This window comes from Nyctibius grandis, chromosome 7 (assembly GCF_013368605.1).
Source record: "Nyctibius grandis isolate bNycGra1 chromosome 7, bNycGra1.pri, whole genome shotgun sequence".
Lineage (NCBI taxonomy): Eukaryota > Metazoa > Chordata > Aves > Nyctibiiformes > Nyctibiidae > Nyctibius > Nyctibius grandis.
Window position 1 is genome coordinate 19,144,427 of NC_090664.1, and position 58,828 is coordinate 19,203,254.

A 58,828-nucleotide genomic window follows, 5' to 3' on the forward strand; every position below is an offset into this window, starting at 1 on the left:
CTGTCTGAAACCACAGCGTGACCACGTACACATCGCCTTCACTCTGGTTTCCACACTGGAAGGTCTTTTCATTTTCATCCCCTTGTCCACCTGACCATCACAATTCAATTATCAGTTATACCCTGTCCTCTCTCCCCCTCTCTCCCGCTCCCTGTTTCTGCCACCGTGTCTGGGCTACCCCCCAGTGTAAGTTCTCACTTTTGTATCGCTGTAAATCAGATGTTGGAGTAGGGTGTTTATGGATGCTCATTCATGCTGTGTAATGTACATGTATTTTTGTTTTTCAGAAAGTTTGTTCAACTATATTAGCTCTGATAGGAGTCAGGGTAATTATTTACTTCTTTATTAGCAGGCATTAAAGAGCATATTTCACATGGGAAACACATTAAATGTTATGTGAAAAAGAGTCTATAACAGAAGAAAATGAAACAAAGGACGTGCAGAATTCAGGACTAAGAGCCACAAATCGAGGTGTTAATTTCCTACAAGCCACTCTTTTCTGCTCACAATAAATGCTATACACGACTGTTTGAAATGCCTGAGTTACCTGTACCAGTGACAGCACTGCAACAGCCGCACTTACACTGGTGCTTCAGTAAGGGTTAAATAAAGGTGGCTGTTGCATTATAATGATAATGCATTAAAGTAATCAAGAAAGAGATACAACTTTGACCACCTGTATAGAAGACTTCAACTCTGCATGTCCAAAGTGATACTGGAAACCACCAATTAAAAAAAAAATAAAAACATCAGTGTACTCTTTGTGGCTATCACTTACCACGGCTCTTTATGTTGCTATGAAGCCAAGCCACCAGCATTTGTAACCCAGTTCAATTGTTCAAAATTTTTCATCTTGTTGCTTTTTTTTTTTTTTTTAAACAGAGGTCTTAACAAAAGGTTGAGGAACCACTGGGCCAAGGAACTTGCCATAAGCTCTGGAAATCTGGGTACTAGCACAGCTGCCTTTTGATTTCCTGCACTTGCGCAAGCAGTGGGTTCCAGCAGTGTCACACCGAGGGGCAGCACGTACCCTGGCGGGAGGCTCCCGAGGACAGCCACGCTCCCAGCAGCACGTCCTGCTGCCCAACCCTCCGGCTGAACCTCTGGCAGCATCTGCCAGGTGTTACCATCCAGGGCTTGGAGAGGATTCATCTGAACTCCTCACCTTCTTCAAGGAGTTCATGTCTACTCTCCAAAAAGCTGGAGTCTTTGAGAAATTTGGTAAACCCAGTGGCCTTTCACCTTCGGTTTTAAGTCGCATCATTTCTAGAAGCTCCTGCCTCCAAAGGACGTTGAAGTGGCAAAGCCAAGTGCACAGAGGGTAGGAAATGTAAACAGGAGATGTGATCGCATAGGTACAATCATACTGTGCTGCGCATGTTCAGGAAGGGGCATATCAGTCTGGTCAGAAAACACTTGCAAAGCATGGATTTTAAACGGACTTTATTAATACAGCCCAAACAACTCAGCATCTTAACAGAATGAAATTCAGCATCTTAACAGAATGAAAGCAATGTAAGATATAAGGGGGGAAAAAAAACCCATGAAACAAGTTTCTTTCTACTGTTACTGTCATGTTCCCCTCAGATGATAAAGCATGAGAAAGACATCTGGGAAGGTGTTAAGTATATAAGATTTAAAAGGCCGCAAAAGAAATTGTTCCTTCTTATTTCTGACATACCTGTTTTATCATTAACTCGGGATTCCTCAGCTGGATGGTGCCTGGTCTTCTGTGAATTGCCTTCCCTTCTTCTCTGAGTTTCTTAACACATTGTGCCAAGACTGGTTCAAAAGTTAATTGGGGTATTTCAGTTCCTTGGCCTTTTGTAGCAGGAAATGCTTGTGGGAGAGTTTTCTAATGATTAGTACACAACTCTAGAGAAACGCAAAACCAGTATGAGGTTATGCCATGCACTGTATTAAATGTACACTAAAAATCCAGCTTGCACTTAATATGTAATTAAATATATGTAGTTACCTACTGCGTGTATTAGCAGCTCATGTCAATAAATCATTCTACCTTAGTTCTGGTATGTCCTTACTTTCACTTATTTCACTTTGCGTTTAACAATGCAGTTTTTAAATATAATTACCTAGTTTAAGATGACAGGGAGGGAAAAAAAACAGCACCTCCTCTCCCACGCTTGCCACCTCTCCCCACCTGCCTCTGGACCTGGCTCTGTGCAGGCACACGAGCACGCACAGCCCGGGAGGGCACCTGTGCATCCCCGCACCCGGTCCCAGGCACCTGTGCATCCCCGTACCTAGTCCTGCCACTGCCTCAGCCCCAAATGGACATGTGCACCACACCATGTGCAGAACCGCTTCACTTTCATTGATTTCTATCTGTAATTGGTGTTCACGTGGACTACTTTTAATAAGGCTTTGGGCTGCAGTTTGGGGAATTATCTCCTTCTGCTACCTCATAATGTACTGGCTGGTTTGTGACTCCTGACAGAGGCTGAGCTGATGGCTGCAAACCAGAAAGCAATGATGTTGGGTGCTGATAGATGATGGGAAGAGTGATGTTGGCACCTAGGGTTCGGTCACTCCCAGGAGCCAGTGCCCAGGCTTTGGGAAGAGGCTCCTGCATTGCAGGGGCATCTGGCGAGTCTGTCCTCCCAAGGCTTCTGCGTACAATGGGGCATCCCAGAAAAGGGCAGTGCTGGCTGCCCCCAGGAAAATAGAAGTGTACTGACAGCCAGAGAATGAATCTTTTGGGCAGTATATTTTCTGCCTGTCCTTTCTAAAAGTTCAGCTTCTGTGACACTCACCTCTCTGGCTTCACAAATACTTACGTCATGTCTCTCTTCAAATCATTCAAACTTGCAGCTGCAGCCCCAGCCCCATCCTTGCCCATAAATCTGGCCATGCAGTTCATCTCTTTTCTTCATTCTTATGGTTTCCTTTAACGGCATTGAAGTTCATATCCTTTGTAGCCCCTTCAAAACCCTGCAATGCCCTCGCTGCTCTGCAGGCACTGGGTTTCATCAGCTTCTTTTTCAGCCTCTCACGTGACCCCTTTTCTAACATCTTCTGCATGTTGCAGCCCTGCGAACCTCATAGCAAAGCCCCTTGGCCATGGTTTTTACCTTGTCAAAGGATGGCTTCTTACAGAAGCCAACCTCAATGTCTAAAAATCACGTGGTGTAATTCCCATTTTAGTCCCACTGATTTGGGCAAGCAGACAGGGGATCAGTGGTTATCCTTTTACTGGGAGTCCCCCAGAACAGGCACTGTGCTTGAGCACCAGCTGTTTATGAGTAATAACAGTAATAAGTCCCTGGTCAGCTGCTTTTGGGGTCAATTCAATAGCTCTGGCACTCCACTGCCACATACAATCAGGGCATGTATTAAAAAAAGAAGACCAAAATAAACCCAAGAGAAGTAAACCAGTACTGGGCTGCAATTCTTTGATGATACTCAAATGTATCATGCAGGCAAGGCAATGCCACAAGAAGATCTTTAAAGAGTTGTTGTGAAAATAACGTTTTAGTTGACAGAACAGAGAGGTGAGGAAACAGAGAGCACTTTGTGATAGACTTTCAAGTTCTTCCTCTGATAGCTTTTGCCTAAGGAGATGGATACAGCAAAGCAAGTGTCCCTTCCCTGGAATCCATTCTCTTGCGTGGAAAGCACCTAGTGAGCTATTGAACTCTGCTACAGGCAATGTAAGACACTGGCAGAAAGACAAACTAAAGCAGGCAACTAGTAAATGTAAAATTGGGATCAGGAATTCGGTTCAGAGTAACCGATGCTTATTGATCTGGTAAGGGACTGTGCAACTTGCAGACTGTCTGAGCACTGCGAAGCCTCAGTCAAAGGGAAAAAAGGAACAAAGACAAAGCAAATGAGCCAATTTGTGTCTTTATCGAACATGGTCAGTGAAAAAACCCCACTATAGTAAAGCATTCAGTTACGTGCCAGGCAATGTGCTCTTTGCTGCAAACTGGGGTCCTCTGTCCTGAAGGCTGGTGTCACTCCAGGTCTGAAGAGGCCAGAGTGAAGCCTGGGCACGTGCTTTCATTGCATCTGTAATTACTGTGGCATGTAGGAGGATGGCGCTGAACCAGCCCAGCAAGGAAAGGCTGCATTTGAAAGGGTAGCCTGGCCAAATTATATTAGAGGAATGTACTCCTGCTGGAAATCACATTAGTGGCTACTTCCCTCCACCCCCAACAAAACCTTGGAGTTAAAAAGCACTGAGTTATAGCCCCAGCTTTTCAGGGCTTTTAATTTGCTCTGACAGTTCCCTGTGCACATGATAGAGGGTCCGGTTTGGGTGCACAGTGTTCTCGAGTGAGAGAGACCAGGGTTTAAACAGCCATGTTTTGCTGCAGCCTTCTCACCCTCTACTGAACAAGTAGCTCCCCCTTCACAGAGTTCTGCTCATCATTTTATCTGGGAAAGGAGGAGGAAGGAGAACAGAATTGAACCCATCAAAGCCTCCCATAGCAAGCCAAGATGCGCTGCAGGGCACTGTGGGGAGCCGGAGCCTCTCTGACCATCGTGCTAAGGGTGGGAAGGGGCCTTGTGCCACATGTGCATTGAAGCATCTCACACTCTTCAGGAAAAGCCATCTGCCAGGCTGTCCCCAGGGCCAACGCTACTGGTGGCATCTCCTGCAGGACCCAGGGAAGGATAAAGCACTCCTGGAGCTGTTTTGCAGGCGTGGACGGGAGCTGGCGCGGATGGGAGCCTGTGCGGCTGGTGTGCGACAACTCAAACACAGAGCCTCGACACAGCAGGAATTTGAGGTAACAGCACGATAAATCAGCCAGGAAGAAGGGGACGTAACACTAACCTCCTCACACAGCAACACGTTTAGTAAATTTAGAAACTCGGCAACTGATGACCCTCTCAGCCAGTCTAAAATGTCACCACTTAATAAGTGAATGAACTGACATCAACGTTAAATTCAAGTCCGTGGCAAGATGTATGCGTCCGCCCCTTGTTCCAGGAGTGAGAGGAAGTTTTCAGGATTCATCCTGAACAGGAGACAGACACCTGTCCGGGTCCTCAGCATCCCCTGCACAGGGGGAGCACTGGGGGGAGAGTTATTCACCATCACCCTCCCAGGAGGAAGAGGCACCCGACGGCATTTCTCAATCAACTGCTACTGGGTGCTGACTTAAGACATGGAAATGCAGGCGTGTAAAAGACTTATTTTCCTTTGCCCTCTCAACCAGAGTGTCTCAAATTTGGTGGAGCAAGGAGGGAATAGCTTGGGGACCCCATACTGTTGCCCAGCCCCATCGCAGGGGCCCAGAAACTTTTTAGCAATTAATGTTGTTTGGCAGAGAAGAGCCCCCTTCTCATTTCCATTGGCCATGTTCCCCCATGAAACTCACCACACAGGAGCTGGGGGAGGCTGTGCTGAGCCAGTCAGACATTTGGAGCAGGTCATGTTTGGTGCTTCTCATGCCTTCCTCTCAGAGGTTATTTGATGTGCAAACATATAGGGGAACCTGGCAACACTGACACTTCATAGCAATGCAATTTCTTTTACACATTTCCATTGAGTTTGTCCTCTTACCTACCTGGCACTACTGCTCTGAGGACAGGATATGTCAAGCAAGATAATACTGAGGACTGCTTAGATCTATCTTGAGTTGTTACCAGATGTAAAGGGGAGGATGACTGATTAGAGGTAAGAAACAGAGAATAGTTCAGGGAACAGAACTGTCCCAAAGTGTCCTGTGGAAATGTGCATACTATGGGCCAAAAACCACAAGGTGGCTGGTCGTGAAGCACAATAAAAAGCCATATTTAAGCTGTGATGCTCCAGTGCATTCAGGTAAACCATCATAAACCATCTGGTGGCTGTAGTGGCGAGTTACTGTTTTGCTGTCATTTGACCAGAGATTAGTTGTCAAACCCAGCAGTAACCCCAAAGCAGCAGCGTGGGACTAGCAGGGCAAAGCTAGTAATCTCACCGGTCTTGGTGTGCAGGGAAGGGCAGAGAGGTTTGCTCTGTGCCAGGACTTATTGAGCAAGATAACATCTGGTGTGAAATGCTGCAGGATTACAGCTTCTAAATAAAGCCAGAGAGCTGTACCTGTTGCTGCCGGGGGTCAGCAGGCTCTGCTTTAAGCTGTCTGAGACCGAGCTGCTATGCTAATCTAAAGATGTTAAATATTTGTTCTCCGCTCCATGCTACTCCATTATTTGATGATCAATAATGTCCTGTAGGTTTGCCAGGGAGTAACCACAAGGCAGGGAGGATTGAACTGCTGTGACTGGCCCTTAGGACAAATAGGTTGACGTAAGAGAGTTTGTACCGGGTATGGGCAAGGAAGAACCAAGCCCTAAGGACATACGAATAACAGGATTATTCCGCCTGCATTCAGCAGTCAAGTATCTGTTAGGCCATTTGTAAGGGGAAACCCATGCTCTCTTTACCCCACTGCCCCTGTATTTTGCAGCCCTGAGGATGGCGGGACTCTAGCTGCAGGGTAAAGAGAGGCAAAGCTTACCTCGAAATGCAAAACCACCCAAAGGGCCCTTAACCATGTCTCAGCAGTGGGGTTTCCACAACGCCACGCAGCACTGCACAGGCTACGTCGGGGTCGGGTGGCCTGGATTGCTCTCTTTGCCTGCAACACCCATGCCCAGGTTTCACGTCAGGGTCGTCTGTTTGGTGAGCACATCTGTATGTGAAGATCGAAGGCTTCTTAATTTCCTCTGTATCAATGGCAGATGCATTGCAGGGGAGTGGAAGGAGTTGCCCTCCTCACCCTCACCACCTATGGCTCAGCTGGAGATTGTTGCTGAGGCTGAGGGACACACGCTTGACAGCTCTGCTTTATGGAGATGGTCAGATCTGTCTGATGTTTATTATAAACCAAGGCAGTTTTCCAGACCTTCTCTTGGTTTCACCAGACTTTGAAACCTACAAGAAAAGTCCTTTAAGGCTGGGCTGATTATTTATTTGCTTCTTTCTGTTTTAATAAAAATGGTAATAACAAATAGTTGTTTTTGAAAAGTTACATTTGTGCAGGAATATCCTGCTTTTATATGTTTTTTAAGTGTCTGTATCAATAGCTGAAAGCAGAGCTCCATTTGAGATGGTCTGTGGACAAAAAAAGTATGAATGTGGACAGATGAATCCTCTCCCTGTACTGATAACAGCTACATACTCACAGTCTGTTCACATTGCCTGATGATACAGGCTTAAGAAAATGTAAATTACTATTTAATTACTTCATCCAAAGCAGAAGAGCTTCAACAGATGAGAGCGCTATTTCAGAAGGAGCACAGCCTGGGTGTACGAACTCTCCACACAAGTAAAGGACCGGTATAAGAAAACAAAGTGCCACATGAAGAAACTTTTGGGCTGGCTGACGAGAAGCACATCCAAGTTCTTTGAAATAGTTCGGGGTTTTCCCCAGCTTCTACCCAGGGGCTGGTTTGAGACCCCGGGGAGAGCAGCCCGCTCAAGGTGACTGATGAAGTGTGAGGCGGGTAAAAGTAGCTGTGACTATACACCAACAGTGTGCTGTAAATTAAAGGCAAGAGAATACAAATCCTTAAAAGACTCGGGGGGGAAGGGGAATTTAATAATCCGGGTTGAAGAAAATAAATTGTGAAATGTCCCGTCAGGATCCAATGCACGACTGGGACATTCAGCATGTCACCAACAAGGGGATGACTCCTTAAAGACAGGAGCCTGCAAGAAGGTCCCTGTGCCTGGCTGGTCCCTCTGCTGAGGCAGGACAGCAGTGCCTTAACACAAGTGCCAGGGGTAGCTGAACGAAGCTCTGCGTGGGAGAGCGTGCCTCTTGCTCTTGACGAGGGTCTCCCACCGTGTTTTTGGCAAGAAAGCTCTCCCAGCTGCTTGGAGGGGCACAGGTTTCACAGAAATATCCGCAGCACCCCACTGCACACACAGGTGTGTCCTGCCCATGGGGCAAAGCTTCTTGTTCTGTCAGTTTTGGAAAAGCTGGCTGCTGCTCGACGCGAGGGACATGGAGTGTTGGGCTCAGCGAGTGTCGAATACCTGAGACCACGGCTCAAATGTCACGTAAGAGAGAAAGCGGGGTGGGTGAGCGGTGGCAACACAGCAGAGGCTGCGCAGGCTGCACGGAACACAGTTTCCTCTCGCTTGCAGGAAGGAGGTTGGGTACCAGCTGCTAAGCAAGAAAGCCAGTGGAAAACTATGACCTATAGGAAACTATGTGAGACACGTCTGGTCTCTGAAGACTACCGATGAGCTGGTGATACCAACACTGGAAACAGATGCTAAACTGATTGGAAATTATCTTGGCGGAAAGCCATAGCTGGAGCAGGAACCCTGGTATGAAGACAAATTGGTGTAAAATGCATTTTGAATCTCAGATCTGTTTGATTTTGAGAAAGCACTAACCTGTTCTCTCTTTGGCATCGCTGCAGGACTTTGCACAGCCACACACCAGTGCATCTTGCTGACAGCAGTGAGGTACGCACTCAGAAAATGGCCAAATGCTGCTGGTTGGCACGAGAACCCCTTGGGGGCCCTGACAGGGAAGCAGCATCTCAGTGACTCCTTGATTGACAGCTCTGGCAGGACACCAGTATCACCAATTTCAGCTCCTCCTGCTGCAGGCAAAACTCCTGCACTAATGGTGACACCTTGTTAAAGCGGTGGGTAAACACAGAAAGATTCTGGAGAAATGTTACCAGACCTTGCAAGCCAGAACACCAGCAAAGTAATACGGGCTGGTAAAAGGTGAAGGTGAGAGGAATGGAAGAACACAACAAAACTTGGAAAAGCCTTCTTCCCTAATCCCCAAAGTCGGGGATTGAGCCTGCACTGCCATCACTGCAGCTCCTCTGGGAACCATCCCCTCACGGGGCAGGGAAGGGAAGCTGGAAGCTTTCTAAGGCTGATGTGTTTTTTTAACAATAACACACATGAAACAAATCTAAAATCTGTGTTAGACACAGAAGGAGAGGAATAAATATCTGTTAATTAAGAAATATATTTGGGTCAATGTATTGAAATATTAGGAAAAAATACATGGTAACATCTTGGATGAAATCTTCCACATGGACAGACAGACACTTAGCTTGGTTGCACCAGTGTCTGGAAGTGTCTGACTTAACTGCAACATCTTCTGCACTTCCTTTTCTCAGTCCTAGTACTTCTGCTTGACACTTACTCTACCAGTCCCCAAATGATAACGAAAACTTTCCTCCTCGTGGCTTCGATTCAGGGCACAGCTTTGCATAAACACGTTAAACTGGTGTTCAAAAACCTGTGCTCCGTCCAGGCCGTGGCACTGAATTACGGCCCCATGTTCTGCATTTCAATAGTTTTATATTGCCCATAGGGCAGCAAAACTTCACACCAGCCCCATGCTGCCCCCAGCATTGCAGGGTTTCCAGCTGGGCTAAAAAGAAACCAACCCAGTAAAGGTTTCACTCTGCCTGGTTGCAATGGTCAAAGCTTTGGGGCTGTGAGCTTGCACTGCCTTTCCCCCTTAAATTCAGAAAACAGAGTCTTTTTCCATATAGGAGAACCTTAAGGAAAAAATATTTATGGATATTTTGCTCATTGCTGAATCTTTATTGTGTCCTCTTTGAGCTTCCCACAGCAGCACCTGTGTGTTCCTCTGAACCCTACACGTTCAGCACACCATTTTTTATTTTGAATCACGGATCTAGATTCCTGTGGGGACAGGAATTTAGCAGCCACTATCACAGCCCGTGACCTTTACTAACAAACAATACAAACTCTGTCAAAGCTTTAGCTGGGGCTCTTTCTGCAGTTCATCTGGGATCCTGTAATGGCAACAGATTTGCTTTTTTCAACCAGTGGAAGTTGTAGTGAGGAGACACTTGCCTGGGAGGTATCTTTTTGTGCATGGGATTTCTATTAGAACATCTCTGTGCAGTGCTGCTGGTCTGTGTTTGGCTATTTAGGAGAGCAGAGCATTTTACAGAGGCGACTAACTACTCACGCTAGCAGACAGTGCCTCTGCACAGCCGCAGACCTCCTTGCACAGCCACCACATTCTGCTCTCCTTTGCTCATGGACACGTTTCAGCTGTAGAATAGGACACTGCAGTGCTGGTTGGCAAATCAATATCGCAGCTCATGGTTAAAAGCTGGGCTTCGAGGCATTAGCGTGTGGGTTTTGCCAAAGCACTGACAGTTATGGGGCAGGTCTGTGGGTACTGCGATGCATGATGGACCCCATCACATCCTTCCTCCTCTTCCTCCAGTCCAAAAATGCTGATGGAAAGAAGTTGTCTCATGGCTGCAGCAAGTTGCAAGTCACTACTTCTCTGGTGAAAATGGACATTTGTTCAATTTGTTTATCGCATGCCTGGATGGAAAGCCGAAACCTCATCTTTCTGCTAGAACAGCACCTTGTGATTTCAAATGAGAAAAGGAAACAGTTCATGAGAACGCTGCATGTGAGTAAAGTTTGATAGACTCTGTACCGCTTTCAATGTCTGTCTTTGTGCACATCCTCTTTGCTTTGGTGTGAAGAGCTACAGTTGCCTAGTACATCATAACACAGTCTAGATACCAACACCAGAAGTGCCAACTCTGCATGGGACAGAGCTCTGCCCCAGCAGCAGCCCCATCTAACCGCGACACGTAACAGCGCGGCTTCGGAGGAGCTGCCAGCCAGTACACTGAACTGGGCTCGGTGTTCTGTTGTGGCACAGCTGACACTTCAGGAGAGCCACCAAAGGAGTGCACGCCATGGCTGCAATGACAGCTTGTGCCAGTGGCACCCAGGCTCACCCATGTGCCAACTTATTTCCACATGCCCACAGAACAGGGCCAAGACAGTGTCTTAAGGGGACTTTTAAAAGCACTAGTGAAACAACTGTTGTTATTTAGCTGGAACTGCCAGGGTCTCATGACTAACCCGCTCATTTCCCGAGGAAGGAGCGAAGATGAACTAAACCCTGGAGCAGTGAAAGAGGCATGTGATCTCTGCCCTGGAACGCCTTCTAAACTATTTGTCCCTCACTGAGGTGCCAGCTATCCACCAGCTCAGCCCCAGCAAGTGAGACAGAGGGATGCTGAGCTGGGGCTCCTGCCAGAGCTCAGCCCTTGCTGAAACAAATGTAGCTCTCAGCCTTTGCAGAGCTTATGCTCTGGGGTTTACTGCAATTAGAAGGGTTCAGAGTCTCCTGTACCCCACAGGAAACAGGCAGCTCTAGCTGAGCAGTGCTGCTATTGCTGCAACAGGATACATCCATCCTCCCCCCTGCCACAGGGCTGGTTAGGCACAGGCAGGGGCTCACTTTCATCTGCTCTTCTCCAGCTGAAAAAATGCCTCCACCACTTCACAGATCTCCCCCTGGATGTTGCCATTTAACAGAGAGAGACAATCGAGTATCACAGATCTGCTCTCAGGCCCATGCTGTGCTTATACGGAGAAAGAGAGTGAAAGAAAAGGGGGAGGAAAGGGAGACGTTAAACCCACATTAATTAAGGAGCACTAGTCTTCATCTGCATCTCAAGATGACCCCACAGAGTTTCTGAAGTCTTTGAAATCTCTACAGAAGAGATTCAAGTCCAGGCAAAAGAAGGACAAATAATACATGCAATTTTAAAATACAAATCCCTCTCACACTGCCAGGCTGGCTTTTGTAACTACAGCCTTCACATATTTACACTGGGCAATGACCCACAACGATATGCCAGACACAGCTTTTATTCTCATAATCAAAACAGGCTCCATGTGTGTTAACATTCCTCTTACAAAGATACATACAGGTAGTTTCTGTGAACCAGAAACATAACTGTTTTCGACTGTTCACACAGTACCTAGAACAGATGCAGTCCTGAAGAGCCCTTTAGACCCTCTATTGTAATAAAAGAAACAAAAACCATGCAAGGAGAAAGCAAGATTTTAAAACATGCTTATTTAAAATAAGTTTATTATAATGAAGTAATATAAAAGTCTGACAAAGGTCTTAACAACGCTCCAAAAGAAGAGACAGACACTGTATGACTTGAGAGATGATGCAGACTGGAAACTACAAAGTATTTCGGACAGAACTGCTTATGACAACACAATGTGTGCAATGCTTACACTGGAAGAGGGGATTTTGGGGGCATGAACAAGCCCTTAGAATTAAGTAAATGTAAAGTGTGAGGCAATATACCTTCTCTTAATCTTTAAATGTATTTCAGTATGTATGTAATGTATTTTAGTATGTATAAGTAAGGCTTGCAGTAAGCTCAGCTTGACATTGATAAAATGTATGCCCAAAATTGGCTTGAAAAAAGAAAATAGGAAAGAAAACCACAAAAGCAAGCTGCTTTGGTTTTCAGTTTAGTCACTGTATTCTGGAATGCAATTTACTTGTTTAGTTTCAAGTAGACATAAATCTCAAACTTTCAAGATGGCTTTAAATACAGGAATTAGTAAGTTTTGGGCCACCTGAATGCTGCAATGCAAAATAAAGTTAACAAAGTTAGTCTTAAGCAGAAATCAGGATATGAAAACAAGGAAGTTTCATATATTAAAAAAAAAAAAAATCCACCTCTGGCACATCTGAAGTATCTGGGTGGAGAAATCCTATACCAAGAAAGGGACATTAAAAATGATAGTCAAAGACCACATTTTGAAGAACTGAATGCCAGTGGGAGGGTGCACATATGTTTGAGTGAAGCATATGCCTATGTTCTAACTTCAAAGCACTTGCTTTAAGCACTTGCTAGTGCTTAAATCCTTGTGTGAACTGTGAGCAGCATCAACTACCTCCTGGGCTTGCTCAGAGCCAGTAAGTGCGCTATGATTCCCCATCTGCATGAGGGTGATTTTACATTGCTTGGAGCGTGCGGTAGTTTGCAAGGTTTGTTCACCGAGGGGCTACAGAAGGTAGGAAAGAGGCATGAATTCAGTTATTCCCACCCCTTTTCTCTTTTTGTTTTGTTATCTGTATTATGCAGGCAAGAGAAGAGAAATAAGTCAATTAAAAAAAAATAATCCCTGTGCTTACACTCGTAAGAGGTAGAATTGCCAAGTCTGAAGTGTCCCAACTTAAATTTCATCAGTGAAATTAGAAGTTCAAAGTGGTGTGGTTTTCCTAGCAAAATATGTCAAACTAGGGAGAAACTTCAGAGAAAAGCAGCACATCCTCCATCTGACTGTATGTTTGGTTGCTTGCCAAAGAATTCAGGTCTGATTTTGCAAGTTTACATTGGTATCACTTACAAAACTTCCTGCTTTGCGCTCTTATGGAAAGATGCTTTGACTTGACAGCAACAGCTTTGTTAGCAAAGCAGATGACAATGGAAGGAAAGGAAGGGGTGGGGAGCAGGTGGGGGAAGACAGAAAGATAGCCAGGTAGGAACATGTTAATGATCTTTTCTGGTGTCTGAAAGGCAGTTTAAGGTTCCCTGAAGTTTTTCACAAAAGATGAAGTGATAATGAAAAGAAAGGGTTAGAAGGTCCAGCTTACAGACATATGTAACACTGGTTGCTATAATGGCCCATGCCTCTTTGGCAAAGCACACTGCAAACAACTGGAGCTCATTTTGGGCACGCTTTTTATACGTCCAGCCAACCAAGTGACGCTTTTCAAACTATCAAACATTTTTAAAGCAAACAGCTGTAACCTAAATCCCAACGATGCTTCACAAAGAGCTTGTAAGTGAAGGTATATGGCCCTTAACTTTAAGTGCATCTGTTAAAAGGAGACCCATATTACAAGTGTCAAGATGGGATGTTTCAATGACTCCTTAAGTTTACGCTAAAGCACTTGAGTATCCAGTTCATATTCTACAATTGTAATGTCACAGAACTTCAATATGCAACTGAGTACAGTGTCTTAAAATGGCAGAGGGGGCTCCAGAACATAGTTTGTTTTTAAAAAAACCCCAAGAAAATAAATAAAATAAATAAAAGCCTCCCATTGCTAAGCAGAACTCGACTGAAGTTATTTGAGAGCTCTGCTCTAATGCCAAGGGCACTATATTACAAAGATGTGTGTATGATCTCTATTCAAATATGCTGACTGCCATTGTTCAGTACTAGATAGCACTCCTATCAGGTTGCTTTGGGATTTACCATGTCTCAGCAAGGATGCACACTGCATAGACACTACCAGTGTCATATGCTGCATCGGAGTTCTATGCTCAGCTATACTAATTTCACAAAGAGCAGCCTTACTCCTCTAGGGTAAGGCTGTGATTACTCTTATTTTGCCATGGCTAAGTAAAATCCCTGAGAATATGCAACTGTTAGACATTGAAGGAAACAGCCGAAAGCATTTCTAAAGGAAAGGGATGCAAAACTTTACACACTAGTGCAGTTTGAGAAACCAAAGGAGTTCACGTAAAGTATACAGAGCAAGGGTGCTGTTATCTGAGAGTCACATGGACCTCTATCAGTATGCAGGTCAGTTGTTCATAAATGTCAGCCATTAAAAAAAACAAAACAACCCTAACCAATCAACGAACCAAACAAATCAAACAGAAAACACCGACCTTCTCTCCAATTCTAAATTTGAAGGCCAATAGTTAGTTGCTTGTTCTCTACAATTATTAAAATCAAAAGCAACCCTCGCTGCTTGATAAACTGACATCACAGGAAAAGAAAGAAGTGACTTGTCTAGCAGTGTATTTGCTTCCACTTGGTCATGTGGTCTATTGCATCCTTAGAGGTGTAACTTGGAGTTCAGCTCTGCAACGTGCTGCTTGGGTTTCTTTCTCAGTGGTGGTTTGACTGGAAAGATAGTATTCGTAAGTCTTAGAAGTGCTCAACGCCCTGCAAGAGCAGTGCATAGCCAAGTACAAGTTTTGAAGGCAAGGAGACTTTGCTCAATTCCTTCTCTACATGCCCCCTGTTTAACAACACACAAGGGTCTCTTGAAGCCACAGTCTCCTAAGAACGTTGTCAAGCACCAATTCCAGAGTTCAGAAAGACCAACTTTACACAGCAAGACAAGAAAGCCTGCTCTGAGGCAGGATGCCATGCTGATTAGAGGATATGCAATGTGGACCACACTCTATTTGTTAGAAGAAAAAATGGTAGAAGTTAGTAATCACTGAAGCTAATGGCCCAATGAAGCTGTGAAGTTCTTTGCCTATGAAACAAAGCCTCCTGACTTTTTGCATCAAATATTGGGTCTGATACACAACTAACAAACTAGTGGTTCTCCTGCTAGCTAAAAAACAAAACAAAAGCAAACAGAAAACCCAAAAGTACCTCCAAGACTTTAAGTGCTGAATACGCTTTCCTGCTACTGGGAAAGCTTAGAGCAAAAAGGGAAGTCAATTTTTGTCATGATCTGACTGTTAATTTCTAGAGAAGAGGGATCTCTTCCTGCTGCCCCCATACGCCAGCTGATATTTTGGGGAAATGTGGTCTCCATTACCTTCCCAGAGCATTCAGCTAAAAACTATTACAGTAAAGTTTCCCACATAACAGCTGAAAACCCTGAGGAAACCACACAGAGTGGAGAGTTGGTTGTTCTACTGCAGGGGTGGTTTCTTTGCATTCATGCTTAGAAGCAGCAGACAGATGAATCCCAAAAGCTCTCTGCTTCATTTTGAGCACTGTGAGTAGTGAAATAATTAAACAGAGCTTTGGTCAAAAGTTTTGACTTTGTACTCAAACATAAATATATACTACTTTAATTAAGAAAATCCAAAAACTTAAAACCCCCACATCCTTCTGATTCCTCTTGGAGTATGTAGGAACTATAGATAGGCACAACTCAGAGATGACAGGAACAAGGAAGTCACACTGTTTAAATACCTAATTAGAGTCCTGGTATCTTGCTTTATACACCAAGTGTGATGTTTGGTCTTTTCTTCAAGCATCATATGCTCTTCTTAAAGCTCACAATGCTAGGCTTTTTAGAAAGGATCAAGTATTAGGTGTGCAGAGAGGCTTCTGTCACAGAGCAATGCAGGGCAGCAGGCCTGCAGTACATTCATTTTACTGACAACATGGTTTTTAGCCTAGCAAAAGCCAGTACTTCTCCTGTAAGTATGGCGACACTGACTTCTTTATTTATGAAGATTTACTAATTCTAAGTACCTCATTAGCACAGTCTTCTCCCCTCCTGCACATGAGTTAAACTCAACTCTTTGCACAAAGCCATGTGAAGCGCTAGGTCACCACTGAGAGACCCGCTCATGCCTTGAATGGGCAGTCAATAATTCACAGACAGCCTTCTAGTCATCAACACAACTAGGAATTTTGTCCTTAACCATATCACTAGCTAAAAGGACTTCTTAATTATTTTTAATAGCAGCAGTGTTAAGGAGCACATTTTTATCTGTATTAGCAAAATGTGGAAAAGGGCAAGTCTTACTTTCTTAATTTCCAGTCACTTCTACATCGTTTCAGATGTTAAGGTTTGTACTTGGCTCAATGCATAACGGCTCCATGACAAATTCTAGCTTCCCCTATGCTTTACTCATTTCATGTCCACTTTCATGATGTCTCTGCCCATAATGGCAGCCGAGGAAGAATTTTAATGAAATCTGCTTTTTAAACTGCTAGCTGTATTCAATTTAAAAGCAAATATTATGTTTTTGTGTGAATTTGATTTAAGAAAACCCTAAACCCAAAACAGAAAACCCCACCAAAATCTTAATAAACCAGGATGACGGACATTATCTTCAACTGCTTGTGTAAAGCACTGTTGAAATTAGCTAGGCTCTGCCAGTCTGTGCCAGCAAGTTTCTTGTGGTCCACTGGCAGGAGCTGACAGGGAGATCATGGCATGTACTGGGAGCTGGTCAGGGAACACAACACTCAGTTTCAAAGGCTGGTTCCTGGGGAAGCTCAGACCACCAGCCACATATGCCTGCAGTGAAGATCTCTGCAATATTTGGGGAGCTGCTGCATTAAAAAGCTTCAACCCAAATTAAGGGACAAACTCACTGCGTATCTTATAAGCTGGCTTTTAGCTGTCCTTCTCTTCTGCTGCCAGGGTAACAATAATTCTCACTACCTCTGTCCTCCTACACCATTGCAGGGAGTGGGCACAGGGCATGGGAGAGCCAGAGCCAGCAGGGCCTGCCTGGGTGCCGTGCTGATGCCCCAACGGCTCTGCTGCACACACGTCTCTCTCCTAAGGTACAGGAGCAAAGGCCAAATTCTGCTCTGTTACTTTTCTGAGGTGAAGAGAAGAGGAAGTGCACAGGCAGAGAGAAACAGTCAAAAACATTCATCACGGACATAGTTACGACCCAAAGAGAAACAGTACCTCTGCATTTAAACACAAAACAAGCGCAATGAAAAAATAAACATCATACGTATCCTTCCTCACAACACCCTTCCCACCTGAAAAGATACAATGAACAGAAATGATGTCCAAAAAATACCTAAATGAAAGAAATCTTTGTTAACAGACACAGTCCCTGAAGTTTTAAGATGCGGTCTTGCTGTAGTCATACCACCTCATCTGATTCCAAACCATGTACTTCATAGAGAGTGTCCAAGATATTTAGCTGCTTTTCCATGGCTGGTAAGTAAATGTTGAGGTCCCTCTGCATTCCTTTGTAAAATGTTTCTTCCTGAGGATCACACTCCTCTACAGACAGAGCTGCCACAAAGTCTTCGTATGTTGGAGCTGCCCTTAAAGCTAACTGGGAGAGGAATCAAAGCTTTTAGATTTGCAAAACAGAACAGGAAAAGAAACCCAACTAAAGCCATGAAAAACTTCTAAGACATCCCTCTTTGCACTTAGATTGCATAGCTTAATGTATTTACGTGTATGTGCATATGTTAAAATTCTTAACTGGGAGGGAGGCTAACTTTTTTTTTTTTAATTATCCCTGTGTAGATCCCCAGTTTAAGACATCTTCAGAGAGGCCTAATTTTTAGGAAGTGTCTGTATATCAATCATATTTTGTACAAATAAATAGCACACATTAGAAATTAATGAAAACAAACCCCAAATAAAGTACTGTTTGTTAGGGGAGCTCCCAACCCAGTGCCACACACTTCAGTGCTGAAGTGTCATTCTCAAAACACTCTTTAGAAAGCTCTCCCCAACATTTCTGTTTCTCCCAGTCAAAGACTCTGTCATGATTGCCTGGATGAGGCTTTCCTTTTTCCCTTTGTAATTTCAGTGATCATTTCCAGTGACAGACACGAGGGGGAGCTGCCAGACTGGACAAAAAATAAACCATTTCCTCTAGCCAATATATTCTACTTCAACTCCCTGACACATTCTGCACTAACCCTTCCTGAATGCTCACATCCAAAGACAGACCAATCCTCAAAAAAGCAACCTCAGACCCTCATTTCTTCATTTAATAGCTCTGCAAGACCGTGCTGAAAAACACATAATGAAAAAAATGTGCACACAACCGTTGATCCATCTGTTTTCACTCCATAAAGCAGGTTCTACCCTGAAAGCCCAATACTAAACACAGTGATAACCACAATCCTCACCTTGAAAATAAGGTCTGACAAATTAATCTACTCATTTTAATGCTTAATATTTTAACAGAGTTTATTACACACAACATAAGATCACACACACAAGACCCCCAGCTCTATCGGCAATCAAGATAAATACTTACCGCAAAGACCCCGCGGACAACCCAACCATGGTGCTGCCGTAATGTCTTTCCATAAGCATTGTCTTAAAGGAAAAAAAGAAATAAATGAAGAGATAGAAGCATGGCAGTTTTAAGTTTGCATCACAAAGAGAACTTAAAGCTTAGAAATGACTATTTAAGGATATATTCTTGCCACTGGATGCAAATAATGGCTATTTCTGAGCACTAAAGTTATGACTGAAAGGAGATGACAGATTTGGGATTTCTGCACTGGGGTCACAGCTTTCCTGTCAAATCTCCTTCAACTCATCCAAGACAAATAAGTGTTCTAACAGACAGGAAGGCAAATGTAATTTTTATTTGACTATCTGTGCTTCACGACTAACGCTTCTTCTACTATCTAGTTCTCAGTTCAGTGCAAACCTGAGAAAATAATATATAGGGTGAAACAATCCTCCAAGCTGATGGTTAGCCAGCCTTAGTCAAAGGCATTAGCCAAGAACTCTCTCTTTACATCCGAGGGTCAAGTTTTGAGGATCACTGGAACAGAAAGCACCAGGCCTTTATTAAAATAATCCTCAGGATCTCTCTTGTGAGTGCCCCTGAGTGTAGCCTTTGATGATGACCCTTGTTATGCTCCCAGACAGCTCCACTTTCATATACAAAGCTTTCTATACACAAAGCCAAACACCTTTGAGCCTTATTTTCCCAGTCTTAGTTTGTCACTGTTGTCATTTCATATCCTTGTCCTTCAGTTGAATTTTTAAGTATCTGACATTGTATTATACTTTCCCTGAACTGTTCACCTTGAAGAAAGAGAACCTCTACATTTTGCTGCTTTAGGATATTTGCTCAAAAGACTGCAGACAGTTATTATTGGAAGAGTGTAAAAAGTCAGAAAAACACAGCCATAAGTTTTGCTGTAGTATGAAGTACTCCTCATCTATCAGTCTAATGACTGAGGAATGCAGCCTTCTATCTTTACAGTACGAGTGAGAATCTATGAGAAAAGCATACAGTAATAAGAGCAATGAAATAAGGAGAAAAAGAGTATTATGTAGCAAACAGGACTGACAAGTCTATTCTCTGCCTTATCAGCAAATATAGCGGACATTAAACACACCAGAAGTTGAAAAGTTTGCTTAGATTTAAATCCCAAGTAAAGACAAATCCCTTTAGAAAGCTGATTGTTCTTCAGAAGATCATAAGAACTGGTGGATATTCCATTATTTATTTTCATTTAATTAGCTTGATATTTGAGGTTGTAGAAAGAGAACATATACCCTGTCTTTACTTGAGATTGAAATAGCACAGTAACTCCTAAATAAGAAACTCTAACAGTAAACCAAAGCTGCACCAGTTATACAGATATGGAAGAGCTTTTCAGGGGGAGAAAGGGAAGGAAGAAGTGAGAAAAAAAAAGAGCAGCATGGCTCTGCTGCAGACACAGAGCAATTCAAGTAGTAATTCAGTGATGAAGCCTTCAGACTCAGGATGTCAAATAAGTGCCCTGACTTTCCATGGTGTTTAACATCTACATCTGGTAGCAGTGCATTTACAGTCCCACTCCCAAGAGCTGTTTACACACTTTGGTGTAGTAGTTCTTTTTACTAATCCTATGGAGCGACTGCGTAGCTGTTTAAAAGAAGCTAAAAAAGAAAAGCTTTAAAAAAAGCTGTTTTAAAGCTGTTTTAAAGGATTATCATAACATTAGACTGCATGCATATAGAGAGGGTCTCACTGAGGAATAACCAAGTCAAGTCTAAGAGAGGTTTGTATTTTGTTTCATACTTGCAGTGGGCACTAGTCTGACTCAGTAAGTGTCAGAAATCAGGTACTTGGAAAAAATTCCTTCTTTTCTGTTACAAACTCCCTTCTAACTGATACAGGCAATTCACAGCCATACCAGCAAAGAGGTGATTTCAAAGAGTGATGGCCAATCTCACAAGGAACTAAAAAATAACCCAACAGCAACTATAAATTTGGGAGCTGCTCTCCCTGCAAACCAGTAGAGAAAATGGAATGAGACAAAGCCCTTTTTTCCCTAAGGTATGACTGTCTCCTCTGTGAAAAGTATGACAATTAAAGGAACCTTTATCTGCTATTAAATCAACATTGACCAGTTATCTAGCAACCTGCCTGAAGACAGCCATTTTCAAAAAGTGCAATTTTCAGAGAAGTTATGTCTTGGAGATTACTTGCATCATTAGTCATTGAAGAAAAGAAAACACAGGTTCTAAATGAGGAGGAAAATAGCCAAGAATGTAAATTCAGAAGCAAACAAAGAATAAACCAACTGGCACTTACTCAGAGCTGTTTGGATATTCTTTTCCCCATTCTTCACTTCTGTCAAAAACCCTTTCAAGAACTTTAAGCCTCTGTCAGGGTGAACACACAAAATAAAAAGAAACCATGTTCATAACAAAGTAACCCGAAGTATAATAAAGCCCCCAAAGTTGCAATACAACTCAGAAGTGTAATAAAACTCAGAATTAAGGCACCATTTTCAATCTGAATAAAAAAATGCAGCCGCCTCCTCCAGCCTCTCTCCCAGCCCAAGGAAAAACACTTCACTAAAACATTGCTGCTGCAGCCTGAAATCACTTGCCTGATGTTCTGGCCCAGCAGGATCAGTCACTCACTGTAACTTCACTTTTATGGAAAAAAAGATTGCCTGCGATCGCTTTTTTCAGGCCTTTTGGGAAAGTTGCAGTGATACAACCACAGACAACACATTAATCTTGGACCTAACCAGTCTGGATTGATGGAGCCTGTGGAAAGTAATCAGTTTGCTCCGTGTACATAAGCTTGCACTGGTGAAAGGCCTCTCATTGCACTTTAGCAGTTCATAGTGTAAGTAGAGAGGAGGCAGTTACCTTTTCAGCCACAGGAGAGCCTCTGTAGCAGAGTTTCTAACTTGTGCTACACCTGCATTCACTTCATGGAGCACTATCTTCTGAAGGGTATCAAACTCTTCTCTGTTCGTTATAAATTTCTGGTTTATTTTCTGTAGAAAAATCCAAGAGGCAAAGCTTTAGGCTTTTAAGACCAAACAGTGGCGTGTCCTACAAATACCACCTGTTTACCAGGACTCTTCCCTGCAAAGGGATACCACAGATCCCCAACCACGTCATACACCCCCCATGGCATGGCTGCCCTGCCATGCTGGGCACCCCTTTCCAGGGCACCACTCCAGATATACCTGGCTAGTCATCTGGCTAACGCAACCCAAAAAAAGCATCTCAGTCAAAGATTTACATGGAACCTATCATTTCTGTCTGACAAAGTGCTTTAGGTTCACATGGCATCCTCCACACCGGTGGAAAGGAGTTAACTCAACCTGCTTTCCAAGCAAAGTCCCATTTGCCTCGCGATTCAAGTACAAGCAAGATTACTTCTGATAACTGCTAAGCTGCAAATTCTCAATTACACTTAGCAGTTATGAGCATGCTTAAGCTTTTTAATTTATTTCCAAGTTTGTTATACACAACTCCTCACAAAAACAAGAGAGAAAATATGTAACGGCCAGATAAACAGAATCTTCTACGTTAAAGGAGTAGCTGCCTATCACTTGACAATAAATATTCAAGGTTTTAGTTTCTTAATAGCATTCTTCTCTCTAGCTATTTTCAGTCATTCAGTGGCTATCTTCACTAAGATAAACAAATACCTGTTTTACTTTGCACCAAACAAGTCTGAATGTATACAGTGTTCCTTATCACACACTCAGAAGATGTTTTGCTTTTCTTTTTTTTTTTCTTGAAAGAAAAGCTATGAAAACTCTCGCTATGAATACAGCTTGTCTCACAAGCAGCACTTCAAACCTTTTCCGACTTGGAGCTAGAAGAACTTCCAGAACAAGAACTGAGGCTGCAGGGTCTTCTTCAACTTGCTGAGAAGCTGCTTCTTAATGTACTAACTTCCTCCTACTTGGTTGAGGAAAGGGTTTTTTTGCCCCCCTCTGTTTGTTTTACAGTCTAAAGTCAATATTGCTACCATCTCATCAGGACTTACAATCTATACAACTCAGAATCAAAGTCACGTTCATTAGGTGTAACAGATGTTTTACTTGGCAGTCAATCAAGTACTTTATAAGTTTGTGCACAACAACTGGATTTATTAAACACAGCATGTCCTGTAAGAACAGAATTAGGGGCATTTCGGCATTCTGATCTGACAGATGGTAACATCATCAAATATTAAATAGCCTTCCAGTATTGACTCCTACAACAAAGATTCTTGAGCTTTAGTGCCTAAAATAGATACTTTGTTTAAAAAAAAAAAAATTAAAAAAAATCAGTGCTAGAAATAAGCTGTTACCTTAATGTTACCTACAAAATCCATCTTAACAGGAGCAAAAACAGTTGGTCCCAGCTTGTCTAGAAAAAAAAAAGAAGGCTGTATTTTAAAATCGTGTCTTTTTCCAGTCCTCATGTCTTAGTAACAATTCATTTAATTTACTCTCTTAACAATTCTTCTAAATGGCAGGAGAATACTAAATGAATGACGTAAAACGAAGTCTTTCTTTGGTGTAGAATCAATCCACCACAGTTGGCACAAGTGTTGAAATACACTGACCTACAATCTGGAAGTCTTCAAAAGGGTGCATGCTCACAGGGACCTCACGTCCACTGTTAGATGCAGGGGCCAAGCAGGCGGGGGGCTGCACTAGCTGGAGATGGAAGTCTTTGGAAAAATCAAGTAGATAGTACAGCTGATTGTGTACTGTAAGGCATCCACGTTGGTCTTTTGAGGGGAAGAAATTGCTGTTCCAGATAGACCCATAGATTTCCAGACAGCTTATACATGGGTCCCATCTAAATGAGAGTGGATCCTCTATAAAACAAAGGAGTAAGATGCATCTTCTGATACCAGTCAAACCGATTCTGCTGATAGGAACTGTTTCTACTATATCACTTCAGTGAAGACGTGAATTCTCCAGGCCAACTGCTCCACCTTTTCTCTCAGCTGTCAGCAGTCAAAAGGAGTCACAAGAGAAGGAGCTGCTTACCCAGAACTGGCACAATTGCATAACATGACTCCAGAAACTCTTCTGTTGGTATGCCCTCCTCCTCCCGAAGTTCAATATCACTGAACCTGGTGTCCAGGACAAGCAGAAAAGATTATTACCTTAACAACTCCTTTTGTGCAACTGCTAAAGGCAAAATTACATTTCATGCCGACTTCATTTGCATAGAGGTAAAATTTATACACGTGGAACCACCAACATGGCTTTTGTTTCACTAGGTTAAAGTAAATGACTGCAGAAAATACACATTTGGTGGTGTGCAAGCAAGGCCAGCAATTACGAACAAGGAAAAAACCTCCCACTCCACTCTGTACAGCTAATCTTACAAAGGATATCTTCTTCAATTACAGTGCTGTATGCAGTCCTGTTAAATAATCTCAGCAAATACAGCTTTACAGACAGAAGAGTCTCAAAAATGAGTCAATTAAAGGCTTAACAAAATTTCAATAATCCTTTTAATTGAAATCTGTACTACCTATTGCTCATGACACTGAAGAAGGTAGGAGAATCATTTTCATTTCTGTCTTTCTCACACAGAGTCAATCCACTTAAAGAATTCGTTTCCGACTGCAGCAGCTTGTGGGCACCATGGCCTTCTACAGCTTGCAGCTTGTTCTCTCCATCTTCTTTAATGCCTTACATTTATAGGGAACAGAAGAAAAACAAAAATGGAACAAGAAAACAGCCACATACCCATATTGTTATTCCTGTTCATCAAGATTCTATTCTTGAAGGAAGAATAGAATTCTATTTGAAGGAAGGCACTTAGATATCTGGATCATGCAAGTTTAGAAGATTTCCCTGCTGGCACCATGACTCTCACCACAGGTCTGTCAGGCCCTCAGACCACATTTCAACCAGTCCCCTCCCTGGCTTTCTTAATCAGACAGATCAAGCACCAGGCTCCAATGCAGGTGAGCCCACACATCCTCATTGAGGACAGCCTTATGAGAAAAGCGTTGAAGAAGCGACTGCGTGCAGCAGGGAGTAGACTCATCTCCTTGAAAGGAAGATTACTTCTCACATGGCTGTAACTTCTCCAGTGCTGATAAAGTGGCACAGTGCATTTTCAAAGCAAAAGAATAAGAGTGAATTGTTTGCTTCTTCTGATAAGTAAGTAAACTGTCTGCTTAGATGGATACGGCTATCAAAGGCTGCTATGTTCTCCCCAGTTTGTACGAATATCTTTAAAAGTTTCCCAGAAAAAGACCCAGGTGCCTCATCCCCACTGTGGTCTTTGGGGTCAAGCACATCTGTTTCAAATAAACAGAGCACTATATAAGCACCTCTGAAGGAAGACAGTCTTATACATCCCATGCATGGTAAGACCTTCTGACCTCACGGAGAACTGCAGAGAACAAATCAAGAAGCAAAAATAATATATTCACAGCATCCACAGCGTACAAGCCATGGCTACAGCACATCTTGCTGCCAGACTGTCAAACTAGCATCCAAGATTTCCCAGGGAACCTGTCTCTCCAGGAAAGGAATACCTTCAAGTGCCAGTGAGGATTATAGACCTGAAGCCCGACTGAGCTTCTGGCTGAAGGGATCAAGCTGCAAGGACCTCTCTTCCTCCAAGTGATGTCTAAACGCAAGCTTGCAGCAGTCCCTATTACTTGCAGAACCACTGAATAAACCTGGTGCTGGGTGAAAAAAGAACCACTTGTACTCAGTAACAGAAATGAGACTTCAGCCATTCTCCTCAGGGCAGAAAAAAATGGCCTCGGCCATCACTAACCGTGTTTCATTCACAAGAAAAGTGACTCTACTAAGGAACCAGAGTTTGAGGGATGTCACTGTTCCGTCCTTCACCAAGACACACAGGCTGGTGAGCAGAGAAACAGCCCAAGTCTGCAGTGACTCCATGGGAGTGCTATGCATAAAGCCTGGGGTCCTCTAAATTTCAAACTCGAACACTGTAAGCCCTAAATGACAAACAAATTTCTTACAGCACTTAAATGCTTGAGTGTTTTCAAAGATTGACTCTTCTTAACAAAGGGGAGAGGGAGGGAAGAGTATCTGAGACAGGGCAGAGCTCCTGGGCTCACAGGGAGCACCCAAACACAGCCATCAGTGAGACGGAGCCGCAGGCTGGCCGGGTCAGCCCAGGCCATATGGATGGAACTGCACACCCTACTCCACCCCGTATTGCCAGCAAAACTCTGCAACTCAAATGTGCATACCCAAGACGGGGTAGGCTTTTCTCTTTTTTTGCACAGGAACAACCTCAGTAGCTAAATGATACCAACAACCTGACCTGAATTAGTTTGATCTCCTTGCCTTAGCACTGTATTGAGGTATTATGATAAATGGTGACACATGCACGCTATTCTGCAGGCACTTACCACACTACATCAGCCACAAAAATGGGAAAAATTCCAGAGAACCCATGTAAGAGCAAAATCACCATGTTCATTAACTTGGGCTTAAAAACTTCAGCTGATTTACTGACTGCATACGCATGTTTTGGAATAAGGGCCAGGCAGAGAAGACTACTGTTCAAGAATGATACAGTCCATTCAAAAGGACGAGCAGAAATCGTATGTTACTTGTATAGACTTACCAAAATTAAGTTCAGCTGCCCTTAACAATATAGCTATGTTGGATAGAATTTTATACTGAAGTAGTTCAATAGTGTTTTACTCAAGTCACACACAAATCTAAGTTTCATGCTGTTGCTAAGGTAATGGGAAAAATAAGGTGCTTTCTAGTATACTCTTAGTTGCAGAAAAAGAGTTAATTTTCCATAAAGATTTGTCAGAGCAACCAAGAGCGACTACAAGGTCAAGCCCTCCCAGACAGGCACACAAAGCTTCAATGTCCCGCTTCTGACACTGCAGCCCTACATACTAGCAGAGGTGCCAGCACTCCCAGCGGAGGGCCTCTGGGAATAACGTGTCTGTCCACAGTGAAAGAAGAGCCCAAGCTCTGCCAGGCTGTATTGTTACACACATCAATCAGCATCCAAAGGAGCCTCCACTTGTCCAAAAAAGAATTTTTCATTTTCTTCCCCATTCAGTCCCAAGTCAGCTATCAACAAGGGCAGGAGCTATGCCAGGAAGACTTGACAATGGGCAGATATCAGGCTAAAATACACTGACATTCCCTCTCTTGGGAAGCAAGGTATCAGCACTCTCACAGGCAGCCTTCACCTCCCTCCATTTACGCTTAAAGAGTAACAACTGTATGTAAAAGACGGTGCATATATTTACCTGCCAAATCCTCTGCTATGTGATCTTCAACAGAAACATCACTGCTCCCCTCATTTGTTTCCAGGTTTAAACATTCCCGACTTTTAATAACGGTTTGCTCTTGATGGTTAATTTCTGCTTTTATAGAGCCATTTTCACAGGGGTTCAATTCCATCTGCCTGAAGAAAGGGAAAGAATAATGGTTAGCATATAAACCACTGCTTGGTAAGCCTCTTCCTGTGAAAACACACAAATAACAATAACAGAAAGATAGTTGCCAGAAATTATAGGCTGTCACAGGCTGCTCTGAGCAAAAGAACTTGTCTAAAATAATAAAAGGAATCAGACAGCTCTTTGTAGCAAGTAGAATTAACAATTCAACTTCAGTTTACAGAGTTCAAATGTATTTACAGTGATCTTTATTAAAAAGACACATAATCAAAAAATACAATTGATTACAAAAAAAGAACATCACAGACAGGTATTGTAGTTAAAAGAATATCACCTCATTAGTGCTTTAAAATATATACCCTTGCCATCCACTCCACAAATCATAGCCTGCTCTCCATCAACAGTTTTATGAGCTTATGGTGTGGAACCATAAGATGCAGGAAAAAGCACTGAAGTGGGACAGAGCTGGCTGGTGAGTGCCCAGTAAGTCACCAAGTAGATGGCTGAGAAAAGCAAAAGGGAAAGGGCTGATAAAGAAGAGACATGAAGTGGGGTAAGCCAGCTCCCTTTTGTTGTGTGTGCTTTCAATTACGCAGCTCAGAGCAGTACAATTCTGCCTCCATCCAGTACTAGTAATATTAGAGTAAAAATATGGAAAGAACAGACACTACCAAAAACAGATTAGAAAGAGATGACAGTAAAGACTTGTATTATACCTTTCTGTTGAGGTGTGACTGGACAAGACAGTGTGCTTTACCTGTAAGATAAGTGGGGAGGGAGAACATTCTTTGAAGCAAGAAGACTGCATCATGCTTCTCAAACTTCACATTTTATTAAACACAAGTTGGAATCAGCAAAAAAGCTGAAAAGCTAAGCATATGGTCACTAATTCTCTGACATGAAGGCAGTATACAGACAAATGTGAAAAAGGTGCTACATTATTACACCATTAAAACACTGAAAAGAAAAAAGAAAAAGAAAACCAGGAGACTTCTTTCAGAAGCTAGATAGCAAGTGCCAAGTGAGACACCATACAGCATGTGGAAAAGAAACAAGGCAGTGAGTTTTCTTTGCAGTGATGTCTTCTTTTCTTAAGAAAAAAATTATGAAAAAACAGAAGAAGCGTGAGGCCAGATACCAGGTACGGTGAAGTAATCTCACTTCCCAGATGCAGTGACGCATCTGTCTTCCTACATACACCTTAATCTGCTGTTTGCCAGAGATGCTCCAGTTTTGTGTATGCACTTGTGGATCCAGGATTCAAGAAAGTGGCCTTGTCATTAAAAAGATAAGCTCATCAGCTCCTGTTGGCGTATTATCACAGATCCGATGCTGCAGTAGCTGAGAAGAGTAATAATTGCTGTGAGCTCCCACAATGGACCAACTTGCCGTACAGCCAAGGTATTTTGAAACACCACTGTCTGCAGCTGGAGCAGGCCCTGAAAGTTAATGCTTAATAACTTTCACCTACCATTAAAAGTTATGAGTTTGGTCACTCTTATTAAAAAATGGCCCTACCTCACTTGCAAATCACAAGAAACAACAGAGTATGTCCAGTGGAGGACTACTATCTATAATATGGGTAAAAATGCATTCCCTACTTCTACAAATGCTACTTTACAAAAGGGAGCCTTAGCATCCATGCCAAGACTGAGAGAAGAGGATACTGGCCATTACCTTATTCGTTCTGAGAACTGCTAAATGTGGGGATCCGGGCGGGGTCTGATGCAATAACTCAGAAGTGAAGGCAGTATTTGCAATCTGCATACATTCTTCAAGAGTCTTCAGGAAGGTGTCACAGGTTGATTTTAACAGAGCTCCCATATCAATCTCGCTCTGTGGGAAGAAACCAATTGGAAGAAATGGACTCACCACAGAAGACCAATTTGGAGCAACTAATGTCTACAAAGCCCACAACTGCTACAGTCACTATTTCTGTTTAATGAGAATTAAAATGCAATGTGTCAGCTGCTCAGAGAACTGCCATCACATATTACTGGGGCTATGCCCCCTCACAGCATTACCACTCTTGTCAGCCTCTTACTACAACAAGCTCAGTATGCTTGCATTGTAAATGCAATGCCTCTTAGTTACTTATCTCTGGTGTTAAAACTGTATTAAATACTAAGCCTTGATGTATTCAACAATGGCATTGCAGAAGACACCACTGACAGGAGCGATGAAAAGTAAACAAATTAAATAGATACAGAATGATCTGCAGATAATAATTTCAAAAATCCTATGAATAAAAAATTACTGCAATTGAAAAACAGGCAGAATAAAGTAGCACATTGCTACAATACTCTTCACCTCTGCAAACTGTAGATACTGATGCTGAAATGCTTTTAGCAACGAATCTTTGCAGTTAAATACCAGTAAGATCAGGAAAAGCAAGTTTTCCCCCAGAAGCATGAACTATGAGCTGGATAAACACCACATTACTTGTTTGTTGTCAACACCTGTGAGCTGCAAGTTCCAACAGTGCCTTTTAGTCATTTATACACTACATATGCTTCGGCACTGTCTGTTAATTCACCATAAACAGTTTATCAAGTATCTTTACAGAGATGGTTTGGACGTACAAATGATCAACCTTCAGGTGTTTTGCCTGCCTGTCCTGCACCTGAGGACCCCTCTCTCCAGTGGGAGGCATCCTGGAACCCCACACCAGCTTCTCTAGCAAGTGACGTGCATATCTCTTCACACATTTCTCGCTCAAAGCAAGGGGCAGATCACTGTTATTAGGAGACCCCTCTTAAATAAGGCTGCTTTGGTCAGGAAGATTTGCAAGGTTTGAAACTTTAACTTAAGAGAGGCTAATCAGGCAGTTCTTTCTAGCAATTTTGCTTTTTTGTGGTCTGCATTGTCTCTTGACCTTTTAAGGGTTTTGGTTGAGAACAGAAGTGTTTTGCTGAGCAGGATATTAATGACTCAAGGGTAGACAAATGTGCACTTCTTGCAAGTTACCTTTTTTATAAAAAAATCTTTTGCTTTTTTGATCCACTATATACACATGACCACCTACAGAGGTTATTATCTAGATCACAGGTATCATATCTCATCTCACTACTTGCTACCCCAACACAGGGGAAATCATTTGCAACAATACAGTATTATTCCATTTCAACAAGAACTGTTATGTGAGTACATTATTTCCCACAGGTTCTCTGCAGAAAGAGGGTGCAATATCAACTAACTGTGAGTGAATACTACACTGGCTAACCAGAAGAGTTCACAATGCTCAAGACTTTACAGATGTGGTCTACACCAAAGAAAGAGCTGTACCTCTGGTTCTGATACACCAGAAATGCTGGCTTCCTTCGCTTTATGCACTTGCTGAACAAGGAGGTTACAGTACAGTCTAAGTTCAGACATTTTAGTCTTCAAGGCTTCTGTGTTTTCAGTGAACTCTAAAAGTGAAACAAAAGAAAAGTTAAATTTATTGTATCCGTCTTGCAGCATATGAGTTTGGAAAGTTGCTGAAATAGTATTATCCAACCTAATTCAATCTATTGATTATTTCAAAACATTTTCTATCAACTCAAAAAGATGAGCTGGATTCACCATAAATTATGCTCCTGACAGGTAAATTACTGTTTCATTATTTTCCATCATAGACAGGAACAGTATGTTCCTAGACTTAGGACACAGAGAAAAAGCAAGTGCACAACACTTGACCTTAATGGGCCTTTTAAGTAGGACAAAACCCCTATATATAATATTTTTTGTTTTCACTAAGTAGTTTAAGGTGCAAATAACTACACAGTGAATTAAAGGATCAGGGTTCTGGGTATAAAACACTGGAGGGAAAAGATGCATCCTGCCTAACACAAAGGGTTTAATTTAATATATATCCTTGAATCACAGAATGGTTGAGGTTGGAAGGGACCTCTTGCCACCAGCTAGTCTTACTCTCCTGTTCAAAGCAGGATCAGCAAGAGCATGTCGCTCAGGGCCATGTCTAGTCAGGTTTTGAACATTGCCAAGGATGGAGACTCCACCACCTCTCTGTGCAACCTGTTTCAGTGATCCCTCATCCTCACAATATAAACATTTTTGCTTATGTCTCAATGGAGTCCCTTGTATTTAAATTTATGCCCATTTCCTCTTGTCCATTCATTGAGAAGAGTCTGGCTCCATCTTTTTTATGCTCTCCCATCAGGTATTCGCTTTAATAATCTTAGCGGCCCTTTGCTGGATTCACTCTGGTATGTCCATTTGTTTCTTGTACTGGAGAGTGCAGAACTGAGCAGACTAATCCAGATATGACTAACAGTCAGTCTGAGATATTTCATAAGTCATTTTTTGACATTTGAGTCCCAGAATTACAAAATAAATTAATTTGTCTGTTAATAAGACTAACATGGTTTAGTTCTGCAAATACATCAGTATCTTTTCACCCTGTGCTACTGTATGTCAGTTTATAGATATGACTTTGTTCTGCTTCTAGGCACTGTGCATCAGATCCTCACTTTGTGTAGGACCCTACAGTAGCATCTTCTGCTCAGTTCTGACTCAGTTTGAACTGGTACATGCAAGGCCTGGTGAAGATGCACATGAGGCTAAGAGGAGAAGCAATTCTTCACCTCAGGGAAAGGAAGTGCCCACTGCGCCTGCATTTGCTCAGGATCACTGATATATTAAAAATAATTTGCTGTTTTCCCATCTTCTGCGTAGTCATTGTGCTGAAGTTATGCAAGGTTAAGGCATGAGGTCTCACACTGACTCATGAATACCACCACGCTTGTAAGCAAGAGGGTTTTCTCTGGGGTGAAGGTGAGATTGTTGGTGAAAGCAAAAAGGTAAGTGAATTAATTTTCATAGCCTGACCATGATCAGATTTCAGTTTCTGAATGCACATTTAAAACCAATTGCAAACTTTTCTTTTAATTGCCAAGGGATTCTTGAAGTGCACAAGACAGCCCAGTTAGATCATGGAAGGAAAGGGTCTGAGGAACTCCAAAGCTCAAGAGACACTGGTATGAGAGGCTTGGGTCACCATACTAGGACAGTTGCACAAGGTGGGAGTCTTACCTTCATGCACAGTCTGCACTCCTGTAAACCGCAGCCAAGAGCTACTCACTCCTTGTACTTACAGAACCCAACAGCACACTGTTTTCAAATGATTTATACATAGTATATTTTAAGGAAAAGTCAAAGTTTTCAAATTCCTACACTGAGAGTTAACACCTGAGATTTCTAGCTAGAGTTCCCACATGGCTTGGCTTTTAGTGGCACCAAAGACCTGAAGCACAGGTTGAACTCATAGAGTTCAGGTATGGATTTTGTCATCTTTGTGTGCACATCCACTAGAGCAAGGATGGGGAAATAAAAAGCAAACAGTATGTGCCAGCAAAAGGGCGTTCTTGCCTTTTTCCTTCTGTGTCCTGCTGTCGGTCAGACAGGCTTTGGCAGTTCCTAGCGCAACCAGCCACTTTTGCCTTTCAACTGCATTTCTTGCCTTCAGATAGAAGTATTGTTCCCCTGGGATGATTAGGTCCATTCGTGTGTTATCTGCAGGATGAACTGGAAGCAACATAGATTTCAGACCAGTCTGTCAGCCCTTCCCAGCCCAGCTGAATATCCCAACAGATATGTTACATGGCTGGTCAAATAGTAATGAAAGAGGAGTAATCTCCAGCCCCAAACTTCCCCTGTTGCCGTTTTATGACTTCTCTTCTGAGTTAGGGAATAGACAGGGCACACACGTGTACAGATGTGGAACAAAAGGCTACGAAAGGCAGTTTTGTGATCAGTACGGTATCATCTGGGGGTCTTTATGGAAAGGGCATCCTCTTCTGGCAAGCCTTTCTTTCAGGTTTCCAGCCCATAACTGAACCTCAAAGATGTGGCAAGTAATCCAATATGAGTGAGCAGACCTAGTACTGAAGTTTATCATTGATATTTCTAGCTTTAGCTTTGTGCTTATGAAAAGTCATTTGAAGTTGTGTGATGTTCCACCACAGCTCGTGAAAAACAGTGACCCACCTGCAGATAGAATACCCATTATATCAGAGGCTTGCAGCTCTCTTAACGTTTTCAAAACACTATAGAATAAAAACTGGCATATAGATCAAGTTACTGAGTTACTACAAATACATACCAAAGAAATCAAGCCACCAAATAGCTCTTGTGACCTGAAATCTCATCCTGAATGCAACATTATCAGACAAACTTCGTGCAGCTGCGTGTTACTGTATCTTAGTTACCTTGAATTTCACACACGGCCATTTGGATGCTTCCCTTACAGCCCTTCCAGGCATCTTCCTGAGAGTCGTAATAGGACAGGATGCCACCACAGAGAAGAAACCATCGAGGCTGCCATCCTGAAAAACAAAACTGCATTTCTCAGTTACTTCTCTCCCTGCAATTCCACCACCTCTCTCATTTGGGACTCGCTGCAAATAAGGCCCCAAAGATTCTCAGTTCCCCCTGGAAAATTAAATCCTTTGAAGAAGTAAGATTTGTGGACAGGCCTGGCTGTTGTACACCACAACTCCTGCTTGCTGGCAGCTACATGTCCTTTCTGCAGGCAGTTGGACCACAGCAGTGTGTTCCTGAGATGCCATATGTCATTTTCAGTAGTTTTGCTAACACAGCATCACTGACTCACTCTCTCTTCCAAAACCACCTCTTCAGTTCACCACCCCTCAATTCCTTCCGTCACTCCTCAACCCACCTCTTCACTCTTTCCAAAAGCCACCCCAGCTGCCTTGCCTTACACGTCTTCCTCCCTTGTGGGAAGGGCTAGCCAAATCGTCTTGAAAAGCAATGGGCAAGAAACTCCTAAAAATCAAGGGAGGAAGGGGACAGAGTAAATGTGATGATTTCTGAACACCATCTGTCAATCAAGCAGTTCTCAATAGCTCTTGAAACTCCTGTGCTGCCCACATAAAAAGTACTCTTGAATTAATGACCTGCACTCCTGGATACCTTCCCAGAGAAAAACCACAACACCAGGCTACACCAAAAACAGTAGTTTGGGGTACACTTCTGCCCATCCTGCTGCCCAACTTCAGAATTAAATCACCTCTTTTGTTTTCTTCTTTTGGAAGTACACAGCAGTATGAAAATATACAAACAAACAAGACATGACAGCCATCATGTATGTCTAATTAAAAACTACAAGCTCACTATTAACTTAAGAAGAAATGAGGCAGCAACGTCACTGGAGGAAAGCAGCTTTCATTACTGAGCTGCAACAAGCTTCCCCGGCCAAGACCCATGGAGCGAGATGCCGGAGCTCCCATGCTGTGCCAGAAAACCATCTCTGGGAAAAGCACTTTGACAAGACCATGTAGGCCATGTGGCACCTACGTGTTTTTGCAGAGGGGCCTCACTTCTGCTGTTCCCTGCACTGGGGCTCTGCCAACCAGCACAGCGCTGCAGGAGCCCAGGCTGGGCTTGGACCGATAACACGTTGGAGGAAGGAGTGCTCCTTACCAGCTAGGGACCGATCCCTTAGGCTACTGCTGAAGCCAAGCCCAACTCAGTTTAAGGTTAGAAAGCCCTAAAGCCACAGGCTAGTAGTAGGAATATGGTTTGGTTTTTTTTTTGTTTGGTTGTTTTTTTTAAACAAGCAATACCACAGCATCCAGGCCACCCTGGTCTATAGATTGCTAAACCTTGGGGGTGGTTGGAAAACAAATTAAACATAAATCCTTTTTCACACTCTTACAGAGCTCTTCCATTATTTCCTAGAAGAATGTAAAAACATTATAAATGCCAAAGTATTCTCAATACCTCTTTATTTTATATGAAGGGGAAAAAAATCACAAGAATGAGAATAAAAAAAAAGAAAACAGCAAGACTGATTTTTATCCTAAAAGTCACTATTGATACAGAGGAACTGACAGAAAAAGAAGGTGATTGTTCAGCAGAGAGAAGCAGTTAATTGCTTCAGACGCTCAATGGCACAGAACCAATCCTTTAAATAATGCACAGTGCCACAGTCAATACAAGCCTCTAATTCAGTCTGGAGATCCTGCTGCTGCACATGAATCATGTCAGCCATGGTCCTACAGCTCACAATTGCAGCTGATGCTCAACCAAATTGCATCCCATCAATCAAAGGCTGGGCAATCAATTAGCCAACATACAAAGCACTCTGCCTCCATCACTTTGGAGGCTGGTTAAAAATATGTTATGAGTCAATATATTTTGTTGAGGTTTTTGTTTGGTTGGGTTTTTTGGTTCTGGGTCTTTTTTTTTTTGAGAGGGAAGGAGCAATTATCTGCCTTCCTTTGCAGAACCTAACTCTTCTTTATTAGATATGTATTAAAAAGACTATGATAGGCAACTGCTAACCAGGACAGCATATATTTTCAGAACAGAATTGTTACACTACTAAAAACATGTTTTTGTAAAAGGAAACCAATTAAAAAAAAAAAAAAAATCACAGCAAGGTTCTGTCAGAAGATGCACTAACCACCTGGTACTCACTGACACTGAGTCAGCAGCCATGGGAAGGTTATCCTAAACAACCAGCTAAAAATAGCGCATGGCTGACAAATCCTGGGCAGTGCAACAGCGATACAATCTTCAATTACAGGAGCCTCACGTTTGCAGACAAGCAAAGAGCAGAGGAAAGAAAACCCACAACAAAAACCAAAGCAGCAAAAAGACACTTAGACACTTCCATGAAAACAAGTCTGGGGTTTATTCAGTTTTATTCTCTCCCCATAAACTGTCCTAGGAATATTGCAATTTTTGGAACTGAGCATTCAAACTTTACCTGATATAGAAAGTTAAAGCTGAACCTTTCGAGGTCTTACTGGAGCCAGCACTAACACAACTTTGAAGAAGGATTTACTAAGCCCATTTACACTTACGGTGCACAGGCAGGACAAAATATAGCTCATACTTCCACAGCTCATTTTAGAGGCACAGAGCCATTAATAGTGAAAATTGACCTTGCTGGGGAAAGATATATACAAAAAAAAGACAATAAAATGCAAAGCACAATAAAAGTGAGTAGTAGCTTAAGCTCTCAGCCACAGAAGAAAGTGAAGAGATTCCAGACAACTTCATAGACACTGGTAAAGGTCCTAATACATACTGCAGTCCTGTGTGAAACTGAAGTTAGTACCTGAAGTACCTGGAAGATCTGATATTGTCCACTACAGAAACAGATATTTAAGCAGTCTGTGCCTGCTAAGGATTCAGTATTTCTCCAGAAGTTTCCACAGCCTGAAAGATCTGTCTATTTCCACCATTACACTTCAGGAAGCCGCGCTGCAGCTATCACTGAGCAAACTTGACATATCTTGATAACACAGTTGAAATTTGGACATAATTCAAACTTTAATGTTACACAACTCAGATTCCAGACAGCGTTCGTTCCAAAGTGCCAAGCCGGAAGAACAGAAAACATTTGAAGACATGTAGATCATGTCACACATCCACAAAGCCAAACCATCTGGGAGAATTACGTACTCAAGAAGTCAAACTGATGACCTGGAAAACAAGCTGCAATTAAGAGATGCTAGTTCCAGTTGCATTTCTAAGAGGCACAAAGGCCAGTCACCCAGGTTTTTATTATTGCTTGCTTTCCATTAGAATCATGTAATACTTTATGCTTATTAATTTATTGAGCTTCAACATAAATCTTTACAAAAACCTACGCAATAGATAGTCCTTCGACTTCTTTGACCTTAATTCAGATTTTAAGTGTGGATAGGAGATAATTCTGGAATTTCCATGTTACGGCAACATCCGCCTAACAGGAGGAATTAAAGCCTTCATCACATCCCTACTGCTAATATCACGGGCAAGACCCAAGACTTAGCTGCAGGTGGCAGAGCAGGGGCAGATCTTCACTTTTCTGTACAGGGTCACAAGAGAGTCCCAGAGTGGCTGCTCTTACAGTCAGAGACATCTCATGGCAAGAACAAGCAATATCCATCTTTTCACCCCACTCTGAGCAAAGTAAGCTGTGCCATGTGTTCACCATACCACCACCTTCCACTTTATCTCCCAGTGCCCAGGGCAGAAGAACCAGAGCTCCTGCCCAGCACTGTGTCAACAACTGATAGCTGGATGAAAGCTGCTGAAAACTCAGCTCAAATAGCACCAAGACAGTGCTGGTGTCTTGCAAAAAGCAAGAGAAAATCCGATATAAGTCTTTCCCCAGTTGCTAGTGCTGATGTAAGTGTATGAATGCCATCAGGTTCACATCTTTGCTAAAACCCAGCCTGCTCCTGGTTGTTCACGTAGCAGCTGTTGGCCAGAAGACAGCACCTTCCCCTCGTGCAATTGTGACCACAAAACACCCGCCTTCCAGTTACGAGGAAAGTCATGTTTTCCAGCTAGAGGATGCACCTAACAGTCAAAACACAGGACCGAGTCAAGAGATCTTATTTCCAGGTTAGAAAGAAGATTGCTGAGCTGCCATGGACCATGCTGAAAAAAACCCTGACTTCTGCACAGAGCTCCCTGCATCTCCTCACTTAGACAACACAAATGTTTCATACTGGCCCAGAAGGACCACTGCTGGTCTTAATGCACTAACATCCGAGCATTTCCCTGGGGAATTAAGGCTATGGAAATCTCCGTGTCACAAATGGACAAAACACTTGTTTTCAAGATCCCAGAGCGCTTGCTATCTAAACTATTGGGCACCCACACGAAATCTTACAGTCCAGTTCTTAACAACTGATTGCGTGACTAAGTTCAGTTGACGTGGTCGCGCGTTTCACGCTGTCAGTCACTGACAGGTTTCTAGTCAGGAAAAGCATTTAGCAAAAGAGTATCTTACACGGACCAAACTTGAAACTTTCCCCCTTTTTCCTCATACAACGAACAGAAGTAATACAGTTAAAGGGTTATCTTGACATAAGCAATTTGCACCCAAAACTGCTGCCCACTTTTTCCATGCAGCCTCCTAAGGCTACCCAGTATTTTGGGAAGGGCAATCCCAGGCACTGCACCACATTTTGCAGCCTTAATTCTGTAGTGAAACAATTTGACAGGATAAAAATCCAGTTTGTATCCATGAGGGACAGCAGAAAGGCAGACAAGAGTGTGTGACAATTCCTCTGAGCTACTACCCTCTCACCTAGAGAGCAGCTTCTGGAAATGCCCACATTGAAATTTTACTCTGATTATGTGCATATTAACAGCAGGAATCAATACCAAGAGCCCCTAAAGGTAATGAAGCTAACAGATTTAGCACTTTAACAATGGTATCGCTTTTTAATACGCTTGTTTGAGGGACACTTAGAGGTTCAACTGAAGCACACAACAGCTGGAACTGACTTTAACAGTGACCCTCTCCCAAATTATTTTTCTCCCAGGGGTCCCATAAAATCCACCCTCATTTCAATCGCAACTGTTAGGGCAGTGCTAGCAGCATTGAAAAAGCATCCTGCCGTCACAGGGCAACTGGGTTGGTTTGCGAACGATTTTATGCCAGTCACCAGCCAAGGCACGGAGAACACAATGTACCAGCAGTCAGGCATTTTTGAAGAGGGAACAGAGAAAGGATGAAGGGCAGAGAGGGGATTGTGGCGAGCGATGGAGGCAAAAGTTCAATAATCCATGCCACTGCTCAGACACATTAACTCAAGTCATTCAAACCCTCTGGGAGTTTCCCTCCTCTCTTCATATTCACCAGCCCCAGCAAACTAGCAGCTCCTCTCCCTGACCCCTGGGGTGGTTATCAGGCCAGACTGAGCCAATACAGTGAATTTATGTAAACACATACAGATACCACACGCTGGTATCTCTTCACCATCATTCCGCCACACCTTTCACTTCTGTCCCACCCAGACATTCCCTGTGATTACTTATTTATTTCAGCGCAGAAGGACTGAATGAAGACAGGTACTGCAGCATACCTGGCAGGGAACGCTGCACCGTGTAGGCTCTGCAGCATTGCTCTAACACCTACAGAGGAGAGAGGGGACACCAATTTCCATTCCTGCAGTCTCATCAAACTTTTCCGCTGCAAGCACATTACTCAATTCCAAAAAGGTATGACAAAAGCAAGATTGCTGCATTAAGAAAAACAGGGGGGAAGGGAAAAGAGACATGAGAAAGAAGGTCAAACCACACAAACATAATTACGCAAAATCCAAAGAGAATGAACTAATGAGTCCCTGAAGCATCCTGGGAAAAAGTGTAGCCGGAACTGGGTGAGACTTGGCCATCCGTCTAAACCAACACCTGGTCTTTGAGAGCAGCTATGGTCAGTAATACTGGGCAGACCATTGCCCTGAAGGCAACAGAAACCTCAGCTGTCTATGTCCATCTCCACAAAAGTCAGACTTCCGATTTTATACAATCAGAACTTGGACTATACCCAGAGGCTAAAAAGAAGGGGAAAATTATAAACAAAAGCTTTTTAGAACCAAATGTTTATCTAAGTGTGAAGTTTTCAACTACTTCCTCCATCTCTGGAACCAGAGCACCTTATTTCCAGAGCTTGATATCAACTGGAAGTGCACATGTCTCCTATCCTAAAAGGTCAGATTTCTTAAATTAATACTCCCAAAACAAAGACTCAGTCTAAGCAGTATCACATGCATCTGGATTCAAGCTATAAAAACTAATGCTCTTTCACATTTTCTCAAGCTCTCTCCCTAAGTTTTTTAAGAAATTCTGAATCATTAGAGACAAGAGTAATTTAAAGTTTTATGTGAAAACTGAAATTTACTGCTTGGTGCTGGCTCTTGGCATCTTGGGATAAACTGAAAATAATTCAGAGCACAACAATAAAATGAGAGTGGATGATTACATACAGGAAGATGGGGAGAGCCGACTACGGTATGTGGTAGGATGCAGTGTCACTAGTGATGGCATGAACGCAAGGGTGTCATGCCTCGAGGAAGGTGAACTAGTTAGGGTTAAAGTTACTCAGCACAATTAAGGAAGTGAATATTTAAACACCAGGAAAAGCTTAGCTTTGTGAAGAAAAGTGATCAAAGCCATTTCCCGGAGCACATAACGAATACCAGGCAAGTCAGTGGAGGCAGTCAGCATTTTTCTTTCTAATGACGAAGCTGCCTTTGATCCCCAAGCCAAGAGCTGATACATACCCCCTCTTCCACAGTTAGTGGCAATCCTGCCTGCGGACAGTGATCCCAGGTAAGGTGTGCCTACGCTGAAGATCTGAACTGAATTGAATTGAATTTCAGCAGAAGAAAAAAAAAAAAATCAACTTAAAAGCACCGAGCTTTCATACGTACCACCAAAGGAAGGTATTTCCCAACTCCATGCTCTGTTTCCCTGTGGGTAAGCATTAGCCTACCTGTTCTATAAACCTGGTGAGAAATAAAAATCGCAGATGACTTTTACAAGGCAATCTCCAAAGGCTAAAGAAATTTCTTTTATTAATCAGAAGGTATGCTTCATAAAGAGCGTAAATTGCAGCTTGAGTTCAGTCGGAGAGTCCTGTGGGAGACAGTTTCCAAACAGCAGCGAGCAGCCTTCACGTGCAGTTCACCTCCGCTCTCTCCTTTCTCTGACCTGCCAGCAGCATCCCCCAGTTTGAGATCAGTCCTGCTACAACACTACAGCCAGGATCCGGCTTTGATGCTGCCCACACCAGAATGCTTTATGCTCAGCCAGGATCACAGGTGGCGGCAGCACAACAGACCGAGGAGCTATAGGGAAAGTATAGGGTGATGTTTCTACCATCCCAACTCCTTACTACAGTCAGCAGTACTGAAATAAGAGTTATACTCCCTTTATCCATGCTATGAGCCCATCCCTAGCCTCCATGACCTTTACCAAGCAATGCTAACATTACAGAGAGAGTTTTGGCAAAGGATGAAATCTAGAAATTTTTTAAGATCAAGTTACACGCTTTGACTGCAGGCTCAGCTGAGGCCAACTTACACGTCTGCATGATTGAAGTCACCCAGCTCTGGGTTTTGAGGATTAATAATTTGAAGTTTGCAGAGGCATCATATACTTGCCCAAGTGAAAATGTGCTATCACGCTTTACACATAAGTGATAATTATGCTTGCAAAGTTCCCTGCTCCCTTAAGGTTTTAACCAATTTAGTGGGGGAAGCACAGACAAGAGCAATCTCAGGACACACTTATTGCAAACACAAGATCCCAAGTGGATTTTCAGAGGCTAGATCTGTGTGCATGCGTATCTGTTCCAAAGCTGGCACACTTCACTTGAACTTAAACAAAGATATCACATCGAGAAATCACCATCTGGAGGACATTGCATTACAGGAGAGAAAAACTCTAAAATCTCAGTTCTCTAAACTCAGAGATTTCAGAGGCAGCACTGGAACCCCTGCATATCGAAACCACAACATGAGCACAGGATCAACACCAGAGGAAAAACCCTATCTCCAAGCAGAAATCAAGTAATACTAATTCGGTTTATCCTAATCTATACAAAGCAAACAAGTGTATTTATTATAAAACAAGATAACTTGTTTGAGCAGTAAGGCAAGCTAATCTGTCTTTCAGTTGTTGGTAATCATGCTGTGCTTGCTTTGCCCTTTGCCCACGGAAAGCCAAACTTGTTTCCTGCTTCTGAAATGTTCTTGCTGTCAATAACTATGTGATTTGCAACACAGATCTAGCTCCCTGCCCAAGAGCCAGGGGCAAATAGGTTGATGTGGACTTGACCTCTCGTGATGGCTATGACAGAAGATTTTATAAAACCAAAATTACTGGAAAAGACTCGATTACCGACAAACTCCCATCAGCCCCTCTCTCACAGCAAGAAGGGAAAGCAGCTCTCCTTTTCTACAGTTTTAAGCTTGCTCTTTGGTGAATGTCGTATCTCCTCCCTGACTGTGCGAAACAAAGGTGTGTTCCTCATCATGAGGAGGAAAGGGTGTAAGATACCTGTTGTCTATGTTTACATCAGCACTGCGTTACTGACACAGGCACACACTGACACACAGAGATGACACACATTTTCCCTACTTTTTGCGTACATCACTTACACTATGCAGCACCAGATTAGTTAACCTTGATCAAGAGGAAAAGCCTATTAGGGGCAGAATACTGGCAGAAGTATATTCTGGATGACCTGTTGAACCTTCTTGCTTCCCTTAATCCCTGAAAGGAGGCTTTCCCGTCTCTCACTCCGCAGCTCTTTGCTACTGCTACGATAAACGCCACATACCAGCATGATTTTTTTTTTTCATCATTGCATAAACTTGTAACTTAATGGCTTCAGGGCAGGAAGTCTTCATTTTATGCCAAAAGAAAGCACAAGTAAGCATAGTTAGCTTGCAGAACAACAAATTACTATTCTCAAACACACGACAGGCCTTCTACAACAGAGAAGGCGTGGAGTGACCTTGACCACCACACTTACTAGCAGAGTCAACTTTCAGCAAAGAAATCAGAAAGATGCTTCAATCCTCCAAAAACAGATTTTCTTTCTGTTGACAAAAACTCATCTAGTTTTCAGCTGAGGCAAATATCATGCATCCAAGGAAAAGAGATTCCTTCAGTCTGCATTCACTTAGATTGAGGTTTGCAAAGCACCATCCTCCTTCATGAAGGGTCATTTGGTTGAAAGTGCATATCAGTGTGGCTAGCAAAAAAAAATTGAATTTTGATGGAACTGCAATATTTCTGGTTCTTAGTCTTCATCTTGCCATCAAAACAGAAGACAAGGCCGGCTGATCCTACCACATGCACACTCGGGCACAAACACTACCATGCCAAATGCCAGTCAGTCATCTACACACGCACTGGGTCCCACAGACACACATTCCCCAGGTCTCATGGCGGGAAAGCAAGCGCAAGGGTTCCAAATACACCCCAGCATCAAGGCAATGCAAAGAAAAACAAACACATAAAACTTCAGATCAACTGAACCACAGATGTTTTTATTCTGGGGAAAGGATTAATAACACTGCCCGAGTTCTGCAATCCAAATGGAAAAGCCAAGCATGGCTGCTCCTACTGCCACACACTTCAAAATTCAAGAGCATTCACAAATAATTAAAAAAAACCCCAACATATCCACGTCTATTCACTGAGACCTGACAAATTTTGATTCCCCTCTCAGAACACCTATTGCCTAAAGGGGAAAAGCCACAGCAATCTTCCAGCACACCAATAAATCCGGCCTCATCCACCACTCCCCCCCCATCCCCCTGCCACATGAATTCATCACTTGCTTGTGCTTCAGCTTTTTCTTTGTTTAATTTTGATTTCCTACACTTGCCTGACTAACCAGAGAGGTGCAGCTGCTCCAGCCTCTCTTAAAAAAATTCAAGCAAGAAGGCAGCCCTCGTACATACACTACCGAGCAAAACCTGCACCCGGCAATGTCAAGGTGGTTGCGGTTATTTTTTTCTGACCGTCAAGTTTCCAAACTGTTTCAACAAACCACAGAGAGGTTTGCACCAGGCAAGACCCCATCCACGCACCCCGAATTACACGCAATGCCCCACTCCAACGTGTCCGGCAGTGGACATCCCACAGGAATACGGGTGGCACCAGACCCTCCCCGCCTCTGCGGCGTTTCTGGCCCCACCACCTTTAACCTCCACTGAGCAAACCCTGGCCACACGTGGCTGCTTCCAGTCTGCTACGAAAGTCAAGCCTCCCATGGCACCAGAACACACAAAAAATTAAAATCTGGGCCTAGCACTAGCAGGACAATCCCTTTTTTTCTTTCTTTCTTTTTTTCACCTGCATTTTAATCCAAATCCCCCAAGTGTGATTTAATGCCAACACTTTTCCTCCCAGGTCAGGGATTCCCCTGACTCCCCGAAGTAACTCAATAAAAGCAACAAAAGTTTCACGAGGGCGTACAGAATGGGGAAGTTCGCTGGCGACGATGACCTAACGCACCCAGAATAACCCCAAACCCACACTCACAACCCCAGGGAGGGCAAGTGACGCCCCAGACGAGCGCTGGCATCCGCAAGTGGCGTAAACGCCTCCTCCAGCGCTGGACGGTGACAATGTGGCAGCACAGCTGGAAAACCAGGGTGCACGGCGGGGTCAGGGGGCAGCGCTGATCCAGACTCAGCAAATACATCTATATATACACGTATAAATATATATATATATATATATATAAGATGAGGGCACCTGTCCCGCTAGGGCAGCCCGCCCGGCGCACAGGCTGAGGACTAGCAGCAACTCACCACTCAGGTAGTTGGTCCACTTGTACAGCACCCCCTCCATGGCAGCCGGCCCCCGCCCCCATGCAGCGCGGCCGCCCGCCGGCGGAGTCACGCCGCCCGCCGAGCCCCGCGCCCCGCCGCGCCGCCGGCACCCAGGGCCATAGCGGGGCACCGCCCTCCCCGCCCGGCCCGGCCCAGCCCGGCCCCCACAGCCGAGCCTGCCCCCCGCCGCCACGCTCCTAGCGCAGAACGCGCCGCTGCCGCGCACCCAAAGAACGGTTCCGCAGCGCTACGGGAGCGCAAACAGTTCTAGGAATCGCAACCCACGTGATCGACAGGAGAAAGGAGCGGGGGGCAGGCGCAGACCGCCCAAGGCAGGTGGCCTCCCGCAGCCAATCGAAATGCGCCTTCGGTGAGCGCACCGCCCAATCGGCGGCCGGCAGGAGCCGGCTCTATTGTGTGGGCGCTCCGCGGGGCTTCCTCGCTCGCTGACGTTCCCCTCCTGGAGCGCCGAGCCCCGCCCACCCCTTCACTCAGCGCCCCTCCCACGGAGCTCTGCTGCCGATTGGGCAAGCTGAGGGACGGACAGGGGCGTGCCCCCATGGGCGGCTGCTTCTTCTAGGCTCGCTCTGAGGCGAACCAATCAGGGGGCGCGCCCTCGGCCCCCTGACCCTCGGAAGCCGGGGGCTGCCAGCTGTGAAGGCCGTTGCCACGTCTGCTGGGCGGACGAGAGGGGCCGCGCACCGGCCCTGGCCCTGGCCCTGGCCCTGGCCCTGGCCGCTGCCGTGGGGAGCTGTGCCGCGCCGCGCCGCTGGGCTCGTAGGGGAGGGGGTGTGGGATGGCGGCCCGGCGGTGGTGAGGCGGGCGCCTCGGGGCCCTGGCTGTGGGGCGGCGATGGCGGCGGCGCTGGCGGCGGCGCTGTGGGCCGCCCTGCTGGGCGCGGCGCTGGGCTGCGCGGCCGCGGCGCTGATCCCCGCGGCTGACGTGAAGGTGGAGGTGCTGCAGAAGCCGTTCCTCTGCCACAGGAGGACTAAGTGGGGGGACATGATGCTGGTTCACTACGAGGGCTACTTGGAGAGGGACGGCTCCATGTTTCACTCCACGTAAGTGGCTCGTCCCGGGCGGCTCGCCTTCGGGCGGGCTGGTGGGTGAGTTTGCACGAGGCGGGGAGGGAAACCCCAGCATTTATATATCTTTATATGTACTTTAATGTAGGTGATCTCTTCTGGCAGTGCTTTCCTGAGTCTGGACGGCTCACAGTGGGCCGCAGTGCATCTGCGAAATAGCTCTGTGAGGAGTGTTCTGTTGAGGGCGGGCGGCTCTTTATTTTATTTTTAGAATTACCCCTCCTTCCCAAAACTTGTGTCCATCTCTGTGCAGGAAGCACAAGCAATGGATGCATGTTTATAGCATGCCCTAGATTTTATTCATTAATGAATTACAATAGCTTAAATAACGCTGCACACACTTGTCGGTGGGACCCTTTCCACTGCCACCTATTTTCAGAAGGTTTAGTTTGCCTTTGCACTTCGACAGTGTAGGAAGCACTGACTCACAACGCTGTTTAAGATGAACACCAACAGTAAAGCTTATCAGCTTTCCATTTGCCAGATCAAGGCTATAACATAAATATTATTTAGCGTTTGTTTTCTGGTTAGTCTGTAGAAAGTGGAGCCATGTGGTATTTGTTAAAAGATGCGGACATTAGGCATCCTCATCTGCAGTTTAGACACATGTTGTAGTATATTATCTGAGTGGTGTAGTAAGTCTTCTGCTATGCCCGAATTTCTGTCTGGTTTCTAAAGCAAACTTCTAGGGGAGAAGTCTGCCTCTAGCTTAAAAAAAAAAAAAAAAAAAGCTATATATATCCTTCCAGTACTGGCAGCACAATGACACCTTTTCATTACTGAAACGGCATATTCTTCACCTACTCCCGACCGGACAAATCAACATACCAGAGCAAGCAGGAGGAAAAGCCAGAAATTCGAGGGAGTCTGCTAAGAGCCTCTAATGACTTGCTAATATTGCCTTTCCTGTTCATAGTGGGAGACAGCGAAATGCTTAAGTGTCTCTAGGCTATGTCTTGAAGTCTACTTTTGTGGAACATTTTAAAAAAAAACATAGACAATATTCTGCATGTTTATGCTCCTGCAGACGATTTAAACTAAAATCTCACTAATTTTCTCTTGTAGTTAACCTGCCTCTCTAAAAGGAGTTCTAGTGACTCTCTTAAGTTTTTGCTGTTAACTTCTGTAAGTGCTTTGTTTTCTTGTTAAGCACCCTTCATGCATGACTAGTAAATCGAGCTTTTAAAATTCTGTGTGTCAGTAGAGTGAAAGTAGTCCTGGTGTGTACCACCTGGTGAAATTGGAAAAGGGGCTTGTCTGCCTATTATAAAGTTGAATGTTTTGCATGCATTTGCTTCTGATTTTCTAGACTATTTGTTGTGGTGGTGTTGTTTTTTTTTTTTTTCCCCTATTTGCTTTTTTTAGAAGAGAAGTGGCTGATTTTTCGAAGCATGTTATAAGGTATATTGTAATCATGACCATGCTGGTTTTTGATATGCAATTTACCGAAAAATATGCATGGCCTTGAATGTAGATTTTTAAAGTAGAAATGCCTTTCTAGTCTTACCAGTTTCAAAGTGGAAATAGATGATCAGGGAAGTGAAGGTGGGGATCCAGGTTGCTTAGTGTTGTCATAAACACCATGTAGATCTTGTTTTATTTCTTTCCACTTCTTAAGGAACCTTGTCATGCAAGGTATAAGTTTTAAAGACTTTAAAAGTCTAGGTATTTCATTTAAGAAAAGCCAAGGTGCCAAATAGTGGTGTGTTTGGGTTTTTTTAATTCTGTATCTATGCTGTGAGCCTCTTCCATCTGCTCCACATGCCTCTTATGGAACTTGCTGTCTGAAGACTAAGTGTTTTATTCCATTCTTTTCCAGTCACAAGCATAACAATGGTCAACCTATGTGGTTTACACTTGGCATAAGGGAAGCTATCAAAGGCTGGGACAAAGGTTTGAAGGACATGTGTGTGGGAGAGAAGCGGAAGCTAACTATTCCACCAGCCCTTGCTTATGGAAAAGAAGGGAAAGGTAAAACACCTGAAGCCCTGCCCTTACTTTAATTGTTCTTAATCTCTGTATTTCACTATTCTTCTTGGCCTGAGAGGTTAGCAAGCTTTCAAGATTTCCAGGCTGATTCCATTAAATAAGAAAAAATGATGGACTCAGGTGCTCTTTCTCACAAATTTTTCTGCAGAAATAACCACTAAGTGGTTATGTGGTGAATGCAGGGAAAAAATAGGAATTGATGGTAGCTGCTGTGCTCTATGCTCTTAGTGTCTTTTCTGTTAGTACTGTGCTCAACAGCGCTCTGCTTTTTCTTTTTTTTTTTCTTTTTAGTCAAGCTGGAAGTGGTTGCTTAGGTAACAGTTGGCTTTTTGGCTGTTGCATCTGTGTTTGTGGTAATACTTCATGAATGTGCGTGTGCAAGCCTCGTTCTTGTTTGCAGGTTTCTTTTAGAACTGAAGAAACTCCCTGTATTGCTGCCCAACCAGTTCTTGGCTGATACAGTGAAAAGTCACCATCTATTTGCCCATATAGGGACGCTTAATTCTTTCCCTCTTTTAGCTATTTTCAGTTTGGGCAGTGGTACCTGTTATCCACAGTAAGATATGCAGGTACATGGGCAGTCCTGCTGGCATCTACTGAAAATGTATTGAATGATGTACAGAGAGATGAAAGCATTGCTTGTAGTGTTTTCTCAGCCTGTCTACTACTGATGGTGTTTGGGCATTTTCCTTTCAAACACTTCCAGATTCCTATTTTAATGGGAGGACCAGATCTGCAATTTGCAGTTAGATGACTTGACAGTTTGAAAGATGCAGGAAGGTTACTTTTTTCTGCTTTATGGCGTTTGTTTTCGTTACCTTTTTTGAGTGATTATTAGAATACTTTGTCATGACAACAGTTATCACAAATGACTTAAGGTAATGCAAGGCTTCAAAGCAGAAAGAATAAATGTCTTGGAACATATAATCCTTCCTGCTACTGGCCTCTCCTATTAATCTGAGACTGTTTTGGGAATGTGGAGTGTTTGCATGTCTGTATCTTCTGGCAAGTAGGGCAGAACACAGGCTAAGTAGAACTCCATACCCTCCTTTCTTGTAAGTATCCTTTTAAAACATCTGTTTCTAGAAGCCATGGTTTGGGGTTCAAGAGATAGTGTTAGAAGTAATCATGTTTCTAGCAGAGAACAGGAAACTTGTGGTGGTCAGTTAGTTGACTGTATGCAGGGCACAACTGTAAATTTTTCCACAAAAAGATATTAAATGCTGCAGTGCTCACAGGCCTAATTGCCTTGATTAATATGTAAAGCACTGCAGTTGTTCTTCAAAGACTTGCAAGCCTCACCTCTGTGTTTAGTGCAAGGTTGAGTGAGTAAACACTGCTAACTGCTGTAAGAAATTACTTGCTTTAGGAAAAATTTGAAGTATTTGAATATAATTATGTTTTTATTTTCAAATTATGCCCTTGAAGACAGAATTATTCCATATTCTTCATGCTTTTCTCTGAATGCATGTAATTTCACTAGCCTCCCACCTGGTGCTTTGCTTGCTGTCTGACTTGAATCATGAGTCAGATGCCTTTCTCTGTAACACTAAGAAAAATTACCTGTATCCCAAACTCTAACCAGGCCACTGTGCCCTCTATTTCCAGAAGTTTCTGCACGTTTATTCATCCCAGAAATCTACAAGCCCATTTGTTGCTGCAGCTCAGGGTGTATTTAACACCATAGCTCCAAAATAGTGGGTGTGGATTAGTTTTTTCATGTCTTCCTAAGGCACAGGAATATTTTTTTTGGGGTGCTGCCATCCAATATAGGAATATGTTTCATAGAATCATAGAATGGTTTCAGTTGGAAGGGACCTTAAAGATCACCTAGTTCCAAGCCCCCTGCCACAGGCAGGACACCTTCCCTTAGACCAAGTTGCTCAAAGCCTCATCCAATCTGGCCTTAAGCACTGCCAGGGAGGGGGCAGCCACAACCTCTCTGGGTAACCTGTTCCAGTGTCTCACCACCCTCACAGTAAAGAATTTCTTCCTAATATCTAAATCTACCCTCTCAGTTTAAAACCGTCCTATTCAACCTCTCTCTATATAAGGAACAAAGTGGTGTGCTAAAAGGTCTTTGATAGTAGCTTCAGCCATCAGGGTGAAGGCATATCACGCCATTGTAAAAGCCAATGCCTGATAAACTGAAATCCTGGGCGGCGGGGAAGGGGATGGTCTTTGGCACTATTAGGAAATTATCAGTCTGTTCACCTGCGTCAAAATTGGAATGATGCCAACATGTCTTTTGAGCATGTTTATATACTTAGTTTCTGCTGTGTGTTTGGAAGTAGCTCAGTGCTTTGTGTGTCAGTCCAGAGATGGCTATGGGATACTGACAGCATTGCTGCCCTTCTGTCTTTCTCTGCAAGAAGAGTTTTTCCAGTGGCAGAATAGCAGGTACAAGGTGTCAATTGGCAGCAGAGAGGAATTTGGAGACTTGAAAGAGTTATGGTGTATCAGGAGGACTGAACTCTACCTTTTTGTTACCCTCTCCATCAGTCTTGGCTGTATGTTGCAGCAGTGGCCACCTGGCTGGCTGTAGTCTCCTTCACTGTTTTCCACTCACACTCTTATCTGGCTCTGGCCATGAAAAAGATTTAAGAATGCTGTCTCACAAACCTGTGATGCTGATTGCTGAATATGAGCTCACATCAACACGTACTAGTCTCTAACAAAACTAGTTGTGTCTAAAGTTGCGTATGTGCTGTAAGGGCTGCATGAGGTCCAGGCTACACTCTGAAATAGTTACCCTTACCACTGTTACATATACTTATCCTTGTTAGTTCAAATTGCAGGATGCTTTGAAAGTAGTGGGATTACTGGAACACTGCTCGATGCATATGGCTTTTGTATGGCACTGAATATGTAGTTGTTTTTAACACTTCTTCATGTTTACCATTTTGGGCAGGAAAAATTCCACCTGAAAGCACACTGATTTTCAACATTGACCTTCTAGAAATTAGGAATGGACCAAGGTCTCATGAGTCATTCCAAGAGATGGATCTTAATGATGACTGGAAACTGTCCAAGCAAGAGGTGAGTGTGTTACCCTTCTTGTGAGCAAACTGAACAGGATGAGATAGTAGAAAGGGAAAGATGAGCTTAACTCGATCCTGTTAGGGAAGTGTCTAAACACAAGTTAGATTTTAGCTACTACTGTGCACAGAGCAACTCTGCAAGCAGCACACACGCTATTTAAGAGTGCTTAAGGCAGTTATTTATTGGGTGATGCCAAGTATGGGTAACTAGGACTAATGAGTTTTTAGCATAACTACTGAACTGATATGCTCACCATGAATGGTCAGACACCCAAAAAGTTATTCCTGGCCTGGTGATCATTAGTCATGTGGGGAAGGGTGTGTCTCTGTTCTTCCCTGGAGACTTTCAATGTTGTTGTCTTCCAGTTCTTTGCTTTTTTTGCCTTTGGAGTTTTATGCCTTTTCATGTTGGTATCTTTCCTGCTGAATGTTCTTGAACTACTATTCCTGGTTCAACAATTAAGTTCCTGTCTGTGCTTTGCCTTTGTTGCATGGCTTCAGCTCACATACTTTCTTATACCTTAACAGTAGATTTTGTTTCAGTAAAACTAAGCCAAGGATGCACATCTATACTGCATCACACTGAGGCCTCAGTAAGGTGAGGCATAGGCATGCAACCGGTGTGTGCCCCACACTTATGGGAGTCTTGGATAAAGTAAAACATCTTAGAAATAAAACCAGACTTCAGGGCTTTTTGGAGTTAGTTGCTGATTTACTAATACACTGGAATTAGAAATTCTTCTGCTGTAGGGCAGTTCTGTTTCATAGCCTTCATTGTCTGAAGGACATGTATTCAGCATTATTCACCTTCCATTTGCCTCTATTTTCAGTCTTCTGCTTTTCCAATGTGCAGAAGTCATTCATGAGAAGTTGGGATAAACCACTGCATTCTTTTTGATTTGAGGCTGGTACAGTTTGCTGGGCCCAAAAGAGTAATCTTTTGTACTGTGCATCAGGCAGACAGTGTCAGTGTGTCCAGTGTCTGTGTATTAGAAATGTAAGCAATGACCCTAACAAATACCAGAATGTGAAATGAGTAAAACAGACCTGAAACATGGCCAATTTATTTTGCTGTTAAGAACCATATGAAGGAAAGAAGCCAGAAAGTGGTGGTCAACGGGACAGAGTCCAGTTGGAGGCCTGTGTCTAGCGGAGTCCCTCAAGGGTCGGTACTGGGACCAGTTCTATTCAATATATTCATTAATGACTTGGATGAGGGAATAGAGTGCACTGTCAGCAAGTTTGCTGATGACCCAAAACTGGGAGGAGTGGCTGACACAACGGAAGGCTGCGCAGCCATTCAGAGAGACCTGGACAGGCTGGAGAGTTGGGCGGGGAGAAATTTAATGAAATATAACAAGGGCAAGTGTAGAGTCCTGCATCTGGGCAAGAACAACCCCTGGTACCAGTACAAGTTGGGGGCAGACCTGTTGGAGACCAGCATAGGGGAAAGGGACCTGGGGGTCCTAGTGGACAGCAGGATGACCATGAGCCAGCAGTGTGCCCTTGTGGCCAAGAAGGCCAATGGCATCCTGGGGTGTATTAGAAGGGGTGTGGTTAGCAGGTCAAGAGAGGTTCTCCTCCCCCTCTCCTCTGCCCTGGTGAGGCCGCATCTGGAATATTGTGTCCAGTTCTGGGCCCCTCAGTTCAAGAAGGACAGGGAACTGCTAGAGAGAGTCCAGCGCAGAGCCACAAAGATGATTAAGGGGGTAGAACATCTCCCTTATGAGGAGAGGCTGAGGGAGCTGGGTCTCTTTAGCTTAGAGAAGAGGAGACTGAGGGGTGACCTCATTAATGTTTATAAATATGTAAAGGGCAAGTGTCATGAGGATGGAGCCAGGCTCTTCTCGGTGACATCCCTTGACAGGACAAGGGGCAATGGGTACAAGCTGGAACACAGGAGGTTCCACATAAATATGAGGAAAAACTTCTTTACGGTGAGGGTGACCGAACACTGGAACAGGCTGCCCAGAGAGGTTGTGGAGTCTCCTTCTCTGGAGACATTCAAAACCCGCCTGGACGCGTTCCTGTGTGATATGGTCTAGGTAATCCTGCTCCTGCAGGGGGATTGGACTAGATGATCTTTCGAGGTCCCTTCCAATCCCTAACATTCTGTGATTCTGTGATTCTGTGATTCTGTGATTCTGTGATTCTGTGATTCTGTGATTCTGTGATTCTGTGATTCTGTGATTCTGTGATTCTGTGATTCTGTGATTCTGTGATTCTGTGATTCTGTGATTCTGTGATTCTGTGATTCTGTGATTCTGTGATTCTGTGATTCTGTGATTCTGTGATTCTGTGATTCTGTGATTCTGTGATTCGACTGTTATACAAGTGGTATCTCTTGAACAGGTGGGTATGTTGGAATTGATATTCCTGTAGAAGGCTCTGCAATTTAGAACAGTTGGCTTCTCAATAGTTAAACCTTAAAATTGGTAAAAATAATCTGATATTGTTCAAAACACTGCTCACCATTAGTAACTAGCTTAGTGTAATAACTGTTCCAGTAGTCTGTTTAAAAGCTACCTTGAATCTTTGTCCTTCAAAATTTTGAGATGTTTAGAGAGAAATCTTTATTAATGTAGTTCCCATTAGAGCAGCAAACGCTGAGATTGTGGGCAGATTTCTGTATGTATGTGGGGAGGCTGTTTACATCTGCTGGTTTGTCAAAGTGCTAGGATGTGAAAAAGCTGTTTGGGTCTCTGACCAATTGATAGCTAAGAACTTCTGCCTAGCTGTTTATACTTTACTGTACAGACATCAGATGACAGGTTTTCCTGGCTTATTTTTCAGTCAGATACCATAAAGGCATGGCAACTGATTTGCTAGTTTTATTGTCTCTTATGTTACTGAAGAGTCTCTCATCAGTGAATGGGGCTGCAGAATCAGTCAGACAGGTATTATTCTGGCAGTGGCATAGGAAGAAAGGTATCTGTTGTCTAATGCCACAATCCTGAACATAGTGGCCCTCTCTTACGCTACAGTAATCAATTCTTTCATAAGCCTAAAAACATTATCTCACCTTTTGTCTAATAGGTGAAAATTTACTTGAAGAAAGAATTTGAAAAGCATGGAGCAGTGGTAAATGACACCCAGCATGATGCTTTGGTTGAAGACATATTTGATAAAGAAGATGAAGACAGTGATGGGTTTATATCTGCAAGGGAATTTACGTACAAGCATGATGAGCTGTAGAAAAGGGTGGCATAATTTTATGGGCACAAATGGCAGTGACTTAAAACTGACTGTTTCTCTTCTTAATTCTGTGTTTTGGGGTTGACAGCTGCTGTTGGCTAAGAAACACTTTTTGTTTATATAAAAGAGAATTCCTGTTCATTATGTACAAATGTTTTAAACTATTTTAAAGGAGGAAAATGTGCCCCATTTTATGCAGCAAAGACTTGCACATCTGTGTTTTTAAAATTTTGTATTAACTTATTTTTCAGAAGTGAAACAAACTTTCCAGTTATCAAACATTGTGAAAATCAAAATCCAGTTCAGTGCCTTTCTGTGATTTGTTTGTGTGTTAAGATCACTTTCAGTGACTCCTTTATGTATAATTTCTAGTGTGTGGCTTAATTACTTGACCTTCCTTCTTGTGTGTCACTGCTTGAAAAGCAGTGTGCTGACTTTGCTTTTTTTCTGCAGATTTTTAAAAGATGTGCTAGAAGGCATCAGCATCTCTATACAGCTGAGAAACTGATACAAAGCTGAATGAGAAGAATGACTATCCTGTGCTGATTTCGCCCTTCTAAAGGGAAAGCATTACCAGCCATGCCAATAATTGTCTGCATTTTTCTTTAAATTATATGAACAAAGTCAGAGTTAAAGGTCAGACTTTCACTTTTAACGTCAGCAGCATTCTAGGAAATGTCTGTAACCTGGAAAAGAAGGGGAAGAGCATTCTGACAGGAGAATCAGTATGGCCTGAAGAAGGATTTGCATTGGCCTGCCTGCTTTGCTACTGCTTGAGTTGCAGAACATCTTTCATCATTCTCCCTTTACAGTATTTTCACAAGTAGCACACACATGATGTGAATTTTAAATAATAAAGTGACTTTTTTAGAAAAATAGAGGCATGAGGTAAATGTTATGGTGCTGTGTCTTTACAGAGATGGAGACCATAAGGATTTGAACTCTATTTTGTGTTTGTTTGAACTCTTTCTGGAGAGGAAGAAACGTAGCAATTGTCCATGGGCTCTTAAATGAGAAGACAAGGTATATCAGGGAAGGAATTAGCCTGTGTTCTGGCACCACTAACACAGGTCTCTTAACACAGTATTTTACTTGAAAAATGTTGCTCAAAGCTATATAGGAACACAAAGCAAATCTAGTTGTATGAAATCGAGATTATTGCATTGTACTAATCCTTAGCTATTGCCAAGTAAGACTCTACATCCAAGGTTCTCAGTGCTGTAGATGAACTAGATATTTTCCCTGCCACCTAGTGTTGGAAGTAAGTATTAGAAGACTACTAAACGGAGTTCAGCTGCATATGGACATTACAGATTGCTGTCATAGCAACTGTTTTGGAGAAAAAAAGAAGTATAAGTGAAGGTACGCAGTGGTGGGGTTTTTTGGTTGGTTTTGGGTTTTTTCTTCCAGCATCTGGCATTTTGTGGCCACATATTTTGTTTTCTGTAACCTTTAGGTATTTTTCCTCGATGCCATTTTCTTGAACCCATGTATAGTTTTGCTTCTATAATGTTCTATGGCAGTGTGTTTCACAGTAGAATAGCATAGGAAAATATTTCCCTTTCTTTTTAGGCCTGTCCTCATTCTCGTATTGTGAGGAAATAATGAATAATCACTACCTATTTAGCTCTTCTTACCAGTCATGATTTTGCATGTCGCTATTTTTTTCTCATTGCTTATGAAAATTAAGCTTGGTGGATTTCAGGTCTCCCAAGGCTGCTTGCATGTTCTGTGATGGGTGTCTTTATTTCCTCTACATTCACCAGAGCACTAGGCACTTGGGGGCAACTCCTCACATTTATATTGTTTGTGTTGTATTGGGATAGATGCCTTATGAGATTGTTTCCTGTCTTCATTGACTGCATGAGGAGCCTAGGCAATTAGCATAGCCTAGGCTGAGGAGGGCTAAGAGGATATGAAGTTGGCCCTTAAGGCTGTCTTTCTGAGAATGTGGGAACTGGCAGGTACTCAACCAACTGTGTGCATGCACTGCTGGGAAGAGCAGAACTGAGACTTGCATTGGGTCTGTCAGGGTTTTAGATGATTGTTTGCAGTGCTTAGCATGTTCTCTGAACATCTGGCTAGGGAATGAAATCATGAAATAAAACTTGGTCCAGATTACTGACCAAACATATAAAAAGTTAAGCTTAAATAATGGGGTGCCAGCGTGTGCCTTCGGTAAGGGCCAGCTGTTGTTTCCTTTGTATTAAATGAGTTTGGAGTTAGTGAATGCTGTGAAATACACATACGGATTATCATCTACTTGGATTTTTGAAGCATTTCATAAAAATAACTTTCAGTGAACGTGCACTGTAGTTAATTTGTTAATGCCAGCACAGTATTAAAGCTGCAGGACTACGATGCTTTATTTGGTGTTGTGTGTAGGTTTATGCTAGATGAGTGGATGGGTTTTGTTCTTAGTGCTTTTCTTGGTAGCTGTGTGAAGTTTCTGAAATGGAACCTAAAAAAAATTTTCAAAAGTGCCAAATCGGCAGTAGATCTGAGAAGCTGCTTCAACTTTATTACCGTTTGCTATCGTTAAAGTCTTTCTGTAAAGATGAAGGGATTTCTTAAGTAGAAATAGCACTGCCTCTCTTAACCGCAATTGCATCTGCTTGCTAATCCACAGGGCATACTGCTGCAGTGCCAGCAGGAGCCAGCTAGCTACCTGCAGGAGAGCAGAGGCGAGTGGCTGCCTGTCCTCTGAGGGGAGAAGGAATATTGGAACTTCAGTGGTACTCAGCAACATTTTGGCTGGCTTACATGTGAAGTGCAAGGTATATTTCCCCTGAAGAAACAAACCCTCGCTGCTTGTCTGTGAAATGCAGCACTTGAAAAAGTGGAGAAGGCTTAAAACAGTGTTGTGAGCACATACCAGGTTGTTCCTCCTGCAGCTGATAGCCTTCACACATTTCTTGTTTTGTGGTTATATAGGAAAACATGTACTGATGGTTTTTAGAATGGCAGCCTGTCGTTCAGAGCCACTACCCGGCAATTACAGTGGGAGCTGCTGCCTTCTGTAGGTACAGAAGCAGCCTTCAGAGCTCATTTTATTTGAAAATACTTAATATGCAATGCAGTTACACAAGAAAGCTTTTGGCAAAGCTTCAGGAATGGTGCTTATAGTCTGAAATGTTTTTTAAAGCTTTCTTTGAGATCAACTGACAAGGCAGACAGTGTTGAAAATGAAGGAATCACTTAATTGGGTCTTAAATCTTTGCTTTTCAGTACCTTATGTCCTTGTGCTGCCAGCAACATCCCCAGTATAGAGGTGTTTTGGTGAGTACTGTATGTGACAGAGTCATAAAATTGCGGTGTTAAGTACATATTGAGCAAACTGCTACCACAGTTTCTTCTTCATGACATTTAGAACGAAAATGATCCATAGGGTGTTTCCTGAGTACTTCAGTGTAGAAATAGGTGGTACGGGTCAGCCTTTACAATTCTCTTTGTTGTACCTGCTCCCCACACCCCATCATTTCTGCTGTTACACCTGAGGTGGTCTATCCCTTGACCCAGAAATCCCAGTTTCAGGTGGCAGGTGAGTATCAGCAGGAGGGGGAGATCTCACAGCTTTGGGGTATTCCAGGAAAAGAAGAAAAGCTAGGGGAAATGTGGTGAGAGAGAGTGGAAGTACACAGAGCGATGTGAGAAATGCAAAAGATTTTATTTCCTAGATCCTTTGGCATCTGCTTACTTGGCAGAAGGAACATTGGCAGCCACTGATGGAAGTACTGCAAATTATGAAACTGGTTCCTGATCTGACTTTGACTAGAAATCACTGCTGCAGCCAGTTTCTGTATGGATTTTTACTCGTACAACAAAGTTTAAATTCACACTTCCAAGGTCCATTAAAGAATATTCAGAATAGGTATGTTGCATTTGACTGCTTCTTAAAAGTACATCAGCCTCATTGTAGAGCTCTTGCAAAAAAAAAAAAAACAAACCACCAAACAAAAACAAACAAACCACAAAAAACCCAAAACCCACCACCCCAAAACCTTTCTTATATCTTCAACACTGAATTGTTTTTGATAACAAGAAATAAAACAAACAAAAACTGCTTATATTTGGATAATCCTGCCCAGAGAGGCTGTGGAGTCTCCTTCTCTGGAGGTATTCAAAACCTGCCTGGATGTGACCCTGTGCAACCTGCTTTAGGAGAACCTGCTTTAGCAGGGGGTTGGACTAGATGATCACCAGCGGTCCCTTCCAACCCCAACCATACTGTCTGTGTGATAATTTTAGCCTCTCTTGAAAGTTTAATCATAATGCTTGCATTCTGTGTCCTAGTTTTCTCCTGATACATAGGCAAAACAGCTCTCTGACAAAATAAGGATCTTTCTTTAGCTATCCTGCTTCTGTTTTCATGCTTGTGCTTGATTATGTCAACAGTTTCACATAAGAACTGTAACTGAAAAGCTCAATAGGAAGCTATATATCAGTTACAGGGACAAGGGACCTTTGTTATCAGGTCTCCTAGCCTGGAGGGGATTTAGATGGAGCCTCCTCCTGCATAACTTTTCTTCCTTCTAGGAGGTTCTGTTCCAAAAGCAGGCTGGTTTAGCTAGCAGTTATACCCAGGTAGGAACCGTGTGGTATTTCTGATCTCTTGAATGATGTAAAAAAAAGTAGGAGCTTGGTTTAGCTGAGAAATTTGCCATGAAGATAGAGGATAGTTTGAAACATGTCAGGAAAGTAATTTTGTGCAAGGTTTCTGAAGGCCGTGTTCCTGATAGTTCACAGGGATAGTATTTTTTTCTTTTAACTGCTCTATATCTCTATTAGGTAAACAATGAACGAAGCCACTTTTAAAATATTAGGATCTGACTGTGGCAATCTAGTGGAGGCAGGTCTTCAGAGCTCCCCAAATCCCTGTTATGTTTTCCTCTAAAAAATCTGAGCTGATGTTAACTACTATTAAGAGCTGCTCTGCAGTAGTCCGTTGTGGTGCTGTTAAATTTGTGTCCCCTGCTAACAATTGGAATAGAGACTGCAATTGTGACGACATAGCCCCAAGTACAGCCGCAGCCATAACTTGAGCCTTACGTTCCACAATACCCACTTTTGTACATGCCTTTATCATAGCATTCAAATCTGGTTTTCCAGGTAAACTTCAATGATCTTTTGACAATCAGCATTAGCATTATCCCTAGCTAATTGCGTAACTAGAGTATCTCATAAACCAACATCAAAAACTTGCTTTTCAACTGCTTCTTGTAGCCTCTCAACACAGGATAAAAAGAGCTCCTTGGGTCCTTGTCTTACAGTAGTATATAATTGCATTCATACCCAGCGCGTTGCTTTTTTTTTTTTTTTTTTGGTGATTGAACAGATAAAACAGCCACTCTATAACGTGTAGCGGATCCTGCCAGCACTCCTTCCACTGGCCCAGCAATCCCATGGGATGACAGTTGGCAATGGCTACATATAAACTTACTGGTGTCTCTAAATCCACACGATGTACCTTTTTCTGTTGCATACCATTGACATATTGTGGGATTGTTTTTCATGCCTTGCAGTAATACAGTCCACT

The 58,828-nt window shown here is 43.2% G+C and overlaps 2 protein-coding genes across 2 annotated transcripts; one reads left to right on the forward strand and one right to left on the reverse strand.

Moving 5' to 3' along the window:
• Positions 1 to 11,685: 11,685 nt before the first annotated feature.
• Positions 11,686 to 44,022, reverse strand: PLEKHA8 (pleckstrin homology domain containing A8). The gene is made up of 14 exons (XM_068405318.1): positions 43,962 to 44,022; positions 33,084 to 33,200; positions 32,245 to 32,400; positions 30,160 to 30,284; positions 28,552 to 28,710; positions 27,591 to 27,631; positions 26,725 to 26,882; positions 23,985 to 24,144; positions 23,492 to 23,577; positions 22,801 to 22,859; positions 21,357 to 21,487; positions 20,788 to 20,858; positions 18,502 to 18,563; positions 11,686 to 17,559 (listed from the first exon to the last, which is right to left on the reverse strand). Exons 1-14 carry the CDS (start codon positions 43,999 to 44,001, stop codon positions 17,362 to 17,364), a joined length of 1,563 nt encoding a protein of 520 aa, XP_068261419.1. The 5' UTR covers positions 44,002 to 44,022; the 3' UTR covers positions 11,686 to 17,361.
• An 812-nt stretch (positions 44,023 to 44,834) lies between these two features.
• Positions 44,835 to 54,168, forward strand: FKBP14 (FKBP prolyl isomerase 14). Its single transcript, XM_068405175.1, has 4 exons — positions 44,835 to 45,043; positions 46,887 to 47,038; positions 49,968 to 50,095; positions 53,134 to 54,168. Exons 1-4 carry the CDS (start codon positions 44,835 to 44,837, stop codon positions 53,290 to 53,292), a joined length of 648 nt encoding a protein of 215 aa, XP_068261276.1. The 3' UTR covers positions 53,293 to 54,168.
• The last annotated feature ends 4,660 nt before the right edge of the window (positions 54,169 to 58,828 follow it).

What these genes read in the sequence shown, in the direction of transcription:
- PLEKHA8 (XM_068405318.1), bottom strand. Translation starts at nt 44,001, where the DNA reads ATGGAGGGGGTGCTGTACAAGTGGACCAACTACCTGAGTG. An exon ending in ATTTTGTAGGTAACATTAAG is followed by an intron (nt 21,488 to 22,800) that starts GTAACAGCTTAT and finishes ATTTTTCTACAG; the next exon opens with AAAATAAACCAGAAATTTAT. An exon ending in GCTCTCCTGTGGCTGAAAAG is followed by an intron (nt 20,859 to 21,356) that starts GTAACTGCCTCC and finishes TCACCCTGACAG; the next exon opens with AGGCTTAAAGTTCTTGAAAG.
- FKBP14 (XM_068405175.1), top strand. Translation starts at nt 44,835, where the DNA reads ATGGCGGCGGCGCTGGCGGCGGCGCTGTGGGCCGCCCTGCTGGGCGCG. An exon ending in TTATGGAAAAGAAGGGAAAG is followed by an intron (nt 47,039 to 49,967) that starts GTAAAACACCTG and finishes CATTTTGGGCAG; the next exon opens with GAAAAATTCCACCTGAAAGC. An exon ending in GGAAACTGTCCAAGCAAGAG is followed by an intron (nt 50,096 to 53,133) that starts GTGAGTGTGTTA and finishes TTTGTCTAATAG; the next exon opens with GTGAAAATTTACTTGAAGAA.